This window comes from Dioscorea cayenensis, chromosome 13 (assembly GCF_009730915.1).
Source record: "Dioscorea cayenensis subsp. rotundata cultivar TDr96_F1 chromosome 13, TDr96_F1_v2_PseudoChromosome.rev07_lg8_w22 25.fasta, whole genome shotgun sequence".
Lineage (NCBI taxonomy): Eukaryota > Viridiplantae > Streptophyta > Magnoliopsida > Dioscoreales > Dioscoreaceae > Dioscorea > Dioscorea cayenensis.
Window position 1 is genome coordinate 6,517,842 of NC_052483.1, and position 72,089 is coordinate 6,589,930.

The following is a 72,089-nucleotide window of genomic DNA, read 5'->3' on the forward strand; positions in this document are numbered from 1 at the left end:
CTAAAACTCTCATATTATATATATATATATATATATATATATATATATATATATATATATATATATATATATATATATATATATGAAGTTTTATTGGTTAGATTAAGTGAGCTTTTAAGGTTATATACATTATGAATGATTCATAACGTGTTTGTTTGGCCGGATATAAAACTACATGTAATTGTAATTATAAAAACATCAAAATCTCAGTGTTTGTTTGGCTTGGATTTGAGAATTTGAAAGTAGCTGAAATGCGATGTACGATGGATTTTGGTTGATTTTGAACCACGCTCAACTCTAGCGTAGCTTTAATCTCCCATACTCTCTGATTTTACTAGTAGTCTCACATGTGGTGTCACGTGAGACTTTCTAATAAAAATATATATAAATAAAAATAAAAATAAAATCATGATATATTTTATCTTAATAATAAATGGTTACTATTATATTTTTATCAATATAAAAAATTATAAATAATGTAATATTTTTTTTATGATTATTAAAAATAACAATATTTTGTAATGAAAACATAATTTTACATTAAATTAAGTAATTATATGCATAATTATTTTGGTTACTATTAATAACAATTAATTGTGTATTTATAATTAATTAAATTTAATAATGACCCAAGGTGGGATATCCTTAGCAAGGGTGTTTATATCCTACAAATACATCCAACCAAACACATGTTTATAAATCCAGATTTACAAATCCTTCCAAACAAACACAAAATTTTGAAATCCAGCATTTTTAATTACAGTCAACCAAACACCAAATTTGACTCTCCTGCATTTTCAACTCCAGAATTTACAACTACACCGTAATTGGAAATCTACTGTATTTTCAGCTACATCTAACCAAACGTTACCTCAATGTATTTTTCTTGTGACTACCTCAATTATGTTATGATTCTATAAGTCATTTAGAATTTCAAGGGACCTTTGGTCACTTCGAAAATTTACCAAAGTTCGGGTGGACCTTTTCTCTATGTCTAATAATTTATATATGGAAATCATATTTATTAATTACATAAATTATTATTAAATATAAATTATTTCTATCTTATTTTTAATAATGAAGTATGAAGTGAGTATAAAAGATTTTCAATACAATATTATTAAAATTTAAGATCAATGGGTGTTGGATTCGGTTGCTTAAGCGGTTTTTGAATTCAAATTTTTATGTAAGTATTAAAAAAAAAAAAGTTGGAAAAGGCCTACCCGGTCATAAAGCTTTGAAAATCTCATTTAGTTTAATATAGAACTTGTGACTATTAGAAACTAATGGATCAAAGATACAAAATTAAAATCATTATTATTTTTTTTTAACAAAGGAGATAAGCCCTGTTTAGTCAAAGAATATGCATAGTTAATGTCTCTCGCGCCTTCACATTGGGTTATTGGGATTCACACAGAGATACCAAACTCTTATGAAGTTATTTCCTCTATATGGATTTCAAACTCACTACCGCCTTCTTTCTCCCCCATAGCATCCAGATTAGTACTGCTAACCACTTGAACCGGTTGGCTTTAGCAAATCAATAAATCTTAGATACGTTTTCATACAAAAATAAATAAAACACTTTTGTTGTTTATATATATATATATATATTAACATGGAACACTTATTTCGGATCGTAACAATGACTAATTATCTCATTTTTTTCACTTGATGAAAGTAAACTTCATTATTTATTTATTTATTTATTATATTGTCTCTTAGGGTTTTTTCAATTTCCAACATGGCAACAAACACCGCCCCACAAAGGGATTGTTTAGAGATAGATAAATACAGTGGTGCATTAATTACGGTAGCATATTAACTTCTTAGGGAATTATTAACTTGGCCAGACGTCACATTGGGTGATTAGAATCCTACCACATAGATGCCTAAAAGATTTTTAGAAATAAAACTAAGCAAATAAATCCACATGCCATGTAAACCAAAAGAGGAGGGAACGGCATATATCCTCCCATAGGGGATACAATGTACAATGAATGAATAATACTAGGTAGTGGTTTCTATCTAGAACAATAAATGAACAGTACTTTCGACCTAGGAATTTGACTTTGAGTCTGCTATTCACCATTAAAATAACAATCTATTGCACTAGGCAATGGTTTACATCTATAAAGTTGTATGCATTGTAAGAAGCTTCTATAATTTGGGAAGGGTTTTTATTGATTAAAAAAAAATCTACTTCAATTGATATTCACTTCATACGTATGAACAAATAAATGTATGGAATTGGCTAAAATTTTATTTGATTCAATAAACAATATATGAGTTTCCATCATTTCTAGATCGATTCTTATGACTCAATAAAGAGTGAGGAATTTTTTTCATTAAAAAAAAAAAACTTAAGCTTAAGATGATTTGTGACACAATACCATTTAATCCAATCCAACTTGAGAAATTTTGAACGTACGCCGATCATGGCTTGATAGAAGAATTTCATAAGTTCTAAAAAATTAAAAATACAAGTCAAGAAATGAATTTCAAATATTTGTGGAAATATATCAATTGGTAGAACGTTTGATAAAAGAAAAGATGAACCACTCCAAGAAATAAAACATTAATGTAAAAAATATTCTAAGAATTAAAATATAATTCCATAATACAAAATATATTTTTATCTGGGCGCTGTATTTATCTCATACTGATAGCCATGGTTTTGATTTTCATCTTACAATACATTAATATCTTAATGAGTCTCTATATTCATGATTTTAATTTTCAGCATCTACTATGCACTACTTCCTCATTTCTTGGTGAGTACAACAATACACAGAAAATTTTTGTGGTGCATTTGCTTTTCCTTTACTTTAATGAATATTTGTCAACTTTAATGATTTTTTATAACTTGAATTCAAAACACTAAATGGTATTTTTTTAAAATAAATGTATATAATAATATATAACAATTATTTTTTAATTTTATCTCCAAATTTGAAATGATATTATAAATTTTCAATAATTGCTCATTTCAATTTCTTCCAATATCTTAAATATTTTATTAATAACTTTTTTATCATGTTCAAATAAATAATTAGTATGTAAACCTGTAATATGTATGAAATATATATAAAGTTTTATTGCTTAAATTAAAGACGAGAAATAATTAGTTTCATAATAATGAGTTTCTTGTGACCACTATATTTGATTGTAGAATATAAGATATATCATAATTATTATTATTATATTTATAAAATTCAGTAATCTCTACATATTGTTGTTATAAAAATAAAAATAAAATAAAATTCTAAAATAAAAATATCTTAATATTGAAAACTAGTAAATATATAAAGCTTTTAATTAATACTATTTTTATTAAAATGTTTCAACAAATAATGATTTACTTAACAAATTAATTTATTATCATCATTATTTTTCAAAATTATGAAAAAAAAAAACAATTCAAACATTCTCAAATTGTTTCCAGTTTTGAATTACAATGAGATACTAGCTGTATTTACAAATCAATTCAGTTTGTCAAACAATCTCAAACTCGTTTCTTTTCAGTCAATTAAAAACGAGTTCTTAATTCCGTAATGGTTTGTTAATCTATTAGTTCTGCAAGCCAACGATCAAATAGTTTATCGAGACATCGGGTCACCGATGGAAATTTCTTCACCGAGCGATGAGAGTTCGATTCTTCGTTAGGCGCATTTCGAGACATGTATTGTGGTGGTCGTGTCGGGCTAGTCGGTGCACGTGTGCCTGCTCCCACTTGCTTCCACCGAAGTTCACTGACGCCCCTATAATTTAGCGAGGACTTTTAAGCGTCATGTCTGTCCTCTTGTCAAAAACATATGTAAATTCTGCAAACAAAGGAGGCAATTTCAGGGCATTTATCTTGCAAAAAAATTGCGGTCATGTAGGTAAGTGTCAGCAATGAACCCTTCCTTCCTCAAGTCCTACAAATGGTTCCTTCCTGAAAACCACCTATCCTGCTTTGAAGAACATACAAAGCGCCCTCAGGGATGCAGGCTATGCAGACACAATTAAGGTCACAGTTCTGCTCAATGCTGATGTCCATGAATCTCCGGCAGACAACCTGGTTCCTTCAGCTGGTAGATTCCGAGAAGACATCAGAAATCTCATGATTCAGATGGTCTAGTTCTTTCACCAGACTGGTGCTCCATTCACAGTCAACATAGACATGCATTTTTTCCATCTTTTCAGAACAAACATCAGATTTCAACAAATGTCTCTGTTTTTATCAGTTTTCATTTCCCAAAATTTTCAATCAAGATGAAACATTTTTTTTACTCATACCAAAAAAAAGTGCTGTTTGATCTTACAAAAGTTTTTATTTTATTTTATTTTTATTTTTTATTTAATTTTAAATCATAGATTTTATATCACTCTAGTAATGCAATACATCGCTATACTCTAATACCTAAATCAACCGACTGCCTCTTACCACCTATCACGTCTCTTATATAAAGTATTTATTTAAAAAAATTAAAGTTAAACCCTAAAATTTATATAAAATAAAAAAATAAATATTTATTGAGCTTACTCCACTTCGGTGTTATCTTTGACACACGTTTTTCATATCGGATAAAAAATATAAATCAATTAATATTTTTAAAAAAATTAAAAATAAATTTAATTTGCAGTTAATGATAATAAATAAATAATTCAGATATAATTTTCCCCCTGTTTTTTTTGTTGCAATAGATTTTTTAAAATATATTGTCATGCATATGATTGACAGTTTATGAATGATAATCATATTTATTATTGTATTTGTTATTATTAAATATAAAACTGTTTGCATATTATCTTTAAATAATGAAGTATAAAATTATAAACCGAATAACAATTATTTACGTAATTAAAATTTAAAATTAATTGAAGTTGGTCTAAAGTGTCAACTATCAAGATGTCTACCGTTCTCTTTGGTATTTTTTTTTAAAATTTTTTTAGCGCCTAATTTAGAGTCCACACCTAAATAAAAATTAAAAATAATTTAAAATAAAAATAATTTAAAATAAAAATAAAAATAAACTTTTTGATGAAGCGATAATCTTGAAAGTGTTGATCCGCACACGAATGCTAATAACAAGTCTTCCAACCTGTTGATTAGAAAATTACCTGAATTGGGCCGAAATTGGAGTAACTTTATTACTTGTTAAAAAAATTATTACAAAACCAATCCGCACCTTATCTCATAGGTTTACAATAAATAGACCTGAAGAAAGATATGAAAACAACTCAAAAAAGAAGAAGATTTTAAAATTTACCAGAAACAGCAAGTTTTCAAATTTTAGCAAGAAAATAAAGGACTTAAAAAAATAATTTAACTTTATTGCCCAGAGAATTACCAAAATGCCTCCTACTAGTTTAAATCTCATTTCTTCATGAAAGCAGAGGTCAGCTCCTCAATACGTCCTGCATCACCTTTGATGTTTAATTTATATATATATATATATATATATATATTAAGCATGGAGTACTTTTTTCAAGATTGCAATAACAACTAATTGATCTCAATTTCTTTTTTTGCTGAAATATATTTTCATATTTTGCTTTATTATATTGCAAGATATAATCTTTAAGGGGAAAAGCATATTACAAATGTGGGGTTTTCCCACTCTAACATATACATATACATATATATAACACTTATTATTACTAATAGTCCAAACAATTGCATTGTTGTAGAAATCCGCAATATCATAAATAAAAAATCCGCATGATGGCATGGGTGAACAAGAATAAAGGAAGACGCCGCTGTTAATTTTTTAGAAGCATAAAATACAAAATACGTTCTATACTTATCTTTACAATATTACAAAAATACATAAAATATAGAACTACCAAAACTAAGTAATACAATTGATCTCCTACAGAAATGATAAGGATGAGCAGAGAAAACCAAAACAAAAATACAAGAAAAGAAAAAGAAGCTCATCATAAAAATTCTTAATTATTATTTCCCCACAAGAACCAATGATCCCAAATTACATCTTACAACACTAGACCTACCCTTTCATAAAATCCTATAGCGGAAAACATTTCATCTAAATAATAGCGTTTGTTATTCCTTTGATTGTTAGGAGATGCTTGGTTGGGAAATAATATTTTTGTTTGTTTATATAAAAGCGAGGATATCATATTCCCATAATGTGATAATATAGATGGTAATATCACATTTCCAATAGAATGTAAATTTCTTTCCCATTACACCCTTCAAATTCAATAAAATTTCAAAAATATTAGCTTTTTAAAAATTTAAAAATAAGTAAAAAAAATTTATATTTATTTAAAAGAGGTAAGTTTTGACTTAATTAATATTAATAAAAATTAATTATATTAAAATTAGAATTTATTTTTAATAAAAATTGATTATTATTAAATAATTTTGATATTTACTTCAAAATATTATTAACTTTGATATCTTAATACTCATTAGATAATGGTATTTTCATAAAAAGACAATTTGTTGTAAAAAATTTCTAGATAACCAAACACTACACTATTACATCCCGGCCACATTATTGTCTTGTCAACCAAAAACAAGTTGTACATATTTCCATTAATATTAGAAATTATATTCTTAGTAATCTTAATTTCCGGCGGTAACATATGTTTCGGCAAACCATGGTCTTTTAGGTTAATTTATTATTTCTTTAACTATTAAGTTGGTATTTCTGTTGATTTGGCAACTTTATGATATTTAATAACTTAGATTCAATCCTATAAATAGCATTTTAAAAAATCATATATATAATAATATGCAGTAATAATTATTTTTTTTAAAAAAAAATCCTTGAAGTTTAAAATTATGTTAATAATTAACTAATATTACTTTCAATTTCCTTCAATATCTTATAGATTTTCATTATTTTTTATTTTATTATCATGTCCAAATAAGTAAATATCTAGAACAATCTCATATATATATATATATATATATATGAAGTTTTATTGCTTAGATTATGAATGATTATTTTTGAGCTTATGTACATTATGAATGATTCAATGTATTTCTTGTGACTATCTCAATTATATTTAATTAAGTCTTTAAAAAATGAAGCTTAATAACCTAACAATATGAAGGCTAATTATTACTTTAAAAAAATACATATATATATATATATATATATATATATATATATATATATATATATATGAAGGCTACGTATCATTTTTTTTAAAATTTTTTTTTAAAAATGTTTTAACAAGTAATACACATTAGCAATTTTATCTTTATAAATGTTGAAATGATATGATGTTTGCAGGGATTGTATTGGAAAGCAGGGGAAAAAAATAAGATTATGTAAGTCATTTGGAAATTTTTAGGAATTTTTTGGTCACTTTGAAACTTACGAGGGTGAGTATGGTTATTTCTCTATGTTTAATAGTTTATGTATGGAAATTATATTTATTATTATATAAATTACTATTAAATATAAATTATTTTTATCTTACTTTTAATAAAGAAGTATAAGTGAGTGTAAATGATTTTCAGTACAATATAATTATAATTTAAAATCAATGGGTGTTGGATTGGTTAGCTTAAGTAATTGGTTTTGAATTCAAATTCAAATGTATGTATTAAAAATGTATGTATTTAAAAGTAAATGTTTGAAAAGGTCTACCCACTTATAAAGCATTTTTACTAGTTAAGAATTTGTAACTCTTCCAAACTAATGGATCAAAGATATAATAAAAACTACAATAATTTATTAAATTGACCAGACGTCACCTAATGCGATTAGAGTTTACTATGAGAACCAAACCAAGTTAATAAATCTTGTTGTCATGTAATCTTCGCGTGAAGGGAAACGACATCCTTTAACAAGGGATTCAATGAACAATACAACTATAGTATTTCTATAGCATTGCGTAGTATCACAAAAATACTACTAAACTAGGGATTTAACCCTAGGTTTGTCATTTACTATTTAAATAACAATTCATTGCATCAGGCAGTGGTTTACATCTAGGAAGTTGTATATTTTGGAAGAAGCTTTTACGATTTGGGAAGGGTTTTTATTGATAAAAAAAGGATCTAGTTCAACTGATATTCACTTCATACGCATGAATAAAATAAATGTATAGAATTGGCTAAAATTATATGTGATTTAGTAAACAAAATGTGTTCTATCATTTCTAGATCAATTCATATGGCTCAATCAAGAGTGAGGAATTTTTCAATAAAGAGGAAAGTTAAGATTAAGATGATTTGTAACACAATAATTGGATTTAATCAAATCCAATTTAAGGATTTTTGTAGGTTCATTAATCAGGGTTTGATAAAAGAATTTCATAACTTTTCAAAAATTGAAAATACATATCAAAATTTTAATTTCATATGAGAGAACTGTAGCATGATGAGGTTCCTCAGCAGCGCTCGTGAGGATCTCGGAGGTTTCCGGCAGACTCACGGTGGTGCTCGCGGTGGTTTTCGCAATAACTCTCGTCGTGGAGCTCGTGGAGGCTCGCATCACTTTTCTTCCTCCTCTCGTCAAGCACGTCCATCTTCCTCTCCTTCTTTTCGTTCACCTCTTTCTATTCTAGCTGAAAACCCTACCCATCGAAACTCACCGGTGAAAGATGGCGTTTCATTTGCTGAAGTTGTTCGAAGCTCTCCCCCACATAGCCAAGCACAGACCTTGTCTTCCACCGTTAAGCTCCGCCGCTCTTTGGGTAGTGGCGAGATTTGCAAACACTATCTTCAGCCAGGACATAGTGTGGGAGAATGCAGACACCAACTCACTTGTCAGAGATGCTCGGGTGTTGGGCATTTCGCTGTTCGTTGCCCACTCCGAACTCCACATCATGATCACCCTACTCCGGAGAAGACTCTTCGCAACCCTAAAAAGCATGCTCTTGCTAAAGATAACCCCCTGAAGTCTCTCCTCCATGTCCCTGCTCGTTCTTCTTTCCTCAGGGTTTCTCTTCCCATTTCAGAAGCTATTATTCAATCTAAGGATGATCTCAAAAGGATGATCATCATTAAAGTCCTCTCTGGAAATGCAAGTGTTAAATCGCTCCATGACTTTCTTCCTCAAGCTCTGAAATCGGATCAATGTGAGCATATAACCCCTTTTGGAGATGATTTTATCCTCACCTTGTTCTCTGCAAGGATAGCTGTAGCCATTGTCAAGAGGAGTCCGGTTCACTTGCACTCTAATCTTGGTCAATGTTCTCTCAAACTTAGCCACTGGACTCCAAAATTTGGCTCTCACTCTATTGCAGCGGGCAACTATAATTGGATAAGGATGTCAAACCTTCCTCTTCATTGTTGGAACTGGAATTCTATATTGGAAGTTTTTTGACCTATTAGGGATCTAATTTTCATTCAAAAGAAAGGGGATGTCTCTCTTGAATACTTGAGGGCTCTAGTGAGGCTTAAAGAACCTATTAACTTCCCCCTTCACATGATTGTAGATGTTGGAGTTAGGAGCTTCAAGGTTCGCCTTGAAGATGATGGAACTTCAATCCTCCGATACAAAGTCGTTCAAAGATCTAACTCTCAGCCTAACTCTGCTGTGCAACCTAGATCTGGTCCTCCTTATCGCAGCACGCATGAGATCCCACCATCGGCCAAAGGTAAGCAGGTCATAGAGACTCAACCCAGAGCAGTTGTTCAAGGCAAAACCGTTGAGATTGGCTCCGGTTTCGACCACCCGACGGGTACCGAGGATGGTGATCACCTTTCTAAATTATTTACTCCGCCGGAAATGACAGTGGTCATTAGCGAAAGACTGCGAGAGAAACGAGGAAGGGGACATTCTATTGCCCTACAGGGCTGACGTGAAGCTCGGTTGCTCTACAACTGTTGATTCGCCTCGAGATTGTAATCATAATCCCTCTCTTGGCACCATGCACATGTCCTATGTGCCTAGAGATCTGGTTATTGATGATTCGCTGGTCAATGATATTCAAATTCCATTTACCCATTCAAAGCCGTTTACCAGCTCCAAAACTCTCACTTTGAAGAGAAATCCTTCTCGTGATTTGTATTCTGATGATGATTCTTGCTCCCTGAAGAATTTATCTTCTCGAGATAAGCATTCTGATGATGGATCTTCTCTTCTTTCATCACTTCCTCGAGATCAGGACTCTGCTCCTTCCCTTAAAGCTTATGTATCCAAGAAGCATATGGATATGGATGATCCGAATCCAATTCCCATGGAAACTTTTGAAGGTGATATGCCTAGAGATCATAATTCTGGTAATGATTCTATTAATCTAATTTCTTCAGAAACTATTCACTCTAATGACCCTGATCATTTACTCTCTTCAGGCATTAATGTTTCAAGTATGGTTTCTCATCAAACAATACCTAATTCTTCCACTTCATCGGAGACACTTCCTAATCATCTAAAACATAACCCACCGAATCTTGTAATACCAGATGGGTACAAATGGATCTTCATACATGGTGGATGGACTTTGATCCCATGTATTAATACAGAAAAATTTTATGATCAAGACCCTTCCCCTCAGAAGACTTCATTAGACATTCCATCAGATGAAGAACTCTTAGACTGGGGAGAAGATGATGACTTCTTAACTGAGGAGATAGCAGAGGATGAAGACTTTCTTGATGATACTATTATCAATCCCTCTGACAATGATTTGAACAGTGTTTCTCAGTTGCTGGATCAACAGACTGATCCACTTCCTGATCAAGTTAGGGCCGACGACGAATCCCTGGTGGATATTGCACCGATCGTCACCCCTGATCCAACCTCCAAAGATATCACTTTAAAACTTATCAGACGAAGTGACCGTAACAAGAAACCTTCAGGACGCTAGGCTGAAGAGGCAGGGTTTGTTCCTCATCCTCCTAGATCTTCCAAGAAGAAAATTCCTGAGGATCCTAGAGAAGGTATTCCTAACCACTCTGATTCTATTTTTTCTACTTGGACTGATGCTCAATTTTTTACTTATAGCAATTCTTGTGGTATTCAATTTCTGGGTTCACCAAACCATAAATTCAAATGTCTACATAAAATTCGTACTTTAGAAAAGGATAGAGTTGCTAAATTCAATACCACTACAGATTCTCTTCGGAGAACCAACAACTAGATCTTTGCTGGTTTTATGAAAATACTAAGTTGGAATGTTAGAGGTTTTGGCAGACCCCATAAACGCCATTTAGTTAAAGATGTTTTACTCAGTGCTGAAGTAGATTTGATCTGTTTACAAGAATCTAAACTTCAAGATATTCATAAATCTATCTGGAGATCTATTGGTGGATTGCAATTTAATTCCTTTGATTACATACCAACACAAGGTACTGCAGGGTGGTATAGTTACTGCTTGGGATTATTCTCAAGTTTTAGGAACCATTCTGTATAAAGGTTCATATTCTATTTCGATTACTTTTAAAAACATTCTTAACAATAATACTTGGACTTGTACGAATGTTTATGGACCTAATTCTCGAAATCTTAGATCAAATTTTTGGAATGAACTTCACGTTGTGAGTTCTCTACATAATAATCCTTGGGTTATTTGTGGAGACTTTAACACTATTTTCACTCCTGAAGATAAAAATCTAGGAGAACTTAATTATAGTGATATTGAAAATTCTCAAGCATTCCTAAGTGACCATAATCTCCTAGACCCTCCTCTACATGGTTGTAGATACACTTGGACCAACGGCAATCGGAACCACTTTGGACTCGTTTGGATTGATTCCTGAGCTCTAATGATTGGTCCACTTTATATCCCACATTCAATCAATTTGTTCTTCCAAGGATTGGTTCTGATCACTCCCCCATTTGAAAATTCGTTTGGATTGATTCCTGATCACTACCCTACTCCAAGAAGATTCCGCTTTGAAAAATTTTGGCTCACCAACTCCCAGCTTCCTACTCTTATTCAAGGCTGGTGGAATGCTCTAAACCCTGAAGGGTGTGGTGCCTTTATTCTATCCAAAAATCTTGCATTTTTGAAAAACAAACTTCGTAACTGGGCGAAAAATTACCTTCAGCAACCCCAACCTTCAAAAAACGTTACTTCTATCTGAGCTCCTTTCTCTAGATACTATTGGTGAAAGTAGACCCCTTTCTTCTGTCAAATCCTCTCATGCACTCAATATTCGCCAAGAGTTATTTTCTATTTTAAACCAGGAAGAGATTTATTGGAAACAAAGATCCAAAATCACCTGGCTTAAAGAAGGGGACGATAACACAAAATTCTTTCATCATATTGCCAATGGTAGAAGAAATAAAAATATTATTACACGGATCTACCATCTTGGGCAGTGGATTGAAGGTGAAAAAGAAATTGGAAAAATATTAAATGATCACTACCAATCTCTCCTTGGCACTCCAATTTCTAACAGATTTCTGCTGGACTGGCAACTCTTGTTTAGTCACAAAGAAAGAGTTGATCTCTCTCACCTTGAACTACCTTTCTCGGTAGAAGAAATTAGACTTGCGGTCTTTAGCCTCAATGCAGATAAAGCTCCTGGACCTGATGGGTTCCCTATGTTTTTCTTTCAAAAATTTTGGAGCATAGTACAAGACAACATTGTTAACCTTTGTGAAGATTTCTACAAAGGCACTATTAATTATGAACGTCTGAACTGGATACACATTGCTCTTATCGCTAAAAAACTTGCTCCTTCAAATGTTTCTGATTTTCGCCCTATAAGTCTAATTAATTCCATCTGTAAAATTATTTCCAAGATTCTTGCTTCCAGATTAAGCTTGGTTATTGGTGATCTGGTGGATGACTCCCAATCTGGATTCATTAAGGGAATGTGCATATCAGATAACATTATTGTTGCCCAAGAAGTGATTTTTAACCTTCAAAAACGTAAAAGTCTTGGTTATGCTTTTAAAGTAGACTTTGCTAAGGCATTTGACTCTCTGGACTGGGATTTTCTTCTTGAAATTCTTGCTGTTAGGGGATTTGGTCCCAGATGGATTTCTTGGATTCACACTATTCTAAAAACTACAAAAACTCATATTATCATAAATGTAACCATTCAGGGCTACATTCGCTGTAAAAGAGGGCTCAGACAGGGGGACCCCCAATCTCCTCTTCTCTTTGCTTTGGTTGCTGACGTTCTAAGTGTAATGTTCACTAATGCCCTTAGATCCAAAATACTGGTTGGTGTGCCACTGGATCATTCTGATAGTATCTGTTATCTACATTATGCAGATGATCTGATCATTTTCTCTGCTGGAGGTCAGGAGGATCTCAACATTATTAAGCTAATTCTTTATCTTTTTGAAGGATCTTCTGGACTTACCATTAATTATTCAAAAAGCTGTTTATACTCAACTAATTATGGCTTTCAACCACATTCCAGCTCTGCTTTGATTCTTAACTGTTCCAGAGACTGCCTCCCAATTACCTACTTGGGGGTTCCCTTATCTGGTAGACGGCCAAAAAGACAAGACTGGATTCTTCTCATTAAAACTGTTCGTGCTAGACTCCCACCTTGGAAAGCAATTCATCTCTCTCTTGGTGGTCATCTTACTCTCCTAAACTCAGTCCTCTCTATTATTCCAGTTTACTAGATGTCTGTCTTTAAACTACCTGCTTGGGTAATTAAAGACATTGACAAGATTTGTAGGGACTTTCTCTGGAAAGGCCTTGATTTGGGACCCCAAAGGTATCAGGCTTGTTGCCTGGAAAAAGATCTGCAGCCCAGGAACATGGGGGGTTTGGGAATTCTTAACATCCAGGACTTCAATTGTGCTCTTCTTGGAAAATGGTGGTGGAAAATCATTTCTAGCCCTAACAGCTTTTGGGCCAAAATAATTCAAGTTAATTATTTTGCCACTAATCTTGAATGTCCTCTGTTTCTCCCACCCCCAAGAAATAAATCTTTTTTCTGGGCAGGGGTACTTTCCTCCCTGAATTCTTTTCGCTCTTGTGTTTCCAAAACTTTAAAAAATGGGGCCAACTCCTACTTTTGGCATGATAGGTGGTATTCGGGGATTACCCTAAAAGATCATTGGCCTCAACTTTACAATGACTACATAAACCCTTGGATCACAATCCGTCAGTTTACTGAACATGTTAATTCCCCTGAAAATCTCTTCATTAACTCTACTTATGATGAATTAACCTCTATCTTGGGTGTGATCCCCGGACTGCACTAGCGAACAGGAAGACTTCTATTCCTGGCCCCTGGATAAAAGTGGAACTTTCTCGGTAAAATCTTTTTACAAGTTTCTTATTGATGGAGGTATTCGTTGTCCACTTTACATGAAATTCTGGAAAATTAGATGTCCAATAAAAATTACCTTATTTTGTTGCCTTGCTTGGGAAGATAAAATTCTCACCCTTACTAACCTTTTTAGAAAAGGGTATATCTCTCAAAGCACAACTGATACATGCGTACTTTGCCACAGAGCTTCTGAGACTACTAATCATCTCTTCTTTGATTGCTCTTTTTCTTCACGTTTCTAGTCTTTCTTTGCTCATCTTTTGGAAGTTAATCCCAGCTCTCCTTCAATTTCAACGATTTGGACTTCATGGATTACTTCTTTACAACCTCAATGTCAACCTCTCTGGGATCTTTGCATTAGAGTTATTATTTGGAATATTTGACTTGAACGCAACAATCACATATTTCAATTCATAGCACTACCTACTCATGCATTGTTGTTAAAAATTGCTAATATGCTACTTTCTTGGTTTTCAGCGGCTACAGATAGTCATCACCAGACTCATGCTGAGGTTACCTAGAAGATCAAGCGCTCAATCAATTTCATCAGCACTAGAGTTTCCAATGCTACTGGCGATCCAGACCCTACTCCAGTGTTAGAGTAGAGTTATCTACTCTCAGCCTTGTAGACCTACATCTCCTTTTGGTGATTCCCGTCTACATAGTTGTTTTTTGGCTTTTTAATTACCTTGTTTTGCTTTTAACTGTTCTACGCCTCATCTCTGGTGAGAGCTTCAGTGTGTTCTAGTTTCTTCGCTCTTTACTTGGTTGTATTGTCTTTCTTTCAATAAAGTTGTGGTTTACCCACTTTTATCAAAAAAAAATTTAATTTCATTAATTTGTGAAAATATATCAATTGGTAGAACCTTGATAAAAGAAAAAAAAATAAACAACCCATTCTGTTTGAACGTCTGAGCACTTAAAGCTTTTAATAAACTTGGATATAAAATATTTTTAATCATGTCCATAACTCCTAAATGGATTTCCCATTAGGTATGGGAAGTTGACATATGCAAATGTTATATTTGGTTATTTACTAAAATCCCTTTTGGGGGAAAAGATAGGATTGTTAGAGTGAAAGATTTAGAAACTATAATTGGGGGATGTATGATCATGTTTTAATTGTATACTTGGTGGAATTTGAGATACTTAGCCGAAACCAAAGACGAGTTATTTTATAACAACCAAGAAATAAAAAATTAATGAAAAAATTATAAGAATTAAGATATAATTCTTGAGAAAAAACTCCTATTCTTTAAAGCAATTATCCGGCATCATCAAACTATACATGGATTTGGGATTGTATCCCACCTCATATTGTGATAGTCATAATTTTAATTTTTTTAATGAGTACATTCATGATTTTGATTACCATCATCCCTTTTGCACTAGGTCATTTCATTTCTCTGGTTTGCAAAATTTAGTAATCCATTTGTCTTTTTTTTACCTATGGGTAAACATTTGTCGTCTTTTATGATATTTTATAACTTGAATTCAATACACTAAATGGTATTTTTTAAAATAAATAAATAAATATATAATAAAATATAATTATTATTTTTTAATTTCATCTTCAAATTAAAAATTATATTATGAATTTTCAACCATCACCGAACACTATTTTCAATTTCCTTCAATATCTTGAACATTTCATCATTAAAATTATTGTCAAGTTTAAATAAATAATAAACATATAGAACTCTCATGTAGAACTCTCATATATATATATATATATATATATATGAAGTTTTATTGATTAGATTAAACATGAGGAATTGGCTTTATAATAAATAGGTTTTTTAAGGTTATATACATTATGCATGATTTAATGTATTTTTCTTGTGGCACCTCAATGATGTTATGATCTAATAGAAAATTACATTGTAAAATGTAGTATATATTACTATTATTATTATATTTATAAAATTAAGTAATCTCTACACATTGTTGTTACAAAATGAAAATAAAATAAAATAAAGTTCTAAAATAAAAATACTCTAATATTGAAACCTAGTAAATCTATAAAGCTTTTAACTAATACTTTTTTTATTAAAATGTTTCAACAAATAATGATTTACCTAACAAATTAATTTATTATCATTATTATTTTTAAAAATTATGAAAAAAATTCAAATATTCTCGAATTGTTTCCAATTTTAAATTACAATCAGACATTATACTCACAGATCAATTCAGTTTATCAAACAATCTCAAACACTTCCCATTTCAGTCAATGAGAAACGAGTTCTTAATCTTATAATGGTTTGTTAATCAATAATTTCAGCAAACAAAGAAGCCAATTTCTAATTAACAACATACTTCACATACCTTTCGTTGATGTCAATGCATTTATCTTGCAAAATATTGCAGTTATGTAACTATCTGCAATGTGCATTCCTCAAATCCTACCATGGCTCGACTTAGGGATGGCAACGGGTCAAGTCGGGTGCAGGTTTTGTCATATCCGCACCCGCACCCGCTACTCTGCCCCCATACCCGAACCCGAACCCGAACCCCGACAAATTTTCAAAACCCAAACCCACATTCGCACCTGATGGGGAGTCAGATACCCGCGGGGATACCCACTTTACCATGATCCTATTTAAAAATATCAAGTAGAAATTAAAAATATCAATCCAAAATTAATCGAGATGAAATTATACTCCATCACTCATACTGTCACGCCCCGAATCTGGAGCATTGACAAACAGAAGCGTACCTACAAGGTCGTGACCAAGTAGGCATGCAAGGCCTCAAAACCTGTCTCACACTAGATAAAATAACATAGAGGCACAATGCCCGATATATAATGGAAGCAAGTAACAAGTGTCTCACAAGACATAAGTTCTAGGTTCACAACAAGAAAGTTTATTAACTTGAAATATAACTAGGCGGCGACTTGGTCAACGACCCCGCTAAACTGTCCACCACCCAACCCTACTCCTGATCTGAAAGATAGAGAGAACAACTTAATGAGCTTGGGAGCCCAGTAAGCAACCACTAAAAATATCGGGATCACAAAAATGTTCAATAGTTTCTAAAAAGTGTACAAAAATGTAACAAAAGCGAAATAAATATCAAAGTGAAATCCAGAAATCAGAATTAAATCATAACAGGTTTAGTTTACCAAAATAACAAGCATATATGTCCCCCAAACAACTAATGCCAAAAACAAAAATATCATAGCTCATTTATTTAAACTCGGTGACCCGAGTCGGATTTCGAACTCATAGGTTTACCCTCGGTGACCCGAGCCAGAATATCAGAAGCCGTTATTCTTCACCGACGGAACGGTGCGAAACTATAGTTTCTATGTCGAGAATGCGTGTCGACACGGTCGTTGTTTAACCCTCGATGATGGGGTTATTGCATTGTTAATTGGGGACTACAATTTCTATACAAAAAAATATATCATGTCCAAAAATTATCAGTCAACACAACAATGAAATTTGGTGATCCCTGTTTTTCTAATGAAAAATAATTCTAATTATTTCAAAATGAGTTAGATGCCAATATGTGGTAAGAATAAGTAAAATTTAATAAAAGCGGGTAACCACATTATTTAAAAATATAAGTAATCCATATGGAATGGATATTTAAAATTATAAATCAAGATTTATGCAACCATTTCAATCTTTAAATAGACATTGTCTCTAGAAGTTCAAAGTAAAATAAAATAAGAATATATAATATATTAACGTAACAATGGCGAGTCAAGTTTAGAATCAATTAAATAAACAAATAAATATATAAATAAAAAAATCTATAAATTACTGAAGATAATGGTAGATACAGTATTTTAACCCAAAACATTTAAACATAATACCATGAATGGTTTTAACAATAAAACCCAAAGTAATTAAATAATTATGTGAATCATTTCGATAATTAGAAATTTATATATACATATATATATATATGTTTATATGCAGTTTACTTACCTGACTAGCTAACACCAAAACTACAAGCACCACGAAATTAGGCTTCCACAGAACACCCTATATTTGAGAGTACATTCCAATGTATTAAAACGCGAAACATGCTACAAACACATAGGAATATACAGTGGATCAAATTTCTACACTATCATAACACTTAAACATCCAACAACCCAATATATATATATATATATACATAGATATATATCTGTGTGTGCTAACTATTCACGCACAGAGCTTCTTCACAATTCCTTGTGGAATTAAAGCAAGCACAGTATCTGAATCTTGAAATCCATTTAATATCTATACAAGTTAAATTAAACACACAACACTCCAACTAACCATCCTAAACATAAAATTTCAACATTTAGATCACAAAGCACAGAATAGTTTCTGACATATAAAGACAAAATCATTGATATTATCCTTATCATAATATGGTGTTGGCAAACTAATTGGAAACACAAGTAGCAAATAATTACTAACGACCAAACCTTGAACTCCTTGAAATCAAGCATGGCTTCTAAAATATAGAAAATGATGAACACAACCATCCAATCTATATATATATATATATATATATATATATATATATATATATATATATATACTTTTGTTAAATTTGAGAGTGCTAAAGTGGACGCCAGCACCAATTAATTCCACATTAATTTATAAGACTAACAATTTTATTATTTGTTTTCAAATCAAAAATAATATTCTTAACACATAATTTGATCATGAACATAGGCAACAACAATTTGCAAATCAATATAGAAAATTTACTATTCAATGGCTAGTTTCATCATGAAAGAAAAAATCAATCCACCACTTAATTCCTAAATAAAACATTAAACAATACCACAACAAGATCGAAATAAAAATTACATCCTTAACCCTAGATCTAGGAAGCCCTAGTTCTAGGAAGAGAACGCTTACCTCACAACGATGACAACACAACCCCTTGACGAAGAGGCCTATCTCCGTTCTACTGCCGACACCACACACCAAAAAAAGAAAAAGAAGAGGAAAGAGGCAAGATCTCTCCCTCTTTCTTGGTCCAAACGAAAATCTATATCGGGAGAAACAAAGAGGTGGCGGCTAGGGTTTGAAAACCTAATAAAATATAAAGATTAAGAAAAATAAAATTTAATAAAAAGGAAGGTTTCTATTCCTCTTCCGTAACAACCATGCATGTAAAAATTAAATGAATTAAATTAAAAACGTGTGGGGCCCACTACTCCTCCCTCCTAAAAAAAAAGTTTAGTCCTCTAAACTCTTACCTGATCAGATGAAAAGATACGGGTATCTTTCTCTCATCTCTGACTCTAACTCCCATGTCGCTTCACGCTCTGAATGATTTCTCCATTGAACCTTTACATAAGGAATGGTCCGTCTTCTTAAAGCTTGCTCTTTGAAGTCCACGATCTTCACAGGACGCTCCTCATATGTCATATCACTGTTGAGTTCAAAGTCTGAGAACTGTATAACATGATCAGGATTTGCGATGAAATTTTTCAGCATAGAAACGTGGAACACATTATGCACACGGGAAAGAGCTGGCGGTAGTGCAAGTTGGTATGCCACTTCACCAATACGCTCTAAAATCTCTAATGGGCCAATAAATCGAGGACTGAGCTTCCCTCTAATGCCGAAACGAATTACTCCTTTGGTTGGAGCGACTCTCAAGAACACATGATCTCCCACTTCAAATTCTAAACTTCTTCTCCTGTTATCAGCATAACTCTTCTGTCTACTCTGAGCCGCTCGCAAACGATCTCTGATCAATCGAACTTTCTCCACTGTCATTTGTACAATCTCTGGCCCTAACAATCTTCTCTCTCCCACGTCATCCCAACAAATAGGTGATCTGCATCTCCGGCCATAAAGTGCCTCATAGGGAGCCATCTGAATGCTTGCCTGATAGCTATTGTTATAAGCAAACTCAATCAAAGGCAAGTGTCGATCCCATGAACCCCCAAAATCCAGCATACAAGCTCGAAGCATATCCTCTAAAATCTGAATCATCCTCTCAGACTGCCCATCAGTTTGCGGGTGAAATGCTGTGCTGAAAGTCAACTTAGTTCCCAAAGCCTTGTGCAAACTTTTCCAGAAGTGTGCCACGAACCTAGTGTCCCGATCTGACACGATTGACACGGGAACACCATGCAGCCTCACAATTTGGTCAATGTACATCTCTGCTAGCTTTTCCAAAGACATGCCAGTCTTCACAGCCAAGAAATGTGCGGACTTGGTTAATCTGTCAACCACTACCCACACACTGTCAGTACCCTTGTGGGTTCTAGGAAAATCAGACACAAAATCCATCACAATATTCTCCCACTTCCACTCTGGGATCGGAAGTGGTTGAAGAAGTCCCGCTGGTCTCTGATGCTCCACCTTAACCTGCTGACAGGTTAAACATTGTGCCACAAACTGGGCAATCTCCCGTTTCATGTTATTCCACCAGAAAGTACTCTTCAGATCCTTGTACATTTTAGTGCTGCCAGGGTGAACTGAATAACTGGTGTAGTGAGCTTCTTCCATGATTTCCTTCTTTAACTCTGAGTCATTTGGAACACAGATCCGATCTCCAAACCTCACTGAACCATCGTGGTGGATCCGGAACTGAACTTGGGTGCCAGCTTCTATCTCCTGTCGAATCTTCTGGAAATAGCTGTCTTCCGCTTGTGCTTCTTTAATTCTTTCCAAAAGCATAGGGCGCACCACTAAACTCGCCAAATAACCACCTGCACCTTGTAAAATCACATGTAGCTCCATTCTTCTCATATCCTCCAGGAGTGGTCTTTGGGATGTAATCAATGCAGCTACACTGCTAGAAGACTTCCTGCTTAGTGCATCAGCCACTACATTTGCCTTCCCAGGATGATAACTGATAGTCAGATCATAATCCTTTAGTAACTCCAACCATCTCCTCTGTCTCATGTTCAGCTCTTTCTGGGTGAAAATGTATTTAAGGCTCTTGTGATCTGTAAACACCTCACAAGTCTCTCTATACAAATAATGCCTCCAAATCTTCAGAGCACAAATCACTGCTGCTAACTCCAGGTCATGAGTGGGATAGTTCACCTCAAATGGCTTTAACTGCCTAGATGCATATGCCACCACATGACCATTCTGCATCAATACACACCCAAGACCCAGCTTTTACAAGCATCACGTAAATAGTAAATCCTTCACCAGAGACGGAAGTGTGAGAATAGGTGCGAGACACCAACCGATGCTTCAACTCTTGGAAACTCTGCTCGCATCGATCGACTCAATCGAAATTTTGTTTCTTTCCCGGTAAGCTTTGTTAATGGTGTCGCTAAGATCGAGAACCCTTCCACAAAACCACCTATAGTAACCGGCTAACCCCAAAAAGCTACGAACCTCCATCTACATCGGGTTGGCCTCTTCCATTCAACAATTGACTCAACTTTCTTAGGGATCAATAGAAATCCCATCTTTGGTTATCACATGACCAAGGAAAGCTACCCTATCCGACCCTGAACTCACACTCGAGAATTTTGCAAACAATTTCTCTCTCTTAAGATGCCCAATACAATTCTCAAGTGTTCTTCATGTTCTTCCCGCTCTTGAATACACCAGAATATCATCAATAAACACCACCACGAACCTATCTAAGAAAGGCTGGAAGGTTCGATTCATCAAATCCATAAAAGCCGCAGGGCATTCAGTCAACCCAAAAGGCATCACAAGGAACTCATAATGTCCATAATGAGTGCGAAATGCAGATTTGGACACATCTTTCGGCCTAATCTTCAACTCGGTGGTATCCTCGATCAAGATCAATCTTCGAAAAATATCCGTGAACCTTGTAATCGGGTCAAAAAGATCATCTATCCGTGGCGGTGGATACCGTTTCTTCACTCGCCACCTTGTTCAGCTCCCGATAATCTATGCACAACCATAAACTACCATTCTTCTTCTTGACAAACAACACCGGGACACCCCACGGAGAAACACTGGGACGAATGAATCCCTTCTCAAGCAGTTCCTCAAGTTGCTTCTTCAACTCCTTCAATTCTGCAGGTGCCATCCTGTAAGGAGCCTTCGATATGTGGTTCGTCCCCGGAACCAAATCAATAGCAAAATTCAACTTCTCCGCATGAGGCAAGGCAGGAAGATCTTTCGAGGAAAAACATCGTAAAAACTCCCTCAACACTCGAAAATGTCCTCTAACACTAGCCCTTCTAATTTGTCTTCCATCACTGTTGCAAGAAATCCCGAACACCCACCCAAAAGTAATTTCCGAGCTTGTAAAGCAGAAATTACACGAGGCGGTGATGCAAAATCACTCCCAAGAAAGGTGAACTCTGTTTCTCCAGGGATTTTAAAAACTACACTTTTTGCATAACAATCAACTATGGCATGGAATTTAGACAAAAAGTCCATTCCTAAGATAACATCATAGTCAGTCATGGTCATAACATGCAAACGAGCTAGCAACTCATGACCGGCAACCATAATGGGGCAATTTTCACATGCTCTATTAAGCACAACATCAACTCCTAAAGGGGTTGCAACACACAAATCATAATCCACGACTATAGCAGTGTGGGCATGCTTATGAATAAATGCGGGATCGAGATAAACGAATGCGTAGCTCCATAATCAAATAATGCGCAAGCATATGCAGAGTAAACCGCTAATGTACCTGACACCACTGCATTAGAGGCGTGTGCATCCTCGTGAGTATTGCATAAACACGCCCATGGGTCTTTGGCCTTCCTGCTTTCTGCTGAGTTGAGGAAGTTGGCTGCTCACTAGCTACCTCTTCCCCTGCACGCTGACCTGAAGACGCTTGAGACTTGGGCGCTGACACCTGTCTCGAATCCTGCACACTAGTTGTCCTCTGTGCACCAGAAAACCACTATGGACACCCAGCAATACGATGCTCCATACTGCCACACTTGAAACAAGCCCCGATGATTACGCTCGCAACTGCACATAGCATGTGAACCTCCACAAGTAGCACATCTCTGTCCAGAACGAGGCGGAATAGGTGCAAACCCACGAGACCGCTGTGCTGGTGGCCCATTCACAGTCTGGGATTCACCTTGTCTCGCCTCCAACCTAGGTTTTCCTCCACTTCCTGACTGATGGTTCCTCTGACTGTCAAAGCTTCTATCCCTCTTTTTCTGAAACCTTCTATTTTGATCTTTAGTATCACTCCAGACAGTGTCCAAAGACTTGACACGACTCACAACCTCTGCATAGCTAGTCAAGTGCAAGGCGGCCAACCCCCTACGAATGTGTGCCTGCAATCCTCCCTCAAAACGTCTGGCCCTCGCCTCGATCATCATCTACCGACTCGAGCATATCTCGAAAGTCTGTCAAATTCCATCTCATACTCATCCACTCGTCATACGCCTCGAGTGAGATTGATGAACTTCTTCTCAAACTGGACCATCTTGTCCCTTGTGAAATATTTGCAGAAAAGAGCTTCTCTCAATTGCAACCAAGAGGCAAACTGTTTCCCGACGAGAAAGCGAAGCTCCCCTTGATACCAATGATTTGCGGTGACCCTTGAGCATGTACACACCAAACCTCGGGTTTCTCTTCAAGACACTTCATCACAAAGAAAAGCCTTCTCCATTTCTTCTACCCAAACTTCCACTTCATCCGGATTAGTAGTTCCCTCGAATGGTGGTGGACGGATCTTTTGAATTCCATGATGGTTTTTCTCCTTAGGCTCCCGAGGAAAGGGCGAAGGAGGAGGCGGTAGTGGTGGTGGTGCTCGCTGACGCTCACTGCTCTGCTCGATCACGCACCAACCCTACCACTTCTCGAACCCGGATCCATCAAAGTTTCCTCGTAATCAACCCCTATTAGTCCCTTCCTCAGCAGGAATTTCGTGGTTATCAATCCTATCACCGGTCCCCTCCCTCGTGGGGTCCCACCGCGATGAGGACCCTGTCCCTATCAAATCGACAACACTTCTACTAGTATCTCTACGAGGAGGCATTCTGCAAGGTAAACCCAAATACAATCAGGCAAACTCAAACAAAAGATCCTATCAGATTAATAGCACTTAAGGATACCAAACTAAACATCTGTTAGATCGCCCCAACACACTAAATCGTAAGATTTTTTTGCTAGGAAACTAAGATCATAGTTAATTCAAATCAACAACTCTCTCGATACCACTTAGATTTGTCACGCCCGAACCTCGGAGCATTGATAAACGGCCGCAGCACTCTACAAGGTCGTGACCAAGTAGGCACGCAAGGCCTCAAAACCCTCGTCTCACACTAGATAAAAATAACCTTTAATAAAGACATTAACTTTAAGACAACATAGAGGCACAATGCCCGATATATAATGGAAGCAAGTAACAAGTGTCTCACAAGACATTAAACATAAGACATAAGTTCTAGGTTCACAACAAGAAAGTTTATTAACTTGAAATATAACTAGGCGGCGACTTGCTCAACGACTCCCCGCTAAACCCGCTCCACCACCCAACCCTACTCCCCGATCCGAAAGATAGAGAGAACAACTTAATGAGCTTGGGAGCCCAAATGAAGCAAACCACTAAACATACATTGTACCAATCAAATCAATAACTATCACTTTACAAAATAAAATAAAAATAAAAAATCATCTTAAAATGTGAAGGATCTAGTGAATTTAGAGGTTCATTTGTCATTTTATTTACCTGTTAGAAAACCAAATGTGTTATTTTAACTTAGCAAAAATTTGCCTTAGACTTGATTATAGAGTTTAATTGTGACACTCTCAGAGCTTTTCAAAGTCCCTTACTAGCTGATATTAAGCTTATTGATAAAATTCCTCCTATTGCTTATCAATGTTTATTGGGAAACTAAACTACTTGATACATACAAGGTTACGCATAGCATTTGTTGTACAATACCTAAGTCAATTTAAAGCTAGCCTCACCAAAACAAACCTTGTTGCATTTGACATCTTTTATAATATTTTATAACCCAGATTCAATCCATCAAATAGCAATTTTTAAGAAATATATAAAAGAATATGTAATAATTTTTTATAAAAAAAATATCTTCAAATTTAAAATTATGTTAATAATTAACTGATATTACTTTCGATTTCCTTCAATATCTTATAAATTTTTGTTATTTTTTAAATTTTATTATAACTTGAACACCATTGAACCATAAATACACCCATATGGATTTGTTAAACATTTGGGGAATAGGGCGGCTTGCTTGAGAGAGAAATAAGCTTTCATCTTGAACCCAAGCTTGCCCCTTGGAGCAAAAGTTGGATGAAAACTTTAAAAGAAGTAAACAGAATCATTCACATTTTATATTGCTATAAATTAGCAATCTCGCCATTAGGCGTCATAACCAGATGATTGTGAGTTTATATTTTATGAGAAAGGTCAAAAAGTTTGACTCTCTCTCAAAGTATGGTTGAGTATTTAGTGGATGCGTAAGCAGTGGTGGCCAATTAATAGTCTCATGAAACATGTAAAACAAAATATACGTGAAGTCGAAAGTTTAACTTCCCTAAAACATAATTGACTATTTAGTAAATGTGTGAATAGTGGTGGCTTATCCACATTATAAAAAAACAAATAAATAAATAAAAAAAAGTGTCATGAACCAATATGCAAAGAGAAATACAAATCATTAGAAGAATTCCTTGCATTGCTTAAATCAGTTGTAATAATCAACATACAATATCCTCGAGAAGCATGTGGTAGAAATAACTCATCGGTGCTGAAAGCAATATTGATAAAAATTAAATTAAAATAAAGAAAAAACTTAGATGAAAATTGTTGACTCTTTTCAGTATCTCTGTTCCTCTTACATCTTTGTGCATTATTAGATTATTCAGGTTTACTTTCTGGAGAAACTTTACATACTAACATCAGATAGGCAAGAAAATTCCTAAATACAGAGATAAACTTGGGTGTCAGAAGCAGCACAAAGGCTAGCATTGATCCGAAAAACAAATTGATCACATACCGCAATGGGTCGGTCTCTGTTTCCCTGCTTGTATCATTTGCAAATGATACAATTGTTAATATAGGGACCCACTACCCTAACTTTTTCATAACCTGAGTTATAGGGAAGATTTGGTAATGGTATATAAAACTAGAGGGATTGACTTTCACAGACGATGTGGGGCTATGGTTTTGAGCCACTACGTTCCTAACAAAAACAAGGGATGCCGTTGGAAGTGCTTCAATGACTGCATCAGCCAGATCTGAAATGAAGGATGAGGTACAAACAAGAGCAGGGACCCTGCCCCAGTTCTCAATGCTGGACTCTAAAGCCAGAAGCTTGTATTCCATGTGAATTTCTTCAAGAGTTTCAATGTGTTCACTGATAAAGCTGTATATGCATGGGAGAAGGTGACGGGTAACTTTTGAGATGAATTGATTAATTAATGAAATACTTTTCAAAAAAAGATGTCCAAACACACATGCACACATGAAAATATGTAGTAAATTGCATGTTAAACCCACAAACACTGTATTCCAAGTCACAACCATAACCAGATAATTGTTAAGAAATATGAACTTCAGTTAAGCTGTACTGAAGTCAAGAAATCCTCAGCAAACCAAATCTAGAGCATCCTAGATGTAAACACAGTAAGTAAAAGCAATGTTACTGCATAAACTTCCCAAAAGAGGAGCACTGTGAGTTCTATGTTCTAGCTGAAAGTTCGAGCCGAATATTCAATTGCCATAAAACTGAAGAGAGGAAAATGATGACCAGATTCTACCTGATGGGGACAGCCAGAAGGCTCTTCACACCCTGCTGCCCAAGTTCAATCAAGACTTCATCAGTGTAAGGCTTCAACCATTGAACAGGCCTGACTCGACTCTGCCATGGTCAGAATAATGTTAAAATGCAACTATGATCTTATCAGATAGAATAGTGATATCTTATATGTTTGATTTTTATAGCTTTAGATTTCAAGAAATTAATTTATATCATAACTTGCAGGTACCAAACTGGAAAACAAAGAGATAGTTATAACTGCAATACCTGATAAGCAAGAGTATAAGGATTGCCAATCCCTCTTGATTTTAGTTCATCCATGATCAGGTTGATACAATCTTCCATCTGATCTCTGTACGGATCTCCTGCATCATCAAAATAGCTAACTGGCACTAAAAATGTGCACTGAAGAATATCATAACCTATGATTGCAAAATGAATAAGGTTGTGAATATGTCTACTTTAAAATTAAATTCTCATTGACTGTGCCTTAAAGTGAAAAATTGTCAATAATGAGAACTCCCACAAACTGTGAGTAATAAAAAATATCTGATCTTTAAGAGCAAATCAATAAAATGGCAATAAATAATAATAATAATAATAATAATAATAATAATAATAATAATAAATCAATTGTACATGGGAATGAAACCAAAAAATTGATTCAAATAAAATATGAAATCAAACAAAATAGTATATTATTAGTCAGTTGAAACTGCTTTAACTCTATTTGCCATCGATGAAGAGCAATGCGGATGAAAATTAAGTAAATTCTTGATGGGGTCATAATCTTGCAGAAAAAAAGATGGCTCTAAATATCAGAATTTACCCAGAGATAACCATGGAACCAGGGTCCACTCAAGTGACTCAATATTAGCTATTTGTGCATCACTGAGTTTATTTATTTACAATATCACTATAGAAATATACCTGCAAATGTCACAATGATGCAAAATTTGTGCAGAATCCCGACAAGATTTTCTAAATATACAAAAGATGTTAGCATGTGTATAACACAAATATGCATAGGTATGCCGCAACAGTTGTCATTGGAAGGTTGCTTTAATAACAAACATATTATATGAAGCGTATGAAAGCAGAAAAAGTGTCTTGACATGCCATTTGCCATTTTCTACCCTCCATAATATAAAATCTGATGTACTACTATAGTGATTGGCGAGTTATTGTGAACCCAAGTTCAGTTTGTCAATCTCTAACAAGGTCAAAGTTTAACACACACAAACAAACAAAAAAAAAAAAATAAGGAAAGTTGAAAACAAAGCAAACTGTAAATGGCATAAATGATGGAAAACACAAATCCAGTTTAAACTATATGATTTGGATCAACAGGAGTATTCTTGATGCGGACCAGATTGATGAGCTAGCTTGCGCCTACATGGACAAGTGGGATGCGATGACCTAGGCGGGGTCATTTTCGTAATTTTCCTAAAAGGGCTAATTTTGTTGATCAGAGGACCCCATTAGATGGAAAACAGGTCAGCAATTTTGCCATTTATGGAAAGATTTTGTCCATCCATATCTTGGGCTGTAAATCTCTGATTGAGACGTCGTTTTTGGTATTCGCTATGTTTGGTTTTGATTTTTTATTCTATAGTGTCAATAAAAAAATTTCTATTTTTGGAAAATTTTCGATTTATTTCTCTTTTAGTGTTTTCTTGTTGGTCTATTTATTTGTAAGCTTTCGGGTTATGAAGACAGCTTGGAATTGAAATAAAATTGTTTTGTTCTTTGCCTTTCCTCTAAATTCCTGGGCATTCTTAGACTAAACATGATTTATATTTCCACTACGTTGTTAACTTGGGTATTCTTAGACTAAACAAGTCCTCAACCTTACCCCCGTTGCGTCAATTCTCCTTTTCTCTTTACTACTAGTCATGTAGTGCATCAGCCAAGCCACCCAACCTAAGAAGCATGGACACGGACACAGTGACACGATACGACACGACATAGATATGGTGACATGGTAATTTTTAAAAATTAAGGACATGGGTATGGCAGGACACGACTATAAAAAAATATTATATATTTATATAAAATATTTATTATAAATATAAATCTATATAATTTTCCGGAAATATATGTCATATATTTACTTATAGATTAATTTGGTGATTTTGTGTATTGGGAAGTAATTAGGAAATATACTTGAGTAATTTAAAAAAAAAATTATTTACAAAGCATATGAGTGTCAGAAGGTATCCATGGTGTGTCTGGGTATCCGTGTGTCCGACATGGGTACTGTTAGATGTATTGTTGTATTGTATATGTATGTATGTATATGTATGTATAGATGTATATTTATATATTCATGTTCTATATGTAGACCCAAAGGGTCACTCATGTTATGTGTGTTCAAGAGATAGACTTGTTCCACTTTCGCATTCTCTCTACTTCTAACATGGTATCAGACGCCTAGATTCCTTCGGCGACCGCCGGCCGCCACCACCTCCCTTCTCTCTCTCTCACACTGCGCGCACAGTCGGCTATCTCTCCCTCTCTCTTGCCGGCCTTCTTCTCACCCCGAGCCTCCCCTTGTCAACATATTGTCATAATTGTTCTCCCTCCTCTGACCACCGCCACCGCCCACCGTCACCGACCCATCCCCTTATTTCCTCTTGCTTCGTTGTTCCTTGTTAAAAAAACTGCTCGGATCTCCGTCTGTGGTCTCCTTGCGCACCATCCGCGCCGGTTCTCTCTCTTTGTCGGCCCTTTATCGCTCACCATTCCCATTCACCATCTCATGTCACCCGTGTTCGCACTGCTGATAGGGATGGCAACGGGTAGGGTATGCCAAAACCCTTACCCGTACGTAACCTCTATCCCATACCCGTACCCTTACCCGTACCCTTCAGGGTAAAAAAAATCATACCCTTACCCTTACCCGCAGGGTACGGGTATACCCGCAGGGTACCCGCTTACCCGTTGTTCAAATTATCGAATTAAATTTAAATAATAATAAAAATAAATTAATTATACATTATATTACAATCTTTAAACACATGTCCATAAATTCAAAATTACAAGTTGATATATATTTGTTTTTCTTAAATTATATAATCACATAAATAATAATAATATATATATAGATACATTTGTTTTGTTCATGTTTAACCATCTTGGTTTTGTTTAAAATTTTTTCATATATCTACTATTTATATTTTATATAGCTTCAAATTTTATAAATATCTAGTAATATTTTGAATATAAAAAACATTATAAGTAATTCTCATAAGTTATATCCAATTGATTTTTTATTAATATCTTATTTTTCAGGATGTTGTATAATTTTTATATTTGTTTATTTTTTAATTTAATTATGATTCTTAATATATATCTAAAATTCAATTTTGATAATATTATCAAATATAAATATAGAAATTAAATAAAATTTAAAATAATATATTAAGAGAAAATTTGAAGTATTATTTTCAAATTAATCACTATGAAAATAGATATTGAGTAAATTGTGAGTAAATGTTTAGTTTTATAAAAAATTATATATATATATATATATGAGAGGGTAAGGGTAAAACCCGTACCCTCTTCAGCGGGTAAGGGTAAGGGTACTGGTAGGGTAGGGACATACCCTTACCCGACCCGTACCCGCTCAAAAACTAACTGGTAATACCCGTACCCGTACCCGTACCCGGTCAAAGAGGGTAATACCCTCTTTGACCGGGTACAGGTACGGGTATACCCGTCGGGTAGGGTAGAAATTGCCATCTCTAACTGCTGATGGCACACTTCTTCCTGTTTCCTCTACTAGTCATTTCTCTTCTAGTTATTTCTCGATTCCTTCAGTCTCTCATGTTCCTCGTTTATCTATGAATCTTATATATGTTAGCCAGCTTACTGATCATGATTGCCAGGTTATCTTTGATGGTACCTCATGTCGTGTGCAGGATCGCAGTGGGACGGTGATTGGAACTGGCCGTCGTCAAAATGGAGTTTATGCATTGGATTCCCTTCGTCTTCCATCTTCACCTGAACCAGTTCATCACTGTTATACTACCGTTCAGTCTCATCATAAGTGGCATCATCGTCTTGGCCACTTATGTCCGTCTCGTATGTCGTCCCTTGTTCGTCATGGCGTTTTAGGAGCTGTCTCTCCTCCTTTTGATGTAGTTTGTCTTGGCTGTAAACTTGGTAAGCAACTCCAACGTCCTTATCCTTTGAGTGCATCTCAGACTACTGCTCCTTTCGAACTTATTCACTCTGATGTTTGGGGTCCCGCACCCTTTGTCTCTAAAGATGGTCATCGCTATTATGTTCTTTTTATAGATGATTACGCTCGATTCACCTGGCTTTATCTTATGCCTCACCGTAGCCGGTTATTGTCTATTTATCGCACTTTTTCTGCTATAATCCACACCCAGTTCTCTGCCTTTATTAAGACCTTTCGATCTGACTCTGGCGGTGAGTACACCTCTCACGCCTTTCGTGCCTTTTTGTCTTCTGAAGGTACCTTGCCTCAGTTATCTTGTCCTGGGGCTCATCCTCAGAATGGGGTTGCTGAACGTAAGCATCGTCACATCTTAGAGACGACACGTGCTCTTCTTCTAGGTGTTTTTCTTCCCCCTCATTTTTGGGCTGAAGCTGTCAACACTGCTGTTTACCTTATTAACCTACAACCTTCCTCTCAACTTAATGGTCGTAGTCCAGGTGAGTGTCTTCATGGGACACCTCCACGCTATGATCATCTTCGTGTTTTTGGTTGTCGCTGCTTTGTTTTGCTTTCACCTCGGGAGAGAACAAAGCTAACATCCCAGTCTGTTTCATGTGTATTTCTAGGATATAGCCTTGAGCATAAAGGTTATCGTTGTTATGATCCCGTCATTCGTCGTATTCGCATCTCCCGTGATGCCACGTTTGATGATTCCACACCTTTCTATGCTTCTCCTTCTTCCACCGAGTCCCCATCTCCCTCTGTCCCTCTATCCTTCTTTTTTCCTATCCTTTCGGCTGAGCATACTTCTCCTGTGTCTTCCTCTCCTTCATCATTCAACCCTCCAGCTGAGTTTCTTTCTCACTCCTCCCTTGATCCCTCTCCTCCTTTATCTACTGAGTCTCCTGCAGTTTCTTCCCCTCCTTTATCTGTTGAGTCTCCTACAGTGTCTTCCCCTCCTCCCTCGCTTCCACTTGCTCACCCACCTGTTCGTTTCACATAACACCGTCGGGATCCCGCAGAGCCTCCATCTCGGCCAGTTATTTCTGACACCTCTCCTACTATCGATCCAGCTCCTGAGGTACACTCTCAAACTTATTCTTTACGCGATCGCTCTACTTTACATCCCCCTGTCCGTTATGCTTCTACTAGCACCAGTGTTTCAGATGTCTTTGAGCTAGGTACCTACCGAGAAGCAGTTCAACTACCTAAGTGGAGGACTGCCATGGCAGAGGAGCATGAAGCTTTGACTCGGACTCATACGTGGGATATTGTTCCCATTCCTTCTCATGCCGTTCCCATCACCTGTCGTTGGATCTACCATGTGAAGACTCGTTCTGACGGGTCTCTCGAGCGCTATAAAGCACGTTTGGTTGCTCGTGGCTTTCAGCAGGAGTATGGCCGTGATTATGAGGAGATTTTTGCCCAGTAGCCCACATGCACACTGTGCGTACTTTGGTTATTGTTGCTGCTGTTCGTGGTTGGGTTCTTCATCAGCTTGATGTGAAGAACGCGTTTTTTCATGGGGACTTGAAGGAGGAGGTTTACATGACTCCTCCCCCTGGCCTTCAGGTGCCTTCGGGGTCTGTTTGTCGTCTTCGTCGCGCTCTTTATGGTCTCAAACAGGCTCCCAGGGCCTGGTTTGAGCGGTTCAGTACAGTAGTTAAGGCTGCTGGTTTCACTCCGAGCATACATGACCCGGCAGTCTTTATTCACTCTTCCTCTCGTGGGCAGACTATTCTTCTTCTATATGTCGATGATATGATACTTACCGGTGATGACTCTGCTCACATTACTTTTGTGAAGCAGAAGTTATGTGAGACCTTCTTGATGACTGATTTAGATCCGCTTCGTTACTTCTTGGGTATCGAGATTACTTCTCATCCGGATGGTTACTGTCTCTCTCAGCAGCGTTATACTCACAACCTACTTGCTCGCTCTGGTTCGACTGATACCCGTATTGCTGCTATACCGATGGAGTTACATTTGCAGCTTCGTGCCTTTGATGGGATTCCCTTATCTGATCCTTCCCGCGATCGACATCTGGTTGGCAGTTTGGTCTACTTAGCCGTTACCCGTCCAGACATTTCCCATGCAGTTCACATCCTCAGTCAGTTCATTGCGACACCCACTTCTGTTCATTATGCTCATCTTATTCGGGTACTGCGATATCTTCGTGGCACTGTCTCTCGTGGCTACTTGGGCCAGTTGTCCTGATGATTGAGTCTCTGTCACTGGTTACTGTATCTTTCTTGGCTCTTCTCTTGTTGTTTGGAAGACCAAGAAATAGCCTACTATTGCCAAGTCTAGTGCTGAGGCTGAAGTTCGTGCGTTGGCTTCTACCGTCCAAGAGGTGCTTTGGCTGCGTTCGATTCTACAGGACTTTGGTGTACCGATCACATCTCCCATTCCTATTCACTGTGACAGTACTGGTGCCCTTCAGATTGCTGCAGATCCGGTCAAGCATGTGCTGACCAAACATATTGGTGTGGATGCACACTTCACACGATGCCATGTACGTGCCCAGACTGTATCACTTCACTATCTTCCTACAGAGGTCCAGGTGGCTGATTTCTTCACCAAGGCGTAGACACGTGATCACCATCTATTCATGTTATCCAAACTCAAGACGCACGATCCGCCTTGAGTTTGAGGGGGGTGTTAGATGTATTGTTGTATTGTATATGTATATATGTATGTATATGTATGTATAGATGTATATGTATGTATAGATGTATATTTATATATTCATGTTCTATATGTAGACCCAAAGGATCACTCATGTTATGTGTGTTCAAGAGATAGACTTGTTCCACTTTCTCATTCTCTCTACTTCTAACAGGTATGACACGTGTACCGTTGTACGCCAAACTCCCAGGAGTGTATGTACTTTATAACACCCAACATATTATAGTGAGAACTTAAAACATCACCAAATCACTGATGAAAGCCTGGTGAAGATCAGTTATGCATTTTATATGACAGGCAAAAGCATACCCTTTTTCTTTTAATAATGCCCACCATAAAACAACTGTAATATAACTATAGATATTATTGGAAACCATAAAATATAGGTCAACAAATGCAGGATGCTTGTTATTTACATTATTGAATTAAAGAGACATCCCAAACACTTGGAACAATGCACAAATCTTCAAACAACACAGATAATGGCAATAAATCAAATCTCATGCCCAAACTATCCTGTTGCAATTAGAATTATTTCTTTCTTTTCACTTTTTCTAGTTGATTGTTGAAAGGAGGAATATTACGGGATGCAAGTATCTTTTGCATGCCATCCCATAAATGGAAAATAAATATGATTTATGAATATTACACACAAAAACACAATAAATGAAAAGTTAAGTGTAGGCCTTATCTTCAATATGTCAAATTATCAAACCCTAAAGAATGAGAGGTGGAAAACGGAAAGCACCAAATGATACTGTGGGCCCCACACATTTTTTTTAATTACTTTATTAATTGTGCATGGATGGCAGTTTATTTATCTTTTATTTAGGTTTCAAAACCCTAGCCGCCGTCTCTTTGTTTCTTCCGATATAGAATCTCGTTTGGACCAAAAAAGAGGGAGAAATCTTGCTTTTTTGCTCCTCTTTTTCTTTTTGGTGTGTGGTGCCAGTGGCGAGGACGGAGATAGGCCTCTTCATCAAGGGTTGTATCGTTATCGTTGTGAGGTAAGCGTTCTCTTCCTAGATCTAATGTTAAGTGGTGGAGTTTTTTTTACCTCCTAGATTTTGTTGTGACATTGTTTTATTGATCTTGATTAGGGTTATGTTGTATGTCTAGTGGATTGATTATCTCATGTTGATACTGGCTATTGCACAATGAATTTTCAACATTGATTTGCAAGTTTGTTAATGCCTCCGTTCATGCTTAGATTCTCTATGTTAAAAAAAAAATTATTATTCTTGATTTGATAAGAATCATAAATATATATATATATATATATATATATCTCTTTTAAATTCAGTTTATTTTATTTTATTTATTATTATTATAATTTTATTTAGTGTGCTGGCTGTGTGGCGTCCACTGTTTTAGCAAATATATATATATATATATATATATATATCTTTATTTCTTTCAAATTCAGTTTTATTTTGTGTGTCATTGATTCGAAATTAGTGTGCAGGCTGTGTCCACTATTTTAGCACATATAGTATATGAATATATATACTATTTTAGCACATATAGTATATGAATATATATATATATATATATTAAGTTATGGGTTCTGATGTTGTGTTCAATGTAAAGTAATGTTGCTTATATTTTGATGATATATGATGCTTTTACTTCAAGGATGTATAGTTGTGTAGATAGAAATCCCACTGAACTTATGAAACCAAATTGGTCGAGGTTCTGTAGTCCGTTTATATTAATATATATATATACATTATAATTGATCAATTGTTTTAGATACTGTATTTGTTTTGATTTCCTAGGAATTAGTGGAGAAGTTTTATGTATGAATAGTTAATACACACGGATTTATATATATAAATATATACATGTATATGTTTATATAAATTGGATTGTTGGATGTTTTAAGTATTATGATACTTAGGGTAGGAATTTGATCCACTGTATATTCCTGTGTATTTGTAGCATGTTTAGTGTTTTAATACATTAGAATGTACTCTCAAATATAGGGTGTTCTGTGGAAGCCTAATTTCGTGGTACTTGTAGTTTTGGTGTTAGCTAGTCAAGTAAGTAAACCACATATAAACTTATATATATGTATATATAAAATTTCTGATTATCGAAATGATTTACATAATTATTTAAATTACTTTGGGTTTTATTGTTAAAACCATTCATGGTGTTATGTTTAAATGTTTTGAGTTAAGATACTGTATCTACCATTATCTTCAGAATTTATAGATTTTTATTTATATATTTATTTGTTTATTTAATTGATTCTAATACTCAGTTTAATTACTGAATTAGGCTTAACTTGACTTCCACTGTTCCGTTAATATATTATATATTTTTATTTTATTTACTTTGAACTTCTACAAACAATGGCTATTTAAAGGTTGAAATGGTTGCAAAAATCATGGTTTATAATTTTAAATTTGCATTCTGTTATGGATTACTTAGATTTTGAATATTGTGGTTACTTGCTTTATTAAATTTTACTTGTTCTTGTCATATATTGGCATCAACTAATTTTGAAATAATTAGAATTATTTTCATTAGAGAAACGGGATCACCAAATTTCAGTATTTTTGTGTTGACAATGATTTTGGACCCGATATATTTTTGTTATAGAAACTCGTAGTCCCCAATTAACTGTGCAATAACCCTGTCACGGGGGGTTAAACATTGACCCAGTCGACACGTACTTCTAACATAGAAACTATAGTTTCGCACCATTCCATCGGTGAAGAATAACGTCTTCTGATATTCTGGCTTGGGTCACCGAGTTTAAATAAATGAGTTCTGATGTTTTGTTTTTGCACTAGTTGTTTGGGGGACTTATATGCTCGTTACTTGGTAAATTAAATTTGTTTTGAATTATTACTGGTTTCTGGGTTTCTTTTGATATTATTCCGTTATGTTATATTTTGTGTATTTTTAGAAACTATTGAACATTTTTGTGATCCCGATATTTTTAGTGGTTACTTACTGGGCTCTCAAGCTCATAATATTGTTGCTGATTTTTTTTCAGATCCGAAGTGAATAGTGTAACATGCATCTAAGTGGGCTAGAGAGTTATTATGTTTCCGTTTCTAAATTTGAGTTAATTGTCTAGTTGTGTGAGTATGATTTTTTATGTATATGACACTAGCTTCTATTGGATGTTGAAATTCTAAACTTTGTGTTTCCCATTGTGTGATTAGATTCTGAGGCCTTGCACGCCTACTGAGTCTCGGCCTTGTGGGTGTGCGACCGTTTGTCGGTGCACCGGGTCTAGTAAGCCGGGTTCAGAGCGTGACAGATACATTGATAGAGGAACAAGGTGGGCACCTTTTGAGCAGCTTTTGGAAATCATAAATAAAAATAGCAAAGATAGATAGGTATTGGTTAATGTTTTCTAGATCAATGCCACATATCTACATGTCTATAAAGACAGGTGAACTAATTCAGAGACATACCTCCTGAGACAAATCAAATGGCAAGCATAATCCAGAATAATCTAGAAAAGCAGACTTTATTCACTTGAAGATGCGCATAAGAAGCTTTATGCGATATAAAGAATTGAGGATATAGTGGAAGAACTACAAGCTTGGTAACATTATCCTTCTTGATCTATCACATGCAAAAACAACAAAAATGTCATTAACAGAGACATAAATGCAAAACCATGTCAATTGATGAGGATTATTACGTTGAAAAACTTTAATAGCACTGTACTTCTCAATCCATCAAGGTAAGAATATGACTAAGGATTTCAGGCAATTTAAAACCACAGATATCTCATTGATCTCGAGTTGGTTGACAAAATGATTTGTTTTTTTATTTTTAATATTATTTATTTAACATGTCCATTGGATAAGGGTGCCACACAAGAATGTTATAAATAAACATCAATCACATTTCATTAAAGGAAATAATGTTTTTCACCATTTATTTTCTCACATTAAAAGATTTCACTTAGATTTTTTGTCTTTATACCTTTTGGTTTATTGGTACACGGGTCGCCGATAGAGCTCTCACCGAGTGGTGAGAGTTTCGATTCTCGGCTGAGAGCACATTTCTGGAAGTTGTAAATAGTGGTTGTGTACGGGTGTTTCCAGCGCCCACGTGAGCGCGGCTCCGTCCCCACTTGTTCCACCGATGTTTGTGCACGTCCCTGGGGTCTACAGTGGGTTCGCCCCGCTCCTCTTTCAAATACTCTTGTCTGAAGTGGTTAAAACAATGACTATGAGATCCTAGTTAGACATCCTATTGTAGAAACTCTAGATAAGCAACCTTTCTAGTTTGTACAAGATGAAAATCAGGAAAATTCAAGATCTCAACTAAGCTCTAGAACATGCAATGATGACTGTAAAATAGGTTATTGGAGATTAACAAAAAGAACAAAAAGGAATGAAAGATCAGCAAGAAAAAGCTGGTGCAAATTTGAAACAAACCTGATGAATGGCCTGTTCAGTGAAAGGATGCCAATATCTCATTGCAACATATACATTTGCATTAACCTTCTTTTCTTTGAGAGCTTCTTTTAATGCGCACGCCTGTAAATTCAAATCATATATTAATGCACATCAATTTCCAATTAAAGTTGTCATCTACTTCAGGGTTTCCACTCTCAATATCAGCATTTCTACAAGTAACAGGACTAATGAAGTTCTGGGTAAGGTAAATCAGTAATACAATATAATAACTATGAGAAAGAAATTTAAACTAAAGAAGATATGTAGCTTTGTAAAAAATAGAATTAACCCTTACATCTTAGCTTAAAATAATGATACGAATTGAACCCTTCAACCCAACGCATCCATGCCTTGGCACGAATAGAACCTGCCAAAATTGAACAAAACTTGATTAGAAAAAATACCAACCAATAAAGTAGAATAAACAAAACCCTAAATCCATAAAAAACGACAGAAATTAAGATGCGAAAATTCCAAGATCGGCTTCAAGCAATCACTGAAATCCCAACAAACACAAGCAACAAAGTTACAAGCATTGCAACAAAAGATATTAATACTAACATCAGCATGAATTCTTGTTCCTAAGAAAGAATATTCATACTGTACAAAATGGTTTCTCATACAACATATGTATATATATATATATATATATTCTTATTGAAAAAGAAAACTTGACCAAGATGGAGATGTTGAAAAGAGAGCTTCTATAAGACAACCAATAAGCAGCAAAAATTTAGATGGTTCACGGACACATTTAAGTAGCTTCTTTCAACCACTTACCTGATGAAAAACCCAACTTTGTAAGTTGATCAGTATATAAAAACAGGCATCCTAACCAGGGCACCTATCCAACAGCATAGAATTTCAACCATAGATCAATCGACTTACTAAAAAAATTTTAAATTCTAAATCCGAATGATTAGAAATATCATAGCTCAAGATTCCAAAATGTAGTCATAGTTTCAAATAAGAACCATTCATGAACAACACACATTTATTCAAGCAAAATTTTTTGCAGAAAACCATTTCAATTAATAGGAAAAGAAAATTTTGAATGGAAATTTGCATGATTAAGTCTGAATCAACCATATAATTTGAAACAATCAACAAGAAACTAGAAATAAAAAAGGGACTAAGTTTCAACAAATATCTTGCCTAGAGTCATTATAGGAGATCAACATCACAGAAAGATCTCCAAAATGGAAACCTTTTACCTCAAAAAAATGGAAACCTTTTCCAGATGACTCACTATGCATTGAGATAAAAAAATCAACTACACTAATTACAACTCCCCAAACAAATCACTTAAAATTCAGCAATCACTGATCGACCCACTTTCAATCTCAATTGCTCAATAAATTCAACAAAACAAACACTATCGACGATCAATACCGATTTCAATTCCAAAAAAATATAAATAAAACTAAAACTAAACAAAACAAATTCATACTCGAAGCTTGAGATTGAACTTGTGGATCTACTGAAAACCTCGAATCAGCAATTGCTCTTTTCGATTCTACTGCTCCTCAATCTCTCAACAGATCTGAAACACAATGGCAGTGAGAGGGAGAGATCTCTCAATCTCTTTTTGGGAGTGAATCATTGGTAAATTTTTGAATAGGTCACTGTGTTCTGGTAAAAGTTTTTTCTTTGATCACTATGTTTCAATTTGCATCAAAGTGATTATTATAAATCGATTTCATTTTACCGAGAGGTCATTCTTAGATTTTTAGGTCAATTTTATCTGATATGGCTGCCGAATATGCTACATCATATTAAAATAAACAGATTTTAATACTCAGCTAGATTGGACACGTTAGTGACAGTCCACCTCATATTAAGAAAATCTACTCAGCATCACTTCATAATCAGCTTCCCCTCTTCCATGGCATGGATGCTGAGTAGGTTTACTAAACATGATTTGTCCAATCCAGGTAGCCATTAAAAAATATTTATTTTAATGTGATGTGGGATCTCCGGCTGCCACATGGCCCACATCAGATAAAATTAACCGGCTCTCGGTGAAATGAAATCGATTTTTGATGACCATTTTGATACAAATTGAAATAAAATAACCAAAGTGAAAACTAGCTAAAACACAATAATCTCTTCAAAAATTTATCCCGCCTCTATTGTGTGTTTTTTTGCTCCTAAACCACCCTGAGAAATCAACAACTCCAAGGAAGAGAAACCCCGAAATTTTCTTTCGTTTTAATTTTGGTCCTACTTATTTGTGATATAATTACAATATAATCCTTTATTTGTTTTTTTTAATTCAATTTAAGTAGAAAACTTAAATTATTTTTTTATATACATTTTGGAAATTATGAAGTTATAAGATATATTTTATATTTTTTTAAAAAATTAATAGTACTGACTAAAAAATTTATCATAATCTTATTTGGATATACAGATTGATGGTGTTAATATGAAATTATTTTATCATAATTTTTAATAATAATAATAAATTATTTGATAGGTAAATTATTACTTATTCAAACATTTTAATAAAAAATATTATTAATTATAATCTTTAGATATTTACTTGTTTTCAATATTAAAGTATTATTTAGAATTTTATTTTCTTTTTATAACAAAAATGTGAAGTGTACAAGTCCTATCATAAAATATTATTTTTTTTATTGGAGGGATGGTTCCGAACTTCAGCTCACACATAATAAAAGCACATGTAAATTAAAGTATTAACTCTACATTTGTGTACACATTTGATATGCTCTATCTACATTGGTAAAAAAACAGTGGTGAGATTATTAAATTTAATAAATATAATAATTGTAATATAAACTAATTTTACAATCAAATTTTATATTTGATCATAACATTATTGAGGTGTTCACAAGAAAAATACTTTGAATCATTCATAATGTAAATAACCTCAAAAAATTACTTATTATAAAAGTCAAATTTTGTCTTTAATCTAATTAATAAAACTTCAACTATATATATATATATATATATATATATGACAGTTCTAAGTCCTCATTGCTTATTTGAACATCATATAACATTCATTAGTAATGAAAATATCTAAGATATTGAAGGAAATTGAAGGAAATTGAAAGTAGTGGTTGATAATTATTGAAAATTCATAATATAATTTTAAACTTGAAAGATAAAATTAAAAAATAATTGTCATATATTACTGTATATATATAATTTTTTTAAAAAAATACCATTTAGTGTTTAAAATTTAGGTTATAAAATATCATGAAAGATGCCAAATTTGAAATCACCCAGTAAAGAAATAACGAAAGCATAAATAAATTTTCTAAGTGTATTGCACTCTATAAAGTGCAAAACAGACTATAAAAATCAAAATCATAACAATATGAGGCAGATACAATCCCCAAGTTCATATACATTGATGATGCAACTAATTAATATTTAATAGGGTGCAATTTTTTCTGTCTTCTTAAATATTATATTTTAATTGTTATTGTCTTCTCTTTACATAAAATTTTTAGTTTTTTGGTTGATGTAAAAGCAACTCCTTCTGTCTTACAATGTCATAAAGAATATACATATATAAATGAACCTTCATTAATTGCATCAAATAAAAAAAATGAGATCAATTAGTTATTATTATGATCTTAAAATACCAAAAGTTTTTTTTATTTATTTTTGCATGAAAAATATCTTAAATTAATTGATATTTTTTTTAAAATATTTGATCCACCCATTTTTAATAGTTATAGGTTTTAAACTATTTCAAACATGTTGAAAGTTTATAACACCATCTCCAATGCAACCCCCAAATCTCAAATTTGCGGTCATCCTATGCCAAACCCCAAATTTTGAGTCTCCCATAAACTATTAGATTTTTATATAAATTTTTTTTAGTTTTATTATTATTGTAATTAAAATTATAAAGTTAATAATTCATTAATATAATTATAAGTAGTCATTATATACCTACAATATTAATTTGTGTGCAATTAATTAATAATAAAATTATTAATTAAATAAATTTATGAAACTGGAATAGTTAAAATTTTATTGAAAATAACCTTAAAGTATTTTCCTGCTATATGAAAAAATAATTTCATTATTTATCAAAACAATTAAGAAATTCATAATTCAATTTTTAAATAAATTAAATCATAAATTAAAAAAATTAGTCGTAAAATTTTTTAATTTATTTTTATTAGTAAATTATTAAATTATAATAAATATTTAATTAATTTATTGTTAAAAATGTTTAATTTCAAGTATTTTTTTTATGGAGTAGTAATAATAATAAAAAAAGATGCAAAAGGAATATTTTGAGAATATGTTTTTTTTCAGGCTAAAATTTGAGGTATGTGATTGGGGTATAATTTACTATAGCAAAACGAAATTTTGGATTTAGGGTTGTGGATTAGAGATGCCCAAGTAGATAGACATGGTCTACCGGGATTTTTTTTTTTTTAAATACATATATAAGGATTTGCATACGAATCCACTTAATTACTTAAGCTATCCAATTCTCGGCCACTAGCTCCAACATCCTTGATTTTAAATTATATTTGATATACTGAAAATCAATGATCTCACATCATATGTCGTCATTAAGAATAAGTTAAAAATAATTTTATATCTAATAATAACTCATGCTTCCATACATGAACTATTAAACTTAGGGAAAGTGACCGAGAGGTTCTCCGAAATTTCCAAGTGATCTATATAATCCTACTTTTTTTCTTTATCTGCCAATATAATCCTTGCAAACATTAGATTATTTCAATATTTATAACAATAAAATTGCCAATGTATATTACTTGTTCAAACATTTTAATAAAAATATTATTAGTTCACAGCTTTAGATATTAAAAGAAATTGACATAACTTAAAATTTTTATATAAAATATAAAATTATAAAAAATGACAGGCATCCTTCATGCTGTTAGTTTATTAAACTTCATATTTTATTTTCTTTTTATATTAGATTATAACATAAATAAGATAGTCACAAGAAAAATGCCTCGTATCATTCATAATATATATGACCTCAAAAATTCTAGGTATTTATTTTATTGAATATGATAATAATATCAAAAAGGTGAAAACCTATATAAGATATTGAAGGAAATTGAAAATAATGGTTATTAATTATTAATATAATTTTAAACTTAAAAAATAATTTTTTTTTAAGTAATATACTTGAAATACCGGCACAAATTGCAACTTGACATCTTACACTTTAAATTTAATCTTAAATTTTAATGATGTAAATGATTGATATCCTATTTATGCTTCATTATTAAAAGATAATACACAAATAAGTATTGAGATTAATTGAAGATTATTAAAATCCCAAAGCTCATACAAGCTCCTCCTCCAGTAATCGTTCCTTCGATCAAGATCAACATCAAGAACAATAACCCATCCTCTTCGACCACCACAATGAGTTTGTTGTCCATGTCGAAATCGCCACCACCAAGACCAACACTATAAGTAAGAAGATAAGGTGACACATTATTCAATTTTCTTATCTTCTGGCATAGGGAAATATGCTAAGGTTTGAGATAATGAATTCAAAGAAAATGAAGATAAGGTGGTACATTATTAAATTATTGTGTTGCTTATATAAATAACTCCCTGTCATCTCTCATTTCAACCAATATTATCAAAAAATCTCTCTGTCATTGTAACCCATAAAAAATGTCTAAACAATCTCATAGTACAGGGCAAGGTTGTCAGACCCGGCCCGGGTAATGACCCGGCTAAGCCCAGGGGTCAGGGGTCAATGGGTTGAACCGGGTCGAACCGGGGTTGAACCGGGTCAATAATTAAATATAAAAAAATATTATAATAATTAATAATAAGCAAATATAATATTAAATCCATAATTATATTATAAAAATCTGCTCAAATTTGATATTTAAATTGATAAATGACCTTATATACAGTAGAGTTTTCTAATTTGGTCATTTATTTTTACATTTTTTAAATATTTACAAATTTAATATATTAATATATAATTATCAAACTTCTCTCGGTGTTATTTATTTATTTATTTATTTGTTTATTGGTTGATTTTGTTAAGATAAATAAGAAATTTAATTCACTAATTCTTATATCTCAATTGAGTTTTTATTTTTGTTTTAAATTTTCTTATATTTTTTATTTAATTAGAATACTTTAATTTTATATTTTTATAATAAAATTACACTCATTTATTGTTTTATTTTCTTAATAAATTAAATTTTTAGAAAGTATTTACATAATACATTAACATATTTTATTTTTAAATGTTAATTTTTGTTGGTATATATATATATATATATATTGTAATTCTATTTATTGATTATAAATTATAAATTAATATTAATAAATATACACGATTTTGTGGTTTTTAATGAGAAAATAATCATAAATTATTAAATATTGTAAAAAAAAATTAAACATTGTGACCCAATTGACCCGGCCGGGTCAACCGGTTCCCGGTTGAACCGCCCGGGTCACCGGGTTAACACCGGGTTTTTTAATACCCGGGTCAATGGGGTATACCCGGACCGGGCACATGGCCGGTTCCCGGTTTTTCCGGTTGAACCGGCCGGGCCGGTCCGGGTCAAACAACATTGGTACAGGGTACTCTCCTTATGAAGATGTCCACCTTTATGAAACTTACATGAAAATGACTCAAGACCCCATTATTGGTGCAAATCAGTCTTTAGAGCAATTATGGGCTCGAATGAAGAAAAAATACAATTTGACAAGAGATAAATCTTAAGTGAAACGTTCTGCTCGGTCTTTACAATGTAGGATGCAAATAATAGAAAGACAGTAAAAAAATTGAATGGATGTATTCGATAGGTGGAAATTTTGAATCCAAGTGGTGGATTAGACCAAGATATTGTCAGCATTTTATATATTTTTATTCTTCATAAATTTATATTTTTACAAATACTTAACTCTGAAATCGTTTATAGATGAATCGAGCAAAGAGGATGCTTTTGGATAATCCTAACTTCAAGAAAGGGTTCAATTTTAATCATGTATAGCACATTGTGAGGAACTTTGAGAAGTTTAAAAATAACGTTATGGCATCTAGACAACTTGCTCAAAAGCATGCATTTGATTATGTATCATCAGAATCTAAAAATTCCATGCTCGAATCATAAGTATCAGGATCTCCTAGACTTTCTCAATTTTCTCTTAACTTAGATGATGGTGTTGGTGGCATATCTTCTGAATGCCCAATCAGACAAAAGAAAGTCAAACTGAATAAAAAAACATATGATAAACTGGCATCTTCTCTTAGTCATCTAAAGGATGATAACTCCAAGATTATGGAGATGTTGGAGAAGACTAATGCAAATCAACAAATATTCTTAAAAATGCAGAGCAAAAATCTTGCTTTTCAATAAATGAGATATGAGTACAAAATTTTGATGCAAGACTTGAATTCTATCATTGATCCAAATTTTCGTGCTTGTGTATACAAACACAACAACAAGATATTTTACAAAAAAGAGGGCATTTTCAACAACCACCCCTTTTTGGATCTAATATGTTTAATGAATTATTCGGCAATATCAATAGAGGTGGTGATAACATGCCAAACTATTAGCCCTATCTACTTCCAACTTCATTAGTTGTATTTTGGGTGTTGTAATATTGTTGTAGATGATGATCCATGTTAGAACTATTTTCTATTTTTTTATTCTATTGTTCATGTAATTTGTCCTAATTTTAATGAATTTATATTTCTTGTATTATTTTCTCCTATTTTTCATTTTTTATTAATTAAAAAAAAATAAACATAATTATAAGTTATTAATCTGATTAAAATATGAAATTATACTAGTACAAATTTTATAATGATGTTTATTTATGTGGCTAAAAGTAAACCAAAATTGTAAATTAATAACTCAAACTTCATTAAACAATTATTAGATTTTAATGCTACAGTGATGCACAATTATTAAACAACTTCATTAAATAACTATTAAACAAAAAATATTTAAAAAATAACTTGTGCTAAAGTAATGCCCAACTAGTTGCGCACCACTGTATCAAATTATTTATTTGACATAAAATTTGGCGCTTGGTTGGAGGCCACCCTACGCCAAATCAGCCATCATGCGCCAAAAAAGAAGATGGGTTGGAGATGCTTTGAGAGTGTAGCGAGGGTGCTTCTGCAGAACACCATACCCTCTCACAACAATATGCCACATGTTAGACTTAGAAACCATTAGGAGATGAAATTAATATAGTGTATCGATATAGATGTATAAAAATGTGCGTGTGTGTTAAGCATGGAGTAGTTATTTCAAGATTATAACAACAAATAATTGATTTTAACTTTTTTTTTATGAAATTAGTTTTCATATTTTCTTTCTTTATTATATTACAAGATATAATCTTTGAGGGGGAAAAACATATTGCAAAAGTGTGTTTTTTTTCATTTTAATGTAAAAGAAAAAGCTTATTACTATTAATTGTCCCAAAAATTTTAATGTAAAAGAAAAAGCTTATTACTATTAATTGTCCCAAAAATTGCGTCGTTGTAGAAATCCATAATATCATGATGAAAGAAAATCAAGAATCAGCATGATGGCATAGGTAAACAAGAATGAGGGAAGAAGAAAAATTATTGACACCTTTAATTTTTTAGAATCAGTGGCCCAAATTACATCTTACAACATTGGACATACGATACAATCAAAAAATTGATCCCTTTATTATAATCAAAATACTTTTTTATCCTTTTGTTTTTTTGTCTGTCCAAGGTTCCTTTATTATTCATTTTAGAAAAACGGTTCCCTCCCCTAATGGCTGTTAGGTTTTCCATTAAGGATTGTTGTTATTTTGATAAAATTTTGATTTTTTTTTTTTAGAATTTTTAATAATACTTTAATATTATTCAATGCCACATCATCGATCCCTAACAACAAAATCATTAAGGGGTTGTTTGGTTCCCCGTATTTAAATTTACAGTGTAAGTCAAATTACAGTGTAAGTCATTTTACTGTATTTTAACTTACATCATGGTTGTTTGGTTATCTGTAAATTAAAATGCTGCATTTTCTTTTCAAGTGTTTGGTTTGATGTAAGTTGTAGGTTAAAATCATCATGTAAAGTAAGCGGTGAAATTACCCATTTTGCCAAAATTTTTATATTTTTTTATATTTTTTTAATATTTCATTTAAAATCTATTTTATTTATTTAAATCTAATGTATTTATTTATTTAAATAGATTTATGTTAATGGATTTTGTCCATAATATACTTGAATTTAACTTACTAATACAACCATCATTTAGTGCTTATCACTTTAGCATACTCACTTCAAATTATGTTCATAAAACAAGATATAAAATCAATAAAAAATATTCAAGAACTCAACATGTTCATCAAACAAATTGGAAACTCAACAAACTAATTTCAACAACCAACACCATTAAATTCACAACATGTTTATAAAACATGACATAGTTCAACAACATCATCAAATTCTCAACATGTTCCTAAAACAAGATATAAACTCAATAAATCATATTCTAGAAGTCAACATGTTCATCAAACAACAAACTAATTTCAACAACCAACACCATTAAATTCTCAACATGTTCATAAAACATGACATAGTTTAACAACACCAAACAATAGCAAAATACAAAATAAGACATGCCCACAAAATCAAAAACACGCAAAATAAGAAAATCATAAGAGTAGACGATCTCAAACCCCACCATCACGCCCCAACTGCCTAAGGAAACCATCCATCCAAAAGCATCGAAGGTCATGATCTTTGTTTATAAAAGCAGTTAACAGATTATTTTGGGCATTCAAATGATCATATGCTAAACCAAGGTCAGACTTATTGTAGTAGCCAATCAAAGTCATGACCTCATCGTACAATCTCTTACTCAATTGTACACCTTTGTCCGTCTCTGCAGCACTTGCAAGCCTATCCAATCCAGTGGAGATTTTTTGCATGACTTCCAATTCTTGCTGCCTTAGACACTTTGTTCCCTTGTTAACTTCTTTGGTCTTCGAAGTGGATGTTGTTGGTGTTTCCACCAGAGGAGATTGTGATTGTGCGAAGTCCTAATCATTCAACCCTTGTGGAATATCGTCGGAATCCAATGTCGGTGGTGTTGATGGCATTTCCATGCGGACACCCAGACTGCTAGAGCTTTGAGAGCATGTTCTTGCAAATGACCCTGTTGCTTGATCGTTCCCACAAACGATAGCCATCTCTTCATATTCTTCAATAGGCTTATTGGTGTAAATAGCTTCAGTAGGATGGGACTACATGAAAACAAACAAAACAAGTAAATAGAGATAATGCACACAAATATCGATTGCAAAAATAAAAAACAAACTTCAGTTTACCTGTATGTACGTTTGGAATTCTTCAATACCCATAATGATTTTCTTCTCTGAATCATCCCACGAAACTCCACTTAAACTCTTAAGTTTTTTTATTATTAACCATATTTTTCTTACATGTCGGAGATGATTGATAACATGTGAATCACTCACATGCATGTTAAACCTCGTACTAACAACCCTCACAACTACATTGATAGCAGTACTCTTGAAACCTTTGTCAGTTTTAAGACCAAGGTTTGCCTGCTCAACTAAGCATCTGAGCAAAAATGAGATCATGATCACTGTCCACCTAAAATTAGTTGGGCATCTCCTTCCAACACATTCACTTTCTTGGGTCATCTCTACTGAGTCCATCTATTACATATAAAAAAAACAGTAAGACGGTCTTGCAACAAATAAAAAAAAAAATGATCCACGCAAGTAATGCACATAAATAATTACTACTAATAAATAACTAAAATGATAATGTTGACGATAATACCATTCAATAAAATAAAAAAAAATACGAAGTTTCTATATAACAAAAACAAATCAAATCTCCAACTTAACATTTTAAATACAAAAACAATTCTCTTGTTGCACATGTCCTACATGATTAAATACAAAAACAATTCTACAATATAATTATGTAAAATACAACACGCAACCACAATATCCACTTGTGTTCGATATGGAAAGAATGGTCTAGATGTGAGAATTTTGAAGCGATTCTTCAAAGCTCCAAACGCTCGTTCCACGGTAGTGCGCAATGAAGAATGTCTATAATTAAATAGTTCCTTGTTATTTGATGGTGTGTGAGCACTAAATTCCTTAAGATGATAGCAGACATCACGAAATGGTGATATGAAACCCGCTCTTGTGGAATATCCCGCATCTACAAGGTAATACTTGCCTACATGGATAATTGTATTAGTTATTCCGTCAATATAATAATTTTAATTTTTGTCAAATAATAATATACCTTCGGGCACTATAAGTCCATCCTTTCTTTCTAAAGCATCACGTAGGACAAGTGCATCATGTGATGAGCCCTCCCACCCAGCTAGAACATATGTAAACCTTAATTCAAAGTCAACTGCGGCCAACATATTTTGAGTGGGATATGGTTTTCTCCCACGAAAAAGAGCTACAATTTCTTTTTGAACGTATGCGTGGATATGTGTACCATCAAGCGCTCCTATGCAATCCTATTTATTAATGGACAAAAATATTACATATTGCATATAAGGTTGTTCCCACAAAGTAGAGTAATTCAATATTTCCTTACCTTAAAATATGGCATAAAACCCTTGGATCATGCGTAATGACTCGAACTAGTAGTTAGTGCGGGTGGTTGACACTCACCCTCAAGCTCTCCTATGGCATACAATACAAGTTTAAAATATCGGCTAATAGTTTCACTGGAACGTAAAAAATTTACTCCAATCACCCTATTCCTCACATTATGATCAAGAATATGAAGAAACATTGCCACTTGCTCTTCAATGCTTACATGTAGGGTATTGCACAACAATCCTTTTGGCTTCAATAAATCACATAACCTAAAAAATACAACACTTTTCATCCTTAGCATTGCTATACTAGCCTCCTCGGATCCATGTATTATTCTTGAAATATAGTTTGTACGCTGTTGATCTCTATTGTAATATGGCTCTTGTGGCAAATTCAATCCTCTTCTCCTACTGTACCACTGTAATGCTATAATTGTAACAACGGTAGCAGCGGTAAGTACAACACTTTCATCATCAATTTGATTGTCCATTTACAATCTGAGTTTAGATACAAAAAAATCACTATAAACCAATGACCAATTTCATTGTGTAAAAAAAAAATACATGCGTTATATATATGCTTTTAAGTTGATCCCAATTGTTATCATTAAAACAACATCGAGATTGAGAAAGAATTGAGTAATTAATTATTGAGTAATTACTATAAATAATTACTATACATTTATGTATTTATGAAATTACTATTCATTTCCGATTAGAGCACCTCGCTTATTTTTTATTAATGATAATCAATGACTGATTTGTGCCTCTTGTCCACATGTAGCTACCATGTGCCATGTTTTTAGTACCAAGCTTTGATTAGCATCAGTCCTAAAGGCTGATGATTAGTTGTGTATGCTTAGTTGTGTTAGCATCAGTCATTATAGAAATTATGGTCAGGTTATAACAAATATAACAAGCATAGTATGAGTATTCCTAATGTTCTAGATTAATATGATATAAATCTCAAAGCAGTAGACAATGTATAATACAAAAAAATAAAAAAACATCGTGGCATCTCAAAATGGTCATTGGACAAACTAAGCAGTGAGAAAAAGCATTACCGTGTAAAGCATGAACACCCTTATATAACTTGAAGAAATCTCTTTCGGTATGGATCCCCTAAAATAAAATGATGCACAATTGAAGGATATGTTTCGTGGATCAAAACAGCTATTATAGATGATACTATATAAAGAACAATCAACATTACAAATATCTGAATTACAATGATTCATCATTAGAGGATTGAGCATAAAAGCATTATCATTGAGAGTGCATGAATTAATTCATGTCACACAGTGGATTAACAACATTAAAAAAATAAGGAAACTTTTTGAAGTGTCAAAAAGAAGATCTAATTAAAAAAAGCAAGAAATGCAATCCAATTCAGTAAACAATCAGCGAAACCACACACATGCACACACACAAATATAAACAATTATGTCTTGATTTCTCGAAGCATTCCTCAACCCTTTGAATAAATTTTTAAAATTTCAAAAACCAATCCATCAAAATCATAAATCAAGCTAAAAACATGAGATTTTTGTTTAGACTATGAAGCAGTGAATCTGACAAAATCAAACAGAGAGTACAAAAATATTGAAAATATTCAAGCAGAAAAAGGAAAAACCTTGAGCCCCGTGATCACCGCCAACGATCTTGATACATCGAGAATATGCTCTGCCATCGCCAAGAATCTCAAGCCTTCCAAAGGCGCTGATGAATCCCTCGGGAGCCGCCGACCTTGTTCCAAGAAGAGGTGCGCGACGAACTCCCTCGAGAGCCATTGACCTTGATCTGAAGAAGAGGTGCGCGATGAATCCCTAGGAGGTGTCGACCTTGATCTCAAGAAGAGGTGCGCGATGAAACCCCCGAGAGGCGCCGACCTTTGATCTCAAGAAGAGGTGTGCGATGAATCCCTAGATCCGGACCGCTGCTTGTGAAGGAGAAAGATCAACGCCCGAGTGGAGAGTGGTGTTAATAAAAGTACTGAAAAATATTTTGTCGCATTTGACTTACGGCTACTTGGTCAGTAAGTCCAAATGCAACAAAACAGCCCTTTTGCTGCACTTAGACTTACTGCACACATGTTTTCTTAGTAAACCAAACAACCCAACATAGCATTTTTACCTCAGAAAATAAATTACATCACATCTACTTACGGTAACCAAACAACCCCTAAGGGAAAGGACCCACTAATTCTTACTTTTTTTGAAATAAATAATAGAGGAATTTTGTGAGGGAAAAAATAATAGATAAATAAAAGTAGTATAATAGAAAGACTACCCGGGTGATTATACTAACCCTCATATAAAATCCTACGGCAGAATACATATTTCATCAAATAACAACCAAGTTAGTTTGCTATTCCTTTACCTGTTAAGTTAATTTGCTATCCCTTTTAACTGTTAGGTTATTATGTCTGTTGATTTGACACCTTTACGATATTGAATAACTTGGTTTCAGTCCACTAAATAACCTTTATTAAATATATATATATATATATATATAAAATAATATGTAGTAATTATTTTAAAAAAAATTCTTCAAGTTTAAAATTATGTTAGTAATTAAGGAGCATTACTTTCAATTTTCTTCAATATCTTATAGATTTTCATCATTTTTTGATTTTATTATCATGTTCAAATAAGCAAATACCTAGAACCCTCATATTATAGACATATATATGAAGTTTTATTGGTTAGATTAAGTGAGCTTTTTTGAGATTGTGTACATTATGAATGATTCAATGTATTTTTTCTTTTGACTACCTAGCTCAATTATGTTATGATCTAGTCTAAAAAGAAAAAAAAAATGAAATTTAATAAACTAACATTATGAAGGCTACCTATCATTTTTTATACTTTTATATTTTTAAAAAATTTTAAGTTAATGTCAATCACCTTCAATATCTGTAGCTTTTAATTAATAATATTTTATTAAAATATTTTAACAAGTGATACACATTAGCAAGTTTATCATTATAAATGTTGAAATGATATCATGTTTGCAGGGAATATATTGGCAAACATGGGAAAAAATAGGATTCTATAAGTCATTTGGAATTATTTAGGGATTTTTTTGTCACTTTCAAACTTACTAGGGGCTGCATGGTCACTTTCTTTATATTTAATAGTTTATGTATGGAAATCATGTTTATTATTGTATAAATGATTATTAAATATAAATTATTTTTTATCTTACTCTTAATAATGAGGGAGTGTTAATGATTTTCAATACAATATAATTATAATTTTAAGATCAATGGATGTTGGATTGGTTAGCTTAAGCGGTTTTGAATTCAAATTGTGATGTATGTATTAAAAAAGGGTTGGAAAAATGTTTACTCACTTATAAAGCTTTTAGTATCTTGTTCAGATTAATTTAGAACTTGTGACTCTTAAAAACTAATGATGAAAGATATATATATATATATATATATATATATATATATATATATATATATATATATATATATATATATATGACAAAGAAGAAAAGCCTCATAGTTAACCTCTCACATGCCCTCACTTTGGATTATTGGGATGACAAAGGAAGTCCAAACTCCCACGAAGTTATTTCCTCTATATGAGTTTTAAACCCGCTACTTCCTTCTCCCTCTCCCATGGTACTTGGTGCTGCTAATCACTCGAGTAGGTTGGTGTTACTAAATCAATAGATCTTAGATATTTTTTCATGTAAAAATAAATAAATAAATAACATTTGATGCTTATTTTTTGTATATATATATATATATAACATGTCACACTTATTTCAATATCATAACAATAAGTAATTTATTTCATTTTTTAATTGGATGTAAGTAAAGTTCTTTTTTTTTTATTACATTGTCCCTTTTTTGTGAGAAAAAGACCAAAATGGAAGGGAAGAATTTCTTCGAGCAACAAGAGTCGAGCTCAAGTATTCAATCAAATGATATTGAGCATGTTTCTCCATTTAGAAAGTTTTCTTTTTCTTTTTCTTTTTCTTTCTTTTTATTTATTTTTCTTTCTACTTTTTTGACAATATGACAAGCTACCGCCTACAAAAGGAGTTGTTAAGGGATAAGTGGCACTGACTGCATCAGCATTTCACGTGGCTTATCAAATCCTATGGATTTATTAATTTGACTAGACATCAAATAAGGAGATTAGAGTCTCTGCCAAATGTATGCCCGTAAGATTTCTAAAGAACTAAAACCAAACTAATAAATTCCATTGCCATGCAACCCTAGAAGGGAAGAAACCAACATTCTGCCATAGGGGATCCAATGAATATATTCATTGGGTAAACAATAGTATTACATATTTTTACAATATTGTACAAAGATCGCAACTAAAGATTTTCGATCCATGGATTTGATATTTGGTCTATTGATACATCCCTTGAGTATCCGCAAGTGTACGGGTCGTATGAAGTAGTAAAGTGTACCTAATGGGATCTCGTAATCGAATCCACGTGGATAGGAATAGCTCTGATACTTGTTTATTTTCTAATATCTAACCAATTCAATGATTAGAGATGATGTAATTAACACTACTAAAGAATAAAAGAAGAAAAGAGAAGAGAAGAGGCAGGGTTTAGATTGAGAAGACAACGATGAAAAGGACAATGCCCAGATTAATCCCCTTGACAAAATGTGTAATAATCTAGGCAATAATTCAAGAGCTTCCTCTTGGACAACGTGTAAATACCTAGGAGGGTTTGCAAATGTACGTCCCCACTCAACGAGCGTGAAGTGCACTCAACCCCTTCCTTAATGTGTGCCTCAGCCGCACTCTATAAAGATTACCTTTAGACAAGAGCCAATCTAGTGTTGAATAGCAACTTAAAATGCAAATGACAACCTAATGTGAAAACTAGCAATGAAAAATCAACACTTATGCGCCTATCGGCGATCCTCACATTAAGCTAGCATCATACAAGCATCAAAGCAATCAACACAAAGAAGGATAACAATAAAAACAAAAAGGGAGATCACAAGGAAATTCAAGAATCAATATCACTAAAATCAAAGCATTAAAAGTCAAGATTCATAATCCCGGGGCACCAAAAGATGTTAGCCCTCATAGTTTTTACTAATCAAGCATAGCAAACAAATAGAGAAATAAAGATTGTCCATTAAACTCTCTTCTTGCTTCACAATCGCGTCGGAGAAAGCTTGACAATCGTTGTTGTCGTCGATCCTCCATTTTAACGCTTATCTTCCCTTCGCGATCTCACCCCTAGATGGTGCTCTCTGCTCCTTAGCCTTGCCTCCAAAAAATAGAAGAAGAACTGCCTTGAAATCTAATTTTAGGGTTTAAATAACCCTTTCTCGATGCAAACAAACCCATGCTGATGACCTTGCTCAACTCCAAATCCTCAGAAATAGTCTCAGAGTGATTCCAGTAAAATGCATAAGGGTAAGCACGCCCGTGTGTACCAACCGTGCTCCCTAGCTCGAGGGTGCTAGGAGCGGTGAAAACCATGCTTCCAGTTCTATGCAGATGCTAGTAAATCATAATGGGCTAAGCATGTCCGTCTTTTTGACGGTGCTTCCCTAACATGGGTGTGTTTCCGAATCTCTACTTGTCTTGAAACTTAGTCTCCAATGCGCTTTTGCATCGAAATTCATCTCTAATTGTTCCTTTTGGTCAAAAAAATCTAATTATCTATATAGATTAGCAAACATACCTCAAATAGCATTTATTTATGACAAAAACATGCTAACAGCACAAGTAAAACACACATTAGGGTAGAAGAAATAACTATATAAAATGCACTCATCATCTGTCATTCAACATTCAAATAACAATCCACCGCACTAGGCAATGATTTTCCATCTAGAAAGTCGTATGCTTTGGAAGAAGTTTCTACAATTTAGGAAGGGTTTTATTGATTAAAAAAAATTTACTTCGACTAACATTCACTTCGTACGTATGAATAAAATAAATGTATGGAAATGGCCAAAAATTTTATCTCGATTTCGGTAAACAAAAATATGAGTTCCATCATTTTAGATCGATTCATATGACTCGATGAAGACTCGAGGAATTTTTTTCCATAAAGAGAAAAACTTAAGCTTAAGATAATTTATAGACAATACCGGATTTAATCAGATCCACTTGAGGAATGTTGTAAGTTCATTAATCAGGTCTTGATAAAAAGAACTTCATAAGTTTCCAAAAATTAGATACATATCAAGAAATTGAATTTCAATATTTTTGTGAAAACATATCAATCTGTAAAACTTTTGATAAAAGAAAAGATGAACAACTCCATTCCGTTTGCATGTCTGAGCACTCAGCTTTTTGGCCGAGTGTAATATTTGGTTATTTAGGCTTTATTTGGTTCCTTGGTGGAATTTGGCATATCTCAACCAAAACCTTTGCATGGCCTCCCCATAAGGAGTTATTTTATAACAATTAATAAATAAAACATTGATGTAAAAAAGGAAAAGTGTAAGAATTAAGATATAATCCTCTAATACTTATCAATTAATTATCCGGCTAGTTGCATCATCGAAATATATATTTATCTGGGCGTTGTATCTCACCTTATATTGGTAGTCATGATTTTGATTTTCATCTTACATTACATTGTTAATTCCTTAATAAATCTATATTAGTGATTTTGATTTTGAGCATCTTCATTTCTCAGTGAGTACAATATATACTGAAAAATTAGTGATTCATTTGCCTTATTCTTTAATGATCATTTGTCATTTTTTATGATATTTTATAACCTGAATTCAATAAACTAAATAGTATTTTTTAAATAAATATATATAATAATGTATATAACAATAATTTTTTAATTTTATCTTTAAGTTAAAATTATATTATGAGTTTTAAATAATCATCCGATATAGATTTCAATTCCCTCCAATATCTTAAACATTTAATTGTTCATAATGTTATTATCATGTTCAACGTAGAACTCTAATATATATATATATATATATATATATATATATATATATATATATATATATATATATAATTGAAGCTTTATTACTTAGATTAAAGATGAGGAATTGGTTTTATAATAAGTGAGTTTCTTAAGGTTTTGAGGTCTCATACATTATGAATGATTCAATATATTTTTCTTGTGACCATCTCAATTATGTTATGACATAATAAAAAAAATTGATTGTAAAGTTAAGTATATATTACAATCATTGTTATTATATTTATAAAATTAAGTAATCTCTACACATTGCTGTAAAAAAGAAAAGAAAATAATATAAAGTTCTAAAATAAAAATACTCTAATATTGAAAACTAGTAAATATATAAATATTTTAATTAATGATATTTTTATTAAAATGTTTCAACAAATAATGATTTACCTAACAAATTAATTTATTATCATTATTATTTTTAATAATTAAGAAAAAAAAAAAATGATTCAAACATTCTCAAATTGTTGCCTGTTTTGAATTACAACCAGACACTGCTCAAAAATCAATTCAGTTTGTCAAACAATCTCAAACTCTTTTCATTTCAGTCAATACAAAAAGAGTTCTTAATCCTGTAATGGTTTGTTAATCTATAATTTCTGCAAACAAAGAAGCCAATTTCAGATTCACGGCATAATTCACATATATTTTTGTTGATGTTAATGCATTTATCATGCAAAAAATTGCAGTTATGTAACTGTCGGCAATGAACCTCACCTCAAGTCCTACGATGGCTCCTTCCTTGACTATGCATTGATCAGCCATGTTCAATGAATGACCCTAATTTCCCTATTGACTATGTCTTCTTCAATGGTGGTAGTCCTCCAGTGATCGACGGAAATATTCAGTACACCAATGTGTTTGATGCCAACCCTGATATCAACCTTGAATAACATCGGCTTCGGTGACTTACCAAACATTATAGGCGACATTGGCTGGCCAAATGACGGCCATTTCAATGCCAAACTTGGCTCAGAGCTTTTACAATGGCCTTCTGAAGCGGCTCGCTGCCAACCAAAAGACTCCTCTCCGGCCCAACATATACATTGAAATTTACCTCTTTGGTCTCATTGATGAGGATGCCAAGAGCATTGCTCCAGGTGCATTCGAGGGACATTGGGGGATCTTCGCCTTTGATGGCCAACCAAAGTACACCCTCAACCTCTCCGGCAGCCCTACACTCACTACGACGAAGGACGTCACATATTTACCACAGCAGTGGTGTGTGTACAATCCAAACACGAACTTTGCGTGCACCTACGCAGACTGCACGGCACTCAGCTATGGGTCTAGTTGCAATGGCCTTGATGAGAAGGGCAATGTTTCGTATGCCTTCAATTCTTTCTTCCAGACACAAGGGCAGACGGATGGGAGCTGCGACTTCCAGGGGCTGGCAATGGTGACCACACAAAACTATTCCCACCACTTTCCTGTCCAGATTGTCGGTTTTGATTATTCAAGTGCTTCATTCGCATCCTTGTCGTTGTTGAAAATGTATCAATGATGTTTCTCTTCTTCTAGATTTAAACCCTTCTCATTTAGCTCTAATCAGATAGTTTTGGCCACACTTGTTAATGATTATCAGCATTTAATCTTTCCATCTTTTGTGTGAAAGTAGAAAACCTCCAAACAAATTCTTCCATGTAATCAGAATCTCCCGCAAGTACAGAATTTTCTCCACTATTTGCAAGCAAAATAAGGCATGCAATTTTTCATTTCTGAGATGGAATTTCTTCAATTTTTTTTAGAAGCAACTCAGCAAGATCAAATTTTGACAACAAAAATATGTCTACACCTAGAATCAAAGAAATGAATTCAATCACATTCATTCATTTTCTTTTATGGAAGGAGGTGAAATAGTTCAATTATTTTCTATCATTTGCAAACAGAACAGATACAAAATTCTTTATTTTTCCTCCAAAGAATGAGAAAGCATAGGTAATACATATCTATATCACATATCATCAAAGCTTAAACTTTAATCTGGTCTTACTTTAAATGTTTATTAGATATTGATACTCTTCTTTCCTCTGTCTCTAATATCTGGACCACCTGGATCCCTTCTTTGAATCCTACTTCCAGGATTATCTGTGATCTCCGCTCAGAGCCATCTTCCTGAATATCCTACTGAACGCAACAACCATTTTTTTAATCAAATTCAGTCTCCCATTTTTTCTACTCTTTACAAAACAAATTTAATTTGCTTTTTCTTGGATTGCATCGCGTGAGGCCCATCGCCAGGAACCATCGACGTCTGTTCAGAGGATTAAAAGATCCCTTAATTTCCTAAGCTCTAGATCAACCGATCTCCACTGGGATTCCGTGCATACCTCTAGTCAGGAGTAATCCGCTCTCGTTGTTCTCTGGGACGGCATGTGTCTCTCGATGGTTGACTTACGCGCATTTGTTGCTTTCTCTCCTTATCTTTTCTGCTCTTTTTCTTCGTTCGATTTGTTTTCCTCATTTCTGGTGAGGAAAACAGTCTTTTATTTTATCTTTTGTCCATGACTTTTAATTTTTCTTTTGTACTATTGCTCATCGTTACCTTCTATCTTTCTAATAAATCGTGGTTTATCCACTTTATTCAAAAACTTTAATCTTCACCACTTGCAAGGGAAACAAATGGAATGCCTATGTTTTTTCCTTCATGTTTCAGAAGAAATTAAAAAATAAAAAGAAATCAAAATTTGGCACAAATCTAAACCAGCTAAAACCAAAACTTCAGATTCATCAACAGTCCTTCATTATTTCAGAAAAAGAACAAACATGGAATATTTTCATCTTTTCAGACAAATTACTAAAAATTTGGCAACATATATATGACAGTATTTAAGCAAAGAAGCAAAACAGACATGCAATTTCTCCATCTTTTCAAAACAAATATCAAATTTCAACACATTTTTTCTGTTTTTACGAGTTTTCATTGCCCAAATTTTTCAATCAAGATGAAATTTTACTCCATTGCTCATACATTGTACCAAAAAAAATAATGAAGAAGAATGAAACCAAATCAACAACCATCACTTTCCAAAATAAAATACAATAAAGTAAAAGTACTGTTTGCTCTTACAGATGGGACGGTGTCCCCGCAGGCACTCCCCCGTTGCCCTAATTCTCCGACGAGATGCTCTCTCTCTCTCTCTCCGTCCAAGCAAGATTCATCCAAGGACAAGGACAAGTGTTTTTTATTTTTATTTTATGTTCTCACAATTTATTTTGTTTTATTTTTTATTTAATTTTATATCAAGATTTTATAAGTTTATAAAGATATAATGACAAGCTTATTAATATTTAACTTAAAAAACCTTTATATTATCCATTTTATTGTAATTAATTTTTCCATTAACTCAACTAATGCAGATGCATCACTATCATAAAATATGTAAATCAATTAATATTTAAAAAATTTATAAATAAATTTAATTTGTAATTAATGACGATAAATAAATAATTCAGATATGATTTATTTCCTTTTTTTCTGTTACAATACATTTTTTTAAATATGAATATGGTTCATGGTATATATATGATTGTCATAGTTATTAATATTATTATTATTATTATTATTATTATTATTATTATTATTATTATTATTGATAATGTAGACAAGTTACTACATACACCTACGAGAAATTGAACTCTCGATCTCTCTAAATCAAAATTTATGATTAATTGGGTTGATCTAAATGGTAAAATGTCTAGCTTTTATTTCATTATTTTGTCGACCCTAATTTAGAGTCTACAACAAGAGAAAAATAATTAAAAAAATAATAAATTAAAAAAAAATTAATTTTTAATTAACCCCTTGTTCACGCAAAATAAATTATAAAAAACCCTTTGCTGTTTTTTTCTTGAAACATGGAGTACTTATTTCACAATTATAACAAAACTAACTGATCTCAACTTTTATGAAATTACTTCTCATATTTTGTCAGATATAATCTGAAAAACATACTACAAACCTGTGGTTTTATAAAAATAAATAAATAAACAAGTAAAACCTATTGCCTATCAATTGTCCAACGAGTTGCATCATCAATATATGTGACATTTGGATCTAGAGATGGTATCCCACCTTTGTTTTGGCTCTTATTCTAATCTTGGACTGATCCTAAAAGGTTAGGCATCTAGTGAATTTAGGGGTTCATTTGTCATTTTCTTACCTATTGTTCTTTTTTAGCTCAGCAAAAGTTTGCCATAGACTCAATCACAGATTTTAATTGTGACACTCTCAAAGCTTTCCAGAGTCATGATATTGATTCTGTTCATGACGTTTCCCTTACTGTTTATTGATATTTATTGGGAAACTAAACAACTTGACACATACAAAGTTACACACACCATTTGTTGTACAATACTTGAGTCAATTTATAGCCTCACCAATGCAAACTATGTTGCATTTAACATTTTTTATAATATTTTATAACCCCGATTCAATCCAGCAAATAGCATTTTCTAAGAAGTATATATAATAATATGTAGTAATTATTTTTTAAAAAAAATTATCTTTAAGTTTAAAATTATGTTATTAATTAACGAACATTACTCTCAATTTCCTTCAATATCTTATAGTTTTTTTTTATTATTTTTAATTAATTTTATTATCATGTTCAAATAAGTAATAAATATCTATGACTCTCAATATATATATATATATATATATATATTATGAAGTTTTATTGTATAGATTGAAGGGGAAGATTGGCCTTTATATTAAGCTAACTAGTTTTTTGAGGTTATGTTCATTATGAATGATATAATGTATTTTTCTTGTGACTACCTCAATTATGTTATGATCTAATATTAAAAGAAAATAAAATATAAAATTTAATAATCTAACAGCATGAAGGGTACCTATCATTTTTTATAATTTAATATTTTTAAAAATTTTAGTTACGTCAATATGCTTCAATATCTAAAGCTTTTTAACTAATAATATTTTTGTTAAAATGTTTGAAAGAGCTATACACATTGGCAATTTTATCATTATAAATATTGAAAAAGATGATATGATGTTGCAATGCAAATAGGAAAAAAGTACAATTTTGTAAGTCATGGAGAATTTCTAGAGATCCAGGGGCGCATCTAGAGGATGGAGCACACCTTTGCCAATGAATATAATATATATATTGTCACTCTTCATTTTTATTTTTCAAGATTTTACCCATAATATTTAAAATAAATTAAATAAAAATAATAAAATTATTATATTAAATTAAATTGATGTTAGGATAATAATAAATAATATTGCTAGCCAAAATAGATTTTCAAATATTTTTGTTTAAATTTTATATTTAGATATATTTTTTTTATTGAACTTATTAATACATAATTATAAGTTTTTAGGATATTAATATAAATAAATAGTAGTAATAAATAATAATAATAGTAATAATAATAATAAAATTCTTTAAAAAATTGCAATTATTATCTCAAAATCTTTAAAAACAAATATATTCATTATAGATTGATGAGTTTTTTTTTTCTTTTTACTTAATCTATTCCAAATATATTTATCTTTCATTATAGAGATTTTTTTTTAATTTGTTTCATATCTAATTTAATTTGCTTAATTTTTTGTGTGATTATGTGTTATATAAATTTATTTGATATTCATTAAATCTTTGTTTGATTATTTATTATGAAAATTATTATGAAATTTGTTAGATATTTGTTGTGATTAATTGATTATTCGTAAGTGTTAGTGCAACCACACTATTTATTGGCATGATTTGACACCTAGACCAAGTGACGTGACAACTAAGGTGACAAAGCATAATTGATGATGGCAAGACGTTGTGACATAGCAAGGAGACTTGGGATGCTGAAGACAAACATCTTGAAGATCTCTAAAAGGGTCTATCTTAAAGATCTTGGTGGAGTTATTTTTGTGATCGATTACATTTTGAAGACAAGATCGTATCGAGACCATACTTAGAGATATGATTGAATACTAAATATAGGGTGGAGCTTATTTGAAGAAATATCTATTCATGGTATGAATAAAGGAGATATGATTTGAAGAATCCTTGATGATTGAATTGATTGATTGAAGATTTATTATTGGGAAGATTTGAGGACCAAACTTGGGTGAATTGAAGATCAAGTTTGGAGAATCTTTGAAGACCAAATTTAGGTGGATTGAAGACTAAGTTTGGTAAGTTTCATGAAGACGCACAGGACGTCGCGCCCTGCGAGGGATTGCATGATGAGGAGTCGAGGAGGTAGGCTAGTTGCTTGGGTAGTCGGGATCGGGAGATTTGGTACGATCGACTCGGACTAGCATGACCGGGAGGTTGATGGGTCTTGAGGTCGTCTCATGACGTGAACCGTAACTCGACAGTCGCCAGATCGGGGGCCATGTTGCAACTTATGTTACAAACGTGGGAGTCAGCAAATGCTAATTCTGGAAGGTTTTTAAATTAGTAGACGCGGAGATTCTAAAGAGGTATGTGCTTATATTTGGGATGTTGAGGCGTCCCATATAAGCTACTTTACTTATAGATTGTAAGTGTGACTCTTGGGTGACTCTTGAAGGAGATGTGTGAGCACCCAACAATCTAGAGAGGGTAGTGATCTTTATTGTTGAGAGTGAGTGACAAGTGTTTGTACTCATCTATTTTTACCTCTTTTAGTGGATTGTTTATCTCCGGGCTTGGCCCTCAGACGTAGGCGAGTGGACGCCGAACTGGGTTACCAATGTCGTGTGTGTCTCTTTCTTTGTTGGTTTGTGTGAGATTTTTATGAGTGCTTGAGTGTTCCCTAAAACCCACAAACCACACCGGCGGAACTAACCGTAAGATTATTTTTTAAATAATTTTTGTATTTAATAATTGAATTTGTGTTAAGTTTTTTTTTTCTAATTGAATTATTTGTTAATTAGTATTTAACAGTTAGTTGACTTATTTACTAATGATGTAAATATGATAGGTTTTTTTACATCTAAACCAAAATTATTAGATGAATGTATATATTATATTTTTGAAATATTGATTATTATTCTCTCAAATTTTATAATCAAATTATTTAATATTTATAATTTTTTTTTAAATTTGAATTCAGCACCCTAAATTTTGTCTCTAGTTATGCCACTGTAGAGACCTCTTGGTCACTTTGAAACTTACTAAGATTTGTACTGTCATATTAATTATTTTTCATAGCTTGTTAATGGAAATCATAGTTATTATTGCATGAGTTATTATTAAATGTAGAATTATTTTTATTGTATTCTTAAGCATAAAGTGAGTACCAATGATTTTTAATGCAATATAATATAATTTTAGACCAAGGATGTTGGTCAAGTGATAGAGGATCAGGTCACTTAATTTATTTCAAATTCAAATTTTTATATATGTAAAATTATTAAAAAAAATACTAGTTGGAAGAGGTCTATCCATATACAAAACTTTCATTATCTCCTGAGAACTAGTTTAGAACTTGTAACTCTCAGAAATGAGTGCATCAAAGATTAACAAAGATTCAATTAATCTCACATACTTTTTCATACAAAACTAAATGAAAAACTTTTGTTGCTTTATTTCTTTTATATATTTTTAAGCATGTGACAATTATTTCAAAATCGCAACAATAAGTAACTGATCTCATTTTTTTTATTTGATGAAATTTAGCTTCATATATTTTGTTTATTATATTTTTAAGAGATAAAAATTTAATGTAAAAATCAAATAGTAAGAATTAAGATATAAGAGAAAAAAAATATGTTACCGATTAATTGAGTAAATTTTTTGGGAGGCTACCAAACTTTGCTTTTTATTCAATTAGGTATCCGAACTTTAATTTGAATAAAAAAGGTTACTTAGCTTTAATTCTCTTTCACCGGCAGGTCACCCTAACAAAACCCTAACAAATCTGATCATTCGATGCTGATGTGGCGGCTCAACTTACATAGTCAGCTATTTTAATCCTCATCAGCGTTCCACATCATCATTAACATTCCACATAATCTACAGAGCCGCAGTGATCGGACAATCGAGAACTTCACCATACTCCGTCTACTCTATTGCATAGTCGGCCAGTGGAATTGATGGTCGTCTCTCTTCCGGCGTAGGTCAGTGCCAAGCGCTCATCAAAGAATGATCTTGAAAATCAATTACAAGCATAACAATGAGAAATTGATGTTCAGACTGGTAAAAATCATCAAAGAATGATCTTGAAAATCAAGAACAAGAATGTTGAAATTACTTTGAAAACAGAAAAAAAATCCCAAAGTTCGGGAGAATAAATTCAATCGAGATAAAAAAAGAAAATAATGCCAAACATTACAATTTATAGGTTTAGAATTTCAACTTTTTCATTCATTCATTCAACAATCCATCCCTACAAACTATTGAAGAAAACCTAGCAAACTCTATAAATTACATATTAGAAAAATCAAAAAGAAACCCTAGATCTAAGAGCTGGTAAACTTGGTGATGACCTTGGTGCCATCGGACATGGTATTCTTGGCGAGCTCTCGAGGAAGAACAAGGCGAGCGGAGGTCTTTGTAGCGAGCCAAGCGAGATGCCTCCTGTGCGAGCTTCTTGAAGATATCATTGATGGAGTTCATGATGCCCATACCTTTGCTAGTGAAGATCAGAGGGGAGTCGTCGGGGCAGGATGTGAAGAGAAGCGCGGCGAGGAAGCTGCTTGGGCCGGAGCCGACGGTGAGGTCAAAGAAGTCGAAGAGGAGGCAGAGTGGCTTTGGTTGGATCTGGCAACGGTGAAGCTCGACTGTCCAATCACTGAGATTTAGGGTTTCAAATAGAAGGATCTTAGCCGTTGATCCGGAACTCTTTTATGTGTAATGTTGATGATGATGATGTGGAACGTTGATGAGGATTAAAATAGCTGACTGTGTAAGTTGAGCAGCCACATCAACATCGAACGATCAGATTTGTTAGGGTTTTGTTAGGGTGGCCTGCCGGTGAAAGAGAATTAAAGCTAGGTAACCTTTTTTTTTCAAATTAAAGTTCGGATACCGAATTGAATAAAAAGCAAAGTTTGGTAGCCTCCTGAAAAATTTACTCCCGATTAATTATCTATAAGAACAGTTGGGATTTACCAACAGGGGCGGAAGGAGGGGGGTCAAGGGGGTGCTCAAGCACCCCCTTGGCCCCAACCAATGTTATATCTATATGTATATATATATTTCAAAGGAATAGTTGGATCCGCAGCACCCTCTCTCTCTCTCTCTCTCTCTCTCTCTTCTCACTCTCTCACTGTCTCTAACTCTCTCTCTCTCTCTATATATATATATATGTTTATTAGTTTATATATATTCAGAGTAGTTGGATGCATTGATGCACCCCTTTCTCTCTCTCTCTATATATATTCATAACTCATTAGATATTTATTTTCATTTTTCTAAAAATATTATTGTTTTTACAAATTAATACTGATAGTTTAAAAAAATAATATTTAGAACAAAAATAAAATTTATTATTTAGATATTTTATAAATTAGTTTATATAATATAAAAGATTCGTTTCTTAAAAAATTATTGTTTCGTCATCCATTTATTACAAATTAATTTATATATAAGAAAAAAATTATATTTTTTAGAAAATTGCAAATATTTATTGGTTGAAACCGTGGTTTTTATTAGTTTAGGATATAACATATAAAATATATATTTTAAACAAAATATTTATAAATATATATATATATAAAATAATTATAAAAATTTATTATTTTGTCCCTTAATTTTTTTATTTTGTTTTGGATAAAAAAAAATTGTAAGTGTATATTTTTTAAATTTTAAAAAAAATTTAAAATATTTATAATTTTTAAATGAGCACCCCTTTCGTTCTTCTGAGTTCACGCCATTTGTTTACCAACCTAACCTGTGACCCACGGGTTATAATAAATTTTTTTTATAAAAAACTTAACTCGCATCTCATGGGGATTAAACCCATTACCTCTCCTACATCAAAGCAAAGGTTGTTACCAAGTACCTAACCCTAGTTGATGGCTGGTTATTAGGAAATAATATATATACATACATAGTTTTTGGTTAGTGACAAAGTTAAAGTCTGGGTAGATCTTAACGGTGATAAATAAGTGAGTGGATAGTAACTCTAATCCAAAGTATACACTACCATTCTCTAATCGTGGGATTTGATGATTAGCTCACAGGAATGGATAACATCTCCTTGTTAGTCTTCAAAGGCCATCAACTTATTCTTTTTGGGGTTTTTATTTGATATATATATATATATATACTTCATTTGGAAAGTTTTTTTTTTAAAGTAAATATTAACAAAAAAAAAATACAAGAATTTGTTTGACTTAGAACAACACAACCTTAACATCCTCACTGAACCCTCCCGAAGAATAATATTCAAATCAAAACCCAACTCTTCCTAGTTGAAATCATATAACAATTCATAAAAAAAAATTGAAAATTCAAGAAAACAAAACGATCATCAATGCTCATCTAAGATCGATATCATGTTATGCACACAAGTGGTGAGGAGAGCGTGTCACCAAAAGACCGGCCTAGTGGTGAAGAATGCTCACCACTTATATGCACACGAGTCCATCTCATGATCGATGTGGGACTAAAGGGGTTAGTTCATTTGCAATCATTACATTACCCCGACTGGCGAGACAGCGCCCTCGTCAGTCCGGTTAATCTGGGTGCCTAACCAACAGTACTTCACTCAGGGCACTTCACTCAGACCCCGTAGCACGCGGCACCGGCTGGTCGGAACCCTCCTTGGTCGGGAACCCTCGTGGCCCGGCGCACCCGACCGAACCCATGCCGAGTCGTGCCCCGCATCGACTCTCAACAAAAAGCACCATTGTTATGCACACAAGTGGTGAGGAGGCGTGTCGCAAAGACCCAGGCCCTAGTGGTGAAGGATGCTCACCACTTATATGCACACTAAGGGAGTCCATCTCATAGTCGATGTGGGACTAAAGGGGTTAGTTCATTTGCAATCATTACATATCAGCAGTTCCTCAATTTTGAAAATTGACTTTCTTAGATAGGCGGAGATGGTGGCTAGCACGGTAGTGATCCCACGGACTCGAGTTCGTGGGATCTAAACTACACTGAGGCGTGGGACGCCACGAGTAACCACGCCTTTTTCATTTTTTTAAAAACAATTTTTCCCCGGGTTTATTTAAGTTTAAATTTTAATAAAAATAAACAAAGGGTAGATGGTCATTTACTTTGACCATATTGTCTTATCATCTATCCCTTTCCTGTGTCTTCTTCTTCTTTTAGTCCTTCTTTCCTTCTCTGAATATCAGGCTTCTCCATTCTTCCACAACAATTGTGTCTAATTAAACAAGTAGCTCTCTCTCTCTCTCTCTCTCTCTCTCTCATATATATATATATATATATATATATATATGCAAACTCACTCTCAAATTTCAGGAGATATTAATAGGATTTAGTATTTTTATTTGCCTAGAAAAACAAGGATCTTTGAGTTTGATTGAATCTAAAAGTTGGTTTTGTGCCTATTCTTGTTATTTGAGTACATTCTTATACTTTTCTTTGGTTGAAGTTTATTTTTACTAAAATAATTTTTCAATGTTCTCCTTGTTCTTATTGGGAATTATGTTTCTAGTTTTGTCCAATATGGCAAGTACTAGTGAGGCACAAAGTTCATATCTGGATGTATGGGAAATGGAAGACCATATTTATAATGCAAGTGAATTTGAATCAGAGAAAGAAAATGAAAATCAACCTATAAATGAAGATGAACTCCATGAATCAAATGAAGCACAAGGAGAAGAAGATAACATTGAAAAAACTACTGAAGATATTAATCAAGAAGTTTTTCTTGCGCCACATGTTGGTATACTTTTTGATTCAATGGATGAAGCATATGACTATTATAATCAATATGCATACAAAAAAGGGTTTAGTGTGAGAAAAGGAGCAATAAGAAAATCAAAAAAAGATGGTAATGTCATTGGACGACGCTTGCACTGCTCTAAAGAAGGTTATAGAGAAGAAAGATTCAAGAAGACTGAAGGTAACAAGAAGAGGCATCGGGGTGAAACACGTTGTGGTTGTAAAGCTAAACTTTTAGTAAACAAAAACTCGGATGGAACTTGGGTGGTTTTGATGTTTGTGGAGGAGCACAATCATATCTTAGCAGCTCCAAGAAAATTTCATCTTTTACCATCACATAGAAAAATCGGTGAAAGTCAAAAAGGTATGATTGATAAAATGAGACAGTCGGGCATTAGAACCAACCTCATGATGAATTATCTTTCACAAAAATCTCAAGGGAGTCGAAATGTTGGATTTATCGAGCTAGATGCAAGGAATTATATGCGCACAAGAAGAAAAATAGAATTCTCAGTGGGAGATTCACAAAGATTGTTGAATTATTTGAATGAAATGCAAATAAAGAACCCCCATTTTTTTTTTATGCAATCCAACTTGATGATGATGGAAAATTAACAAGCATATTTTGGAGTGATGCAAGATATAGAATGGATTATAGCTACTTTGGAGATGTTGTTTGCCTTGATCCAACTTATGGGACAAATAAATATGCAATGCCGTTTGTTCCAATTGTAGGTGTCAATCATTTTCTTCAAACTGTATTATTTGGTTGTGCACTGATTTTTGATGAAACAGAATACTCTTTTGTTTGGGTACTTGAGAAATGGCTACAAGCAATGAAAGGAAGTCATCCCAAAGTGATTCTGACTGATCAAGAATCTGCCATTAGTGGTGCAATTGCCAAAGTCTTGCCATGTACCATTCATCGATATTGCCTATGGCATATTTTTCAAAATGCTAAGCGACACTTAGGGAGATTATTCACAAGGGGGTCCAAGTTTGGACAAGATTTGTCTTATTGTGTAAGGAGTCCTGAAACTATTGAAGACTTTGAAAAAAAATGGAGTGAATTGCTCACTAAATATGATTTGAATGAAAATGATTAGATGTTGAGAATGTATAGGCATGTGTATTCGCATGAATTCTTTCATGCAGATATCTATACAACTCAACGAAGTGAAAGTATAAACAAATTTTTCAAAGGGTTTTTGAGTAGAAAAATGTTGTTGTTGGAGTTTGTTCAAGGTATTGATAAGGCACTAGATTAGACGTCGAGAGAAAGAAATTAGCTGATTTTAAAATGAACAATATGCAACCATCCTTAATACTTCATATGCCTATTGAAGGAGAAGCAAGAAAAATTGTACACACCGGCTATCTTTTGCTAAATTTCAAGAAGAACTACTTGCGAAGTCTTTTGATTCAAGTGTGAAAAATTGAAAGAGAATGGGAATATAGCTTCCATATAAATGTTGGATACCAGGAGTTAGACTTGTTAAAATGTGCTTTGAATCTGGTTTTGTGAGATGTGGCTGAGCGCAAGTTTGAATTTGCTTGGGTTTCTTATGCCGTCACATATTGAAGGGTATTCATTGTGGCTAATGTGGATAAGATTCAAAGAGAATACATGTTAACCCGTTGGACAAAAGATGCAAAATGTGGATTTTTGATGAAGAAGGTCAAAGTTCAAGAAGATTGCTATACTCATTTAACACTTAGATATAGCACCCTTTCTCATGAAGCACAAGAAGTTGCAACCAAGGGTTCTTGCTCTCTGAAATTTAAAAGTGGCTTTTGCATTGGTTGAGAAGACAAGAGAAGAGGTTTTAAAGGCTATTGGAAAATGCAAAGGGTTTTGAAGTTCAAAATAACAACATTGACAACTGTTTATCACAACAAGCGATTATGTCAACGAGTAACAATCCATGACCCTCCACTAGCAAAATGCAAAGGTGGTGGAAGAGCATTTTGGGAGAAAAATCTCCAAAGAAAGAAAGGCCCAGAAAGTTGCTACTAGGAAAAGAATTCAAGTGTATCAATCAAAGGTTGAGTTTTATTGTGATTTATTAACATGTACATGCTTTATTTTGGTGTGTGTCTAATCATAATCCTTGTATATTTACTTCGATCGAGGAAAATGCTACACTTCACAGCCTACAACTTTACTAAGAGCCAAAATGGCTAAATTTGATCCTACTATACTGCAATATTTTCCAAAGTGGCCATGATTGCTAAAAGCCATGTCCAGTTCATTTCAAACCTAGTTATTGTAGTTAAGCATGTTTTATAATATTTGTCGTGAATAAACTGCATTCTCCGCTGAACAGTTTCAATGGGTGAGGAGCTCTTGGAGTGGGTTATCTTCAATTTGGTGTTCTTCTTGTTCTGTTGGCTTTTGTTTGGGTTTGCTTGATGTTTAGAGTGGAGTTGATGAGCTGTACGTGATTGATCGTTTGATTGGATTCGATGGTTTTCGTAGATTGATCTAGATGTGTTGATTGATGAGTCGAGCATGTAAGTGAACTGGTCATTGTAAGTGAATTGATGAGCTGTCGCGATTGATGTTTGATGGGGTTTGTTCGCTGCGAGGCTTGTTGTTCTTGTTGATGAGTATAAGATTCTCGAGTGAGACTAGGAATGAAATCGAGGCCGGGTTCGCGGGTATCTCACATTAAATCTCTGACAAAGCGATGTAGTTTAGATTTTGATTCAATAAAATGCTCAGCATTTGGATTTGGTATGCGAGCTAAAAGTATCATACTTTCGGGTATTATGTATGGAAACTGGAGACACACATGTTGATGCTTTTGAAAGTAGTAGAATCATAACAAATTAAAAGCAAAATGTTTAATCTTGTAGCTTAATTTCTATTGGTTTTTATTTTGTTGTTAATTGTACTGAGTGCACTTGCAATCATGTTAACCGACATGTGATGTTGTGTTTATAAATTGAATAGAAGAGTACATGTTATGCCGACATTGTTGTTTCACATTCAAAGAGAGAGAAATATATCTGACTTGTCATGTATCAAAGATTTGCAATTAATGGATTCATCGGCCGGTCTAATTAATGCAATTCAAGAGTATTGGGAGCAAGGACCGGGAGGCATAAGCTTCCTGCTCGAGTAACTTGGAGATGTGAAGCAAAGCATAGGAAGGATAAAAGGCTGTGCGGTTTTTCTGAACTTGGAGCAGATTTTGGGCAATGCTGCAGCACTGAAATGGAGATGCTGGGCAGAATTTCCAGGTGGAAGAGCTTAAAGAGAGAAAGGTAGGAAGAGAAGGAGGTTGGGATGAGAAGGAGTGAGAGGAAAAGAAAGAGGAATTTGCGGCCAAAAGATACCTTCTCCTATTCATCGTTGTTCTATTTATGGTATGAAATCAATACAATCCTAACAACGCCTTGCTCTGGCATTTTCATCAAAACTGCATCTGTTGTGCCGGGGCGAGCTAGCGTTATAACCGAGAACCTTCTCAAATACTGTTCTCACTAGTACATCCATATTCTATACCTAGTACGTCCATAAAGCAAAGCGCCAAACAGCCAATTAACCAACATTTCACTTTGTAT

The 72,089-nt window shown here is 33.3% G+C and overlaps 1 pseudogene; it reads left to right on the forward strand.

Moving 5' to 3' along the window:
* Positions 1 to 1,084: 1,084 nt before the first annotated feature.
* Positions 1,085 to 58,213, forward strand: LOC120274652 (annotated as a pseudogene).
* The last annotated feature ends 13,876 nt before the right edge of the window (positions 58,214 to 72,089 follow it).